Source organism: Magnolia sinica, chromosome 7, assembly GCF_029962835.1.
Source record: "Magnolia sinica isolate HGM2019 chromosome 7, MsV1, whole genome shotgun sequence".
NCBI classification, from domain to species: domain Eukaryota; kingdom Viridiplantae; phylum Streptophyta; class Magnoliopsida; order Magnoliales; family Magnoliaceae; genus Magnolia; species Magnolia sinica.
Genome location: NC_080579.1, coordinates 37,573,163 through 37,645,251, shown reverse-complemented (window position 1 = coordinate 37,645,251; position 72,089 = coordinate 37,573,163). Strand labels below are relative to the sequence as shown.

General features: G+C 41.2%; 1 protein-coding gene across 1 annotated transcript; it reads right to left on the bottom strand.

Annotated features, from left to right (window-relative positions):
* Positions 1-36,483: 36,483 nt before the first annotated feature.
* LOC131251295 (uncharacterized) lies at positions 36,484-63,971 on the bottom strand. Its single transcript, XM_058251922.1, has 4 exons — positions 63,719-63,971; positions 63,503-63,665; positions 45,893-45,967; positions 36,484-36,816 (listed from the first exon to the last, which is right to left on the bottom strand). Exons 1-4 carry the CDS (start codon positions 63,796-63,798, stop codon positions 36,589-36,591), a joined length of 546 nt encoding a protein of 181 aa, XP_058107905.1. The 5' UTR covers positions 63,799-63,971; the 3' UTR covers positions 36,484-36,588.
* Positions 63,972-72,089: the final 8,118 nt, after the last annotated feature.

Genomic DNA, 72,089 nt, shown 5'->3' with positions numbered 1-72,089 from the left:
GTCGGCCAATGCTAAGGTGACGAGCCTTCCCGTAGTGACCTCGAGTATAAACTAAGGCCTAAGCTGAAGTGATGAGCCTCTTCATAGTGACCTGAACTTGCCTATCTATTGCTTTCAAATCAAGGGTGATGTTGCCCTATAACTTGTCTATCGTATGTGATTAACTAGGATTGATGACCCTAGATGGATCATTGTTTGGGGTAATGATATATAGGGAGGTACCTTAGCTTCCCGAATCTGCTAGATGAATAGGTCTAATTAAGAACTTGGCTAACACAACCATGCACTGCATTGCACGTGCCTTTAGCGTGGGAGTTGAGCACAGTGGGAGTTTAGCATGCGTGACCATGAGATGATATTGCAGAGGGAGTGCAGGCGAGGGCATGCATCATTAATACATATCATCCTTGCATTAACCAGAGTACTTAGGAATGCTTGTTGTATTGTTTTATCACTACTGCCTAACTGAATTGATAACATGTTAACCTTTACCTTATTGCTCCACTGAGTTGATCACTCACTCCCACTCTGGGATGGTGTTTTAAAACACCAACCAAACTCTATTGTAGTTGCAGATGATGTTGCTACTTACGAGATGGAGCCCAACTTTTATGATGAGGAGTTCTCCTACATACAACTCTCTGGTGGGTCTATGTAGACCTGGAGTTACGTCACCGGGGCTACAAGGATACGGATTAGATGACATTACATCTTATTATTTTGTAAATTTTGAAACTATACATGTAATAATTTAGCCTGGTGACATGTTCATACTCTGGGGACTTACAACCACTGATATGCTTTATATATTTATCACAGTCTTCCGCTTGCATAATCTAATTATCTCTAGAGTATGATATGCTGATTTAGTGTAATCCCATTCATGTTTAACATACTAATATGGATAACATGCAATCATCATTATCTATGTTGCATAAGTGATGCATCGAAACTCGGGAGTTGAGCCTGTGCTCGACCCCTGATTTTCGGGGCGTTACAAGTTGGTATCAAATCATGATTTGGATTAAACTGGACCTAAGTTATAGTAACATGACACACACTGACTTACTTTGACTTAGGAGGATGCGATGAAACGTAAAAACAGTCGTAAGATTCCAAGTTTCACCAACGGGCGAAACTGACTGTTGAAATCGGACCCGTAGGCATCTGTGATCATGCGAGATGGTCCCAATTCTTTTCCAGACCATTCAACGATGGGATTAGATGGGGATTCAGCATATTCCGCACTTAAATAACCCGAAAAGCGTGAATATACATGAGATGGAACCCGAAACTGCACCAAACGGGCTCGAGGGCCTAAACCACATAAAACAGTGGGACCCGAGGTGGGTCCCGCATATTTCTAGCACCCTGGGAGGGGGATGCCATCACCCCTAGGGCGATCCATTGCCTAGAGGTCCAGCTGACAGCGATGGCATCACGGTCCACGGACAGCGGGCCGGTCGGGCCGCAGCGGGCTGGGCGGGCCGGCCATTGTACACGTGTGTGGGGCCCATGAAATCATGTGGGGGCCCCTTATACCTCCCCATTTGTTTCATTTCTTCCATTCCCACCCCTCCAAGCTTTCTAAATCTTCCAAAATCTCATTTTTCTCTCTCAAATTCTCCCTCTAATCTCATCTTCTTCCTTTTCTTGCACCCACCTCTACCATTCTCTCAAACCCATCTTCTACAACCACCTATCTCCCTTAATCCCTCTCATTTGATCACACCAAACCACCTTTGTGTCTCATACACCTCCAAATCCACTAATCCATTCAATCTCTCAAGCTCCCTTGGCTTCATGGCTCTTTTTGAGCTTGTGGCTGCGATCTTCTCCCTCTTCACACTTCTTTCCTTCATGGGAAAGAAGAGGGATTCCACAGATGAAGCTGGGCCCAGCCGCCTAACCCATCCAAGGATGAAATTGGGCACTGAAGCAAGTACAAGCACCGCACGAGAGCGGAGGATGAAGCGAGACCTCGATCTCCAAATTTGGCTCCAAAGGGCCCAATCGCCGGGCATCGCACATGGTAGGTTCCAGGGTTGAGAGTTCTCTGCGAAGCTCACATGGATGATAAGCTATTTGGGCTTTATCCGGTGATGGACCTCCTGGTGGATGCCGGATGGGGTCCCATATTTGAGGGCAAGTCATGTTTATGTGAGAGCACTATCTGAGCCTTCTACACCCATATATGGGACCCATCGACGGAACCTCTACAGTTCATTATTCCCGTGGGAAGGTGGGAAGCCACAGTTGATGTTGGTGTGATAGCTCAGATCATGGGGATGGAGCGTGGTGAGGTTAATGCTAGCGAGAAGAACCTCAGGACTGTGCGTGAAAGAGATCGCCGCACGCGATTTCTTTGCGGCTGACTAATCCATTGAAGTCGAGGCAACTACCTCCCAGCGACAAAGATGACTCCTGACTTCCGTCTACTACACCAATATTCACATACAATGTGTATCCTAGGTGGAGCAATCGCACCGAATGCACACGGTTGATGGTGGACTTCCTATACAGAGCTGGGCAGAGTGACAAGCTATGCCTTCCTACCTTTGTCCTGCTACAGATAGTCTAGACCGCACGCTCTCCTAGGACTAACATCTCACTCCCATTTGGCCGACTCATATGCAAGCTTGCTCGAGAGTTAGGCTACCGACTTGACATGGACCTTATGCCGATTCACTTTATCAATAACTTATGCTCAACAACAATGGTATTGGCCACGACCAATCCAAGCCTGTCGTGATGAATATGGTGATGAGATAGAGGAAGAAAGTGAAGAGGAAGAGGGAAGCGAGGATGAAGATGGTAAGGAAGGAAGCGATGAAGAGGAAGAGCAGGAAGAGGAAGAAGAGGAGGCTCAAGACTCTAAGGAGGGCTCTTCACTTGCTACACATGTGCGCCACAGTGATCAGGCTGCTATAGAAGCCCGCTTGCCTCAGATCGAGGAGGGCCAAGTCGCCCTGCGACTGGAGGTCAGAGAGACCCAGGCCGAACTTGAAAAGAATAGGGCCTTCATGAAATAAAAATTTATAAAGGTGTCTCTCACCTTGAAGGCTCTCATGTGCTATCTGCAGGACAAGGGTGCCCCTTTGTCATCACTAGATTCAGACAACTAGTCTTATGTATAGTCATCTTTTAGCTTGCTTAGTTGTTAGTCTCCTTTTGTGCTAGCCTTTGTAGGCTTGGTTGGTTGTTGGTATGTTTTAGTGTTCAAAAGCTTTGTTAGATTAGCTCACATGCATCTTCTGTCATGATTCATGTAAAACTACATCTCATGTATTGTGATAATTTTGGTTAAATGAACTGTATGCAGCTCCTTTTGCTATAAAATGTGTAGAATGCTTGAGAAATTGAGTGTTGTTATGCTAAATCTTACACGGGTTACACCCTATGTTGTGTATAGGGGATGCCACCTAAGGCCACTCGGAGTACAGCACGTCTTACACTTGGTGAATTGAGTGACGGGGCACCTCCCCTAAATGATAGCCACACGGACCCTAGCTTAGGCCCTGACAATGACACTATGCCGTATTCACAACCAGCCACTGGCCCCACCAATGGGCTAACACCTTTCCCACCACCAATTCCAGAGTAGAACCATGCGTCTACCTCGATGCCACACGTGTCTTAGGCGGCTTCTCCTCCTAATAGGCTGGAGCAGATAATGCTCCTTATGCAGCAGTAGCAACAGATTTGGACCACCATCGCTAGGGCCCTTGCCTAAAACATGAATGTGGTTGCGCCTGCACCACCTGTGCACCCTGTTAGAAACATGGGTGCCAGCGGCTTATTCGAGCGATTTCAGTGCTTCCAACCTCCTACTTTTACGAGTACTCACAGACCCGAGGAGGCTGAGTATTAGCTTGACCGCATCTCTAAGATGCTGAAGCCACTACACTACACTGAGGCAGAACAAGTTGAGATGGTCGCGTACATGTTTGAGAAGGAAGCCAGTCTCTGGTGAGACAGCATCCCTCGAGTCGTTGCTCCTAGTTACATATAAACATGGGAGGCTTTTGAGACACACTTCCTCGGGATGTATTTTCCTCTCACCAACCGCAATGAGAAGGAGGGAGAGTTCCTTCACCTCCGATAGGGAGGAATGACTGTGACGGAATACGAGAATAGGTTCACAGAGCTAGCCAGATACACTCCGTTGATATTAGCAGATGAGCCAATGCGAATGCGGTGATTTTCTGAGGGTCTGTGACCTGAGATACGCTCGAAGATGTGTTACGCTAGCATACCCAACTATGTTGAGCTAGTGTACATGTCTCTACGAGCTGAGCAGGACGGGGACAGACTATCCCGTACACACGTATCTATGGGTCCTAGGCCTCAACCAAATTTACCGAGTAAACCGTTCCTCGGTAAGAGGCCGTGTGCAGATTCTCCTCCTCGACTTATGGCTCCACCAACACTGCTTAGGCGATTGGATGTATGGTGCACCTACTGCAAGAGGTCGGGCCATACAGATACTTATTGCTTCACCAAGATGAGGGATAACGGCTTCTCGTCACCTCAGAAGATCAATTGCCAGCTTCCTCAGGCTATCTCGGCTCCACCCCTACGTTCAGTACCACCAGCACATCCTTTCTATAGACCTAATGTACCTCGTAGTAGGACGCCTCAATGACCTATGGTACAGCAGCCAAATCGACTCAACAAGCTCATGTGCACTCACTTGCAGCTGAGGTATCCGAGACAGTAGTTACAACACCGATGGCTTTCGAGGTCACAGCACATATTTAAAGTATACTAGTTTTTTTATTGGTGGACACTGGGTCCACTATCTCTATAATATCATGTGCAGCAGTCAAGCGACTGGGGTTGAAAACTAGTCATATGTTTAGGTTGAGACTCCTTACCACTATACGGACTTTCTCAGACACTATCAAGATGTGTAAGGGTTGTTCGATAGACTTAGGGAGTAGAACAGTACTTGTCGACCTGATTATTACTCTGCTATGTCATTACGATATGATCCTCGGTATGGATTGGCTCACCGAGGTGAAGGCAGAGATCGATTGTGATGCTAAGGTGGTGACGGCCCATGGACCTGAGGGCACGACCTTTACATTCCCAGTTCAGGTCAGTTGGTACTACCGCATTAGTTGTTATGCTACCTTGCTAGAGAATGTTGGTGCTCTGACACTTGAGAACACGCCAATAGTTCAGGATTTTGCAAACGTGTTCAGGAAGATACCTGGATTACTTCCTCAACGTGAGATCGATTTTACCATTGATCTAGTGTCTGGTGCGACACCTATATCTCTACCGACATATCGCATGCCTCCATGTGAGATGGAGGAACTGAGGAGACAGATCGATGATCTGTTGGATGCAAGCTTCATACGACCGAGTGTACTCCTTAGGGAGCGCCCGTGTTGTTCGTGAAGAAGAAGGACAGATCACTGTGATTGTGTATTGATTATCGCAAGTTGAACCAAGTGATAGTGAAGAACAAGTATCCTTTGCCCAGGATAGATGATCTGTTCCATCAGTTGAAAGGGGTGCAACATTTCACTAAGATCAATTTGCAATCAGGGTATCACCAGTTGCACGTCAGGGATGAGGACGTGTAGAAGACAGCGTTCAGAACCAACTTTTGGCACTATGAGTTCCTTGTGATGTCATTTGGACTCATAAACGCACCAGCCGTGTTCATGGACCTGATGAACAGGGTGTTTCGGCCGTATCTGTACCGATTCATCATCGTATTTATAGATGACATCCTGATATACTCCAAGAGTTGAAAGGATCACGAGGAGTACCTGTGAGCAGTCTTTGATACTCTTAGGGAGAACCAGTTGATTGCCTAGTACAAGAAATGTGACTTCTAGAAAGAAGAAGTCAAGTTCCTGGGACATATGGTGTCCAAGGAAGGAATAGCTGTGGACCATGATAAGGTGACCGTAGTTCAGGACTGGGAGCAGCCTGGTTCGGTTACTGAAGTGAGGAGTTTCCTTGACTTGGTAGGTTACTATCGTCGATTCATTAGGGAGTTTTCCAAGATAGTCAGACCGTTGTCTCAGCTCACGCGGAAAGATCTTAATTTTACCTGGAATGGGAAGGCAGAAGCGGCCTTTCAGGAATTGAAGGAGAAGTTAACGTCCACACTCGTGCTAGTATTCCAAAGCAGGGGGTCAAATATAAGATATACACCGATGCCTCTCATGTTGGTTTGGGTTGTGTTCTGATGCAGAAGGATATAGTGATTGCTTACGCCTCGTGACAGTTGAGGAAGCACGAGGAAAACTACCCTATGCACGACCCAGAGTTGGCAGCCGTCATCTTTGCATTAAAGCTCTAGAGACATTACATCTACGGAGAGGAATTCGAGCTCGTTTGCAACCACAAGAGCCTTAGGTACATGTTCATGCAGAGAGACCTGAATATGAGGCAGTGACGATGGATGGAAACCTTGAAAGACTTCAAGTTCGAGGTCACCTACCATCCTGGCAAGGCCAACCTTATGGCAGACGCGTTGAGCCGCAAGAAGACGATAGCATTTGCAGCTCTGCTAATGATAGATGAGTGGAACATGGTAGAATTTGTGTGAGAATTCGAGCAGAAGCTTACGGTAGAGCAGTCATTCGAGAGCTTCGCACACGTTTGTGTGCAGCCACTCATTGATGACAAGATTATCGCCGCTCAGAAAGACGATGAACTATTGGCAAATATGAGAGAGCAGGTGAGTGACAGTGAAGGTTCGGAATGGAGAGTTGGTACGGATGGGGGTTTACGTTATCGTGGCCGCCTATGCGTCCCAAATCTCCATGACTTGAGAAGGGAAGTTCTCAAAGCTGTGCATAATTCAAAGATGGTGATGCATCCTGATAGTACGAAAATGTATAGAGACATGAAGAGGTCATATTGGTGGGACAACATGAAGGCCCACATAACAGATTATGTGTCCCGTTGTCTTACGTGCCAGCAGGTCAAGGCCGAACATCGCCGACCTCCTAGTTTACTTCAGCCCATGCCCATAGCTGAATGGAAATGAGATTTCATTTCTATGGATTTCATCTCAGGGTTACCGAAGACGAGGAAGGGATATGACTCCATTTGGGTGATTGTGGACCGATTGATGAAATCAGCTCATTTCCTCCCAATTAGAGTCTCAAACTCAGCAGACGATTTGGCCAGGTTGTACATCAAGGAGATAGTATGTTTGCATGGAGTGCCTATGGAGATTGTGTCAGATCGAGACACGTGATTCACATCTATTTTCTGGACTCGCATTCACGAAGCAATGGGTGTGAAACTAAAGTTTAGTACCGCGTTCCACCCATAGACAGATGGGCAGATGGAACGAGTCAATTAGGTGTTAGAGGATATGTTGTGAGCTTGTGTACTTGATTTCAAGGACAGTTGGGATGACTGTCTTCCTTATGCTAAGTTCACTTATAACAACAGTTTTTAGGCGAGTATTGGCATGGCTCCATATGAAGCATTGTATGGGCATCCGTATAGAGCACCGCATTGCTGGGTAGAGGTTGGCGAGAAGAGTTACGCTGATACGAGACGTCGACAGCTAGAGTTTAAGGTCGGGGACCATGTGTTTCTTAAAGTTTCCCCCATGAAGGGAGTCCTTCAATTTAGCAAGAAGGGGAAGCTCATGCCATGATTTATTGGACCGCTCTAGATTCTAGACCGAGTGGGTGTGATAGCGTACTGCCTTGCTTTGCCCACACCACTTACAGGCGTGCACAACATATTTTATGTATCGATGCTGAAGAAATACGTTTCTGATCCTTCCCACATCATCAAATGAGAGTATGTACAGTTAAGTGAAGATGCTACTTATATACTATGACCAACATGTATTCTAGACCAGAAGGAGCAGGTGTTACGCAGTAAAGTTATCCCGCTTGTGAAGGTACTGTGGACGCATCACACTAAGGAAGAGGCAACTTGGGAAACAAAGGCCGAGGTCCGTAAGAACTACCCTCAGATTCTTGAGGAGTACGAAAAGGTAGTAATTTCGAGGATAAAATTTTTCTTTAAGGGGGTAGATTGTAACGTCTCAGAAAAATCTGTACAAAGACCCGAGTAACACCTCAGGCAAAAATCACTAAGGACCGAATTCTTTGAAAATTAAATGGAAAATGAATTAAGTACTAAACTGAATTAATTAGTAAATTAGCTTGAACTACTTTCTATATGAACTACAAGACCCAAAACTAGTAGAATCGCTAACGCAGTATTACCTAAAAACCTAGGATTAATCTCAAAACTCAGTTGCTCTCAAGAGCACATTGAAACTCCGTATCGGACCTGGACCATGCATCGAAAGTCTAATTGCTGCGAAACTATACAGGTATGACCATCTTACTGGGCTTGACAACCATCTCAGGAATCAAGTCCAAATAATATCCAGAAATACACAACTTGAGCCTTGAGCGAAGTGTGTGAGAAACGCAAATGTCTTTAGAAAATGAACTCAAACTTAAGTGAATTAGGTCGTTCTCTTGCAGGCAAAAATTAAGGTTTCAGACCGTCAGAATCTGACCCAACTATACCCTTGGATCAGGGAAATTTCCCTACACAGGTCAGTGTTTGTGGCCCTGATCGAGTGACGATAGCCGTTGAACTAAAACTAATCCTCCACAGTCGATCCACAAAACCAATCGGACCAAAATCTTAACCTGACATAGATCCATTGTCAGGGAACTCTGGACCGTGTGCAGACAATGGACCTGCAAATGAGCTCTGTTGGCCCGAAATAGACGTCTTTTAGCTATATCCTAAGTATACCATGGCCTTAGGGCTATTGACTTCACTTCTGGGCCTATAAAAGACCCTAAACCCACCCCTCTCTCATTCCATACGACTTTCCTAAACCTTAGGAGAGAGAAGAGAGAAAAGAGAAGGAGAAGGTGAGGAGAAGTGAGATAGAGTTGTGGTTTGTTACTGGGATTCATTCCCGCCACTTCACGTGCTGAATCCCCTCTTTTGTGTCGCTATACCGAAAATTTTGACTCCATTTTTGGGTAAGGAATCCTAACCCTAATCTGTTTTAAGTGTCCAAATAAGTAGATCTGTGAAATACCTAACCTATTTCATGCTATAGGTAGCCGTTGTGCCAAAAATAAAAGCGTAGTGTACGAGCTGAGTTCGTAATCGATGTACCGACGAAAGGTGCAGACTATAAACATTGAGGTTATGGTTTTCAAGGCTTTCAATGTCAGTTAATGATTTATGACTAACTTGATTGCTGTCACATGTGCTTAGATACGATGTTTCCGTGTATTATACATACATACATATATATATATAAACTATGTTGAATATAATGCATTCCATGTGTTTGATGAAACGTCTGAAAGAATATGGAATTATGATTTATGCTTGCCATGCTTATTAATTGAGAATGCGTGATTGTTGAATGTGTGACAACTCCTTTGTGAAAGTATTTGTCATAATATATGATATGACTAGTTTGTTACATGTATGTTAAAATGTGTAGCCTAAGTGTTTGATAAAATGTCTGAATGAGTAAGTGTTTGATAAATTGTATTTTATAAAGTTGTTGAAATAAGATTCTCAACTACCTTAGCTACAGGTATAGATTCCTTCATGTAACTTAAATCCAATTACGTGATTTATGTATGAAATGTATGTGTATGATGTCATCTTCACTGTGTTATATAAAGTGCTCAAATGGTTGCAATGCTTGAATTGTTTGTTCAATACTGTTATAACTACCATATGTGAATGTTATTGCTTTGGAGTGTGATTGGGACTACGACGTAGTCCAGGCAATCGGTAACGACTTCCGATCGAGTGGCTGAATCAGTTTACCCATCATAGACACGTTCGATGAATTTGAGTCGTATGGTAATTATTGACAGTGGTTAGGCCACAAGGAGTGTGTATGCACTCCATGTTGATCAATTTATCATGCGCTCGTACCAATCGGACTTGTCAAATAACCCAGTTGGCCTAATGTGTGTTTACCATGTATGGACGCTATTGCTTGAATCTAAGGTACCACTTACCAATGAAAAGCCCGTTTAACCTTGGTACCACGATCCGCTAAGACTCATGAGCCGGGCATGGTGGTATAGGACACCGTGTTTGAGCTGTCAGCCTATGCTGGGGTGACGAGCCTCCCCGTAGTGACCAGTGAGCAACCCAAACTCGTGAGCCGAATACGGTGGTATGGGACACTGTATTCGAGCTGTCGGCCTACGCTAAGGTGACGAGCCTTCCCGTAGTGACCTGAGTATAAACTAAGGCCTACGCTGAGGTGATGAGCCTCTTCGTAGTGACCTGAACTTGCTTATCCACTGCTTTCAAATCAGGGGTTATGTTGCCCTATAACTTGCTTATCGTATCTGATTAACTAGAATTGATGACCTTAGATGGATAATTGTTTGGGGTAATGATATAAAGGGAGGTACCTAAGCTTCCCAAATTTGCTGTATGAATAGGTCTAATTAAGAACTTGGCTAAAACAACCATGCACCGCATTGCACATGCCTCTGGCGTGGGAGTTTAGCATGCGCAACCGTGAGATGAAGTTGCAGAGGTAGTGCAGGCGTGTAATGACCTAGAAAATTTTGTGCTAAGACCCGAGTACTACCTCTATTTTCCTTAGAAATTATTTGTGGGTTAATTAGCGTTAAACTCGATTGCTTGTGAAATTAGCATCAATCACTTTAAATTTGATCTGCAGGGCTTAAAACCTGTAGAATCGTTAGCGCCATGTTACTCTGAAATCTGGGATTCAATGCTAAATCTAGTTACTTTTGGAAATTTTTAGAAGCTTTGGATCAGACCTGGACCGCATGTCGAAAGTCCGATAGCGATGATCTTAGACAATTATGGTCACCATGTTGGACTTGACCATCCCCTCAAAAATCAAGTCCAGATGATGTCCTGGGTCGATTTGATTGAGTCCGGAGTAAAGAGTGTGAGAACGGTGAGAAATTAAATATGATTTTATGAAATCTGAGTCGTGTCGCTTGCGCGATGATTTTAAGTAATCTAACCGTTGGATTCTGACGCAATTTCACCCTTGGATCAGGGAAGATGGCCCAGGCATGTCATAATGCTTGTGGACCTGATCGAGTTTCGGTAACCGTTGAATTAAGTGTGGTCCGCCCGGCTGATCTGTAAATCCAATCGGTACGAAAACTCAACCTGACCTAGATCCATGGTTAGTGAGCTTAAGTCCGATCGCACGTGGAAAATGGACCACCGGAAGTGTTTTGTTGGATCCAGAGAGGCCTGATTTGGTTATAACCTAAGTATACCTTGGCCCTGGGGCTATTTTCATCAATGTTAGGCCTATATATAGACCTTAAAACCCTCACTCTCTTTTCCATACGAATTTCCTAACCTAGCTAAGAAAGAGAGAGGAAAAGAGAGAGAAAGTGAGAGAGAAGTTGGTGAATCATTTGAGATTCTTTCCTATTACTCTACATCCTTAAACCATCACTTTTGAATCGTTATTCCGGTGATTTTAAGTTCCTTCTTGGGTAAGTTAATCTAACCCTAATCTGTTTTAGAGCTTAGAATAGTCTATGTGTTGTTTTAGCTAATTTCTATTCTTGCCTTAGGTTATCTTGTTGCCATTGACAAAGACATATTGTCTGAATCAGTTTGGTGTTCTTTTTCTGGTTTAAGGTGTGGACTATATTCGTATAGGTTATAGTTTTCAAGGCTTTCAATGTCAGATAATGGTTTATTCTTGTTATGGATGAAATTTCACATGCCAAATGCTATGTTTATCTTGCGTTCCTGATATGTATGTGTTATATTGAGATTTGTGTATTCTATGTGTATGTAGGAAGTATCGTATAACATGTGTTTGCCATGATTATTTGTCGTGTATTTGTGCTAATTGTATGTGTATCAACTCCTTGGCAAAAGGAATTGTCTAAATGCGTGTATTTCAACATACGTCATGTATGTTGAACTATTTATTCTAAGTGTTTGTAGAAATGTCTGAATGGTCTAAAGTGTAATATATTATCCTATTTGCGGGCGTTGAGAAGCGATTCTCAACTCTCCTATTGGTGTGTATGATTTCCTACATGCAAGTCACATTCTTTGTTGTTTAACTTCAAGTATTACTTATGCGAAATTCCATGTTGAGTTGATATTCTTCAAATGCTTACATACTGTGTGATTTGAATTATTATTCCATTACTTCTCTAAATTGATTCTAAAGTGTTGATATGAATATCTGTTGTAGTGGAATATGGTTGGGACTATAAAATAGTCCAGGAAATCGGTAATCGGCCTTGAGTTCGTAGCTGAGGTTGCTTTCGCCACGAAGGACGTGATTTGACAAACCCGAGTCGTATTAGAGTTGTCGGCAGTGGTTTGGCCACACGGAGTGTTTGCGCACTCTATGTCATCAACCCAACGTGCCCTCATGCTAGTCGAGTTCATCAAGTAACCCGATTGTCCGATGTATGTTCACCATGTATGGACGCTATTGTTTGAATCTAGGGTACCAAACTTACCAATGAAATTCCGTTAACCGTTGTACCTTAATCCGTTAAGACTCATGAGCTAGACATGGTGGTATGGGACACCGTGGTTGAGCTGTCGGCCTACGTTGGGGTGACGAGTCTCCCCGTAGTGACCAGTGAGCACACCAGACTCGTGAGCCGATTATGGTGGTATGGGACACTATATTCGTACTGTCGGCCTTCATTGATTGGTGACGAGCCCTTTGTAGTGACCTCGAGCATACCTTGATATTGCATTAAGGTGACGAGCCTTAGAGTAGTAACGGAGGTATGATAGGCGTGTATTGATTGGTGACGAGCCCTTTGCAGTGACCTAAAACCATATGATCGTATGAGATGGCCTAGGACTGACAACCCTAAAATGGATCACTGTGTGGAAATTGATATGAGGAAGGTACCTTAGCTTCCCAATCCTGCTGTATGAAAAGGACTAATAACAACTTGTAACCATGTTCATGCACCGCATTTGCATGTGCGTGGAAGTCGTTGGCACTGTGGGAGGATGTCATGCGTAACGTGAGATGAAGATGCCGAGGGAGTAAGGCGAGGGCATGCATCATTTATACATACATCCTTGCACTAACAAGAGTAATTACGACGTGTTTGATTGTTCTGCTTTATCATTACTGCTTGATTGAATTGATAACATGTTAACCTTTGCTTTATTGTTCCACTGAGTTGATCACTGACTCCCACGTTCTGGGAGGGTGTTTAAACACCAACCAGACTCTGTCTTAGATGCAGATCTTGATGCGACCCCTGAGGCAGAGCAGGAGTTTGAGGATGATGAGGCCACATTTTCTTTTATGCAGTTCTCAGGCGGGTTCTTGTGAGCCATGTCCTGATATGCGGGAATTCTTGGTTTTCTTTTGGAATAGATAATGTCATTTGATGCTTGTATTTTTGATAGTAACACTTATAAGTATAACCTGGCATGTATACGTATTTCAGGGACTTACACCTGTACACATATATTTCTTTAAGTCTTCCACTTGCGTCCTTCACTTATCCCTGAATTATGTTTGCAGTTTGACTTAATCTATTCCATGTTTTATGTACTCATACAGACAACATACATCCATCATTAAATATGTTGCATAAGTGATGTTTTGAAACTCGGGAGCTAAGTTATGCTCAACCCCTGAATTTCAGGGCGTTACAAGGCGAGGGCATGCATCATTAATACATATCATCCTTGTATTAACCAGAGTACTTAGGAATGCTTGTCGTATTGCTTTATCATTACTGCTTTACTGAATTGATAATATGTTAACCTTTGCCTTATAGCTCCACTAAGTTGATCACTCACTCCCACTCTGGGACGGTGTTTTAAAACACCAACCAGACTCTGCTGTAGTTACAGATGATGTTGCTGCTTACGAGATGGAGCCCGACTTTTATGATGAGGAGTTCTCATACATGCAACTCTCTGGTGGGTCTATGTGGACTTGGAGTTGCATCGCTGGGGCTACAGGGATACGGATTAGATGCTCAACCACTTATATGCTTTATATATTTATCACAATCTTCTGCTTGCATAATCTAATTGTCTCTGGAGTATGATATGCTGATTTAGTGTAATCCCATTCATGTTTAACGCATTAATATGGACAACATTCAATCATCATTATCTATGTTTGTAATGCCCTGAAAATCGAGTGTTGAGTAAAAGTTCAACTCCCGAGTTCCAATGCATCACTTATGCAACATATTTGATGATGATTAAATGTTGTCTGTGTTAGTGCATTAATCATGAGTGGGATTATAACAAAATAGTAATTCATACTCCAGATCAATTCATATAACGCAAGCGGAAGACTAGAAAATGTATATAAACGTGTATGAGCTAAAAGGATCACAATTGGTCTCCAGAGTATGAATACATCACTGAGTCACCATATACATGTAATAGTTCAAAATAGTTCAACTACAATAATAAACCCTGTAGCCCCGTCGATCCGGATGGCCTAAGCGAAACCACCAGAGAATTGCATATATGAGAACTCATCCTAATTGTCATAGTAATCGGGCTCCACTTCTTAAGTCGCATCGTCATCTGCAACTAAGACAGAGTCTGGTGGGTGTTCAGAACACCATCCCAGAACGTGGGAGTGAGTGATCAACTCAGTGGAATAATAAAGCAAAGGTTAACATGTTCTCAATTCAGTCAAGCAGTAATGATAAAGCAGACATATCAGACATTCCTAGATACTCTTATTAATGCAAGGATGAAATGTAAGCATGATGCACGCCCTCGCCTACACTCCCTCGTGCAACACCATCTTACAGTCGCGGCATGCTTTCTTCCCACTATGCTCTTCAACCCGAGGCACATGCAGCGTGATGAAATGAGCATGATTACTGAGTTATTATTAGTCCTTTTCAGACAGCAGGATTGGGAATCAAATGTACCTCCCTTATATCAATTCCCAATAATGATCCATTCTAGGGTCGTCAGTCCTAGTAAATCTCATACGATGAAACAGTTTTAGGTCACTGCAAAGGGCTCGTCACCTTATCAGTGCAGGCCTAGTGTACTCTTGTTACTACGTAAGGGCTCGTCGCCTCTACGCAGTCTTAGCGTACGCTCAAGGTCACTACAAAGGGCTCGTCACCTTATCAGTGTAGGTCGACAGCTCGAATATAGTGTCCCATACCACCGTATTCGGCTCACGAGTCTAGGTTGCTCACTGGTCACTACGGGAAGGCTCGTCACCCCAGCGTAGGCCGACAGCTCGACCACGATGTCCCATACCACCATGCCTAGCTCATGAGTCTTAGCGGATCGAGGTACCAAGGTTTTAAAGGGGTTTTCACTAGTGAGTTTGGTACCTTAAGTTCAAGCAGTAGCGTCCAAACATGGTGAACATATATCGGGCCAATCGGGTTACTTGACGAGCTTGACTAGTACGAGCGCACGTTGAATTGATCGACATGAAATGCGTAAGCACTACGTGTGGCCTAACCACTGCCGACATCCCAAGTACGGCTTGGATTCATCGATCAAGTCCTATGTGGCGAAACAACCTCAGTCACTTATTCAATGCCTCTTATCGATTGCCTGGACTGTTTTGTAGTCCCAAACAAAATCGATTATAACAGATAAGCATATAAGCTAATCAAAATAGTAATGGATCAACAATTCCAATCATACAAGCATGTGAGCATTTGATGAATTTCAACTTAAACATGAATTCACACATATACAGTGCCTAAGTAAAATAGACAAAGAATATAAGTTGCATGAAGGAAATCATACACATCGTTAAGGTAGTTGAGAATCTCTTCTCAACGCCCATATAAAGTATAATATATTACACACTTGATCATTCAGACATTTCTACAAACACTTGGACTACACATTCCAACATACATGACATATGTTGGTGATAGCACGTCTTAGGGCAAATCCTTTCGCCAAGGAGTTGTTACACATACAACTAGCATAAACATACGACAATTAATCATGGCAAACACATGTTCAAATTTCATACGTATACGATACTTTCTACATATACATGGAATACACTAAACTCAATATAGTTCATATATATCAGAAACGCGATACAAACATCGCATTTGGCATGTGAAATTGCACCCACATCAATATAAACCATTAACCGACATTGAAAGCCTTGAAAACCATAACCTATACGTTTATAGTCCGCTCCTTTCGCTGGTAAACTTGTAACGAACTCAGTTTTAAAGCTAGGTCTTTATCTACGGCAGATTGGCAACCTATAGCATAAATTAGGTTAGCTATTTCATAACTTACACTATCAGAAGCCCTAAAATGGATTAGGGTTAGATTTTCTTACCTAAGAATGGCATTGGTATCGCCCGTATAGCGACACAGGAGTGGTGGCTAAGCACATGGAGCGTTAGGGAAAGATCCCAACCTCTATCTCTCACTCACTCTCTCTCTCTCTCTCTCTTCCTCACTTTCTTCTTCTCTTTTCTCTCTTCTTTCCCTTAGGATTTACAAATTCGTATGGCATATGAGAGAGGGTGTTTAAGGTCCTTATATAGGCCCAGGTTTGATGGGAATGGCCCCAGGGCCAAGGTATACTTAGTTATATCCAAGTATGGGCCGTTCCAGTCCAACGGGGTACTTCTAGTGGCCCCTTTTCCACGTGCGGTCAGACTTAAGCTCCCTGACCATGGATCTAGGTCAGGCTGAGTTTTCATCCCGATCGGATTTACAGATCAGTCGTGATAGACCAGTTTCAGTTCAACGGTCACGGTCACTCGATCAGGGCCACAAGTACATCGACATGTGTAGGAAATTTCTCCTGATCTGAGGGTGTATTTGGGTCAGATTCTGACGGTCTGAATCCTTATATTTGGCCCACAAGCGACACGACTCAGATTACTTAAATTTGGATTTTTATTTCTAAATATTTTCACGTTTCTCACACTCTTCGCTCCGGGTTCAAGTTATGTAGTTCTAGACATAATTAAGACTTGATTTCCGAGGGGGTTGTCAATTCCAGTAATGCGGTCTTAACTATATATTTTCGGGGTAATCAGACTTTTGACGTGCGGTCCAGGTCCGATACGGAGTTTCGATGTGCTCCCGAGAGCAACCAGGTTTAAGGATGGACTCTAGATTTCAGGATAATGTAGTGTCAATGATTCTACACGTTTTGGGTCTTGCAGATCATATTTAAAGTGATTAGTGCTAATTTCAAAAGCACTCTAGTTTAGCACTTGCTAATATTAACCTAATTTCTAAAGGATTTGGTCTTGGGTGATTTCTGCCTAAGGTGGTACTCGAGTCCTTGTACGAATTTTTCTGAGACGTTACAATCTACCCCCCTTAAAGAAAAATTTCATCCTCAAAATTAGTTCCTTTTCGTACTCCTCGAGAATCTGAGGGTAGTTCTTTCGAACCTTGGCTTCTGTCTCCCAAGTATCCTCTTCTTCCGTGTGATGCGTCCACAGCACTTTCACAAGTGGAATAACCTTGCTATGTAATACTTGCTCCTTCTTGTCTAGGCTATGCGTCGGTCGCAGTACATATGTAGCATCCTCGCTCAACTGTACCTGCTCCCATCTGATAATGTGGGAAGGATCGGGAACGTATTTCTTCAGCATAGATACATGAAATACGTTATCCATGCCCGCAAGTAGTATGGGCAAAGCAAGACTGTACACTACCGCCCCCACTCAATCAAGTATCAGGAATGGGCCAATGAATTAAGGCGTAAGCTTCCCCTTTTTGCCAAACCGAAAGGACTCCCTTCATAGGGGAAACTCTGAGGAACACATAGTCTCCGACCTGGAACTCTAGTGGTCGTTGCCTCGTATCGGCGTAGCTCTTTTGTCTGCTCTGCGCTATCAGAAGTTGGCGCCTGATGATGTCGACTTTCTCTGAAGTCGCCTGAACTAATTCTGGGCCAATCAAAATTTTCTCGCCAACCTCTGCCCAATAATGCGGTGCCCTACACGGACGCCCATACAGTGCCTCGTAAGGAGCCATGCCAATACTCGTTTGGAAGCTGTTGTTATAGGCGAACTCTGCATAAGGAAGACAATCATCCCAACTATCCTTGAAATCCAGCACACAGGCCCGCAATATATCTTCCAGAATTTGATTCACCCGTTCAGGTTGCCCGTCCGTCTGTGGATGGAATGCGATACTGAATTTCAACTCCACACCCATCGCTTCCTGGATACGAGGCCAAAAGATAGATGTGAATCGCATGTTTCGGTCCGACACGATCTCCAAGGGAACTCCATGCTGACATACAATCTCTTTGATGTACAACCTAGCCAACTCATCTGCAGAGTTACAAACTCTGATAGGGAGAAAATGAGCTGATTTTGTCAACCGGTCCACGATCACCCAAATAGAATCATAACCCTTCCTCGTCTTCGGTAGCCTAGAGATGAAATCTCACTTCCATTCAGCTATGGGCACTGTCCGAGCTTTCTATGCCCACATTCGAGAGCCTATGCTGGAGCCCTTATAGTTCAAGATCCCTTGTGGAAGAGATCGAGAAGCCACCATCGACATTGGTTTAGTATCTCGGCTTATGAATGTGCCTCTTGGCGAGGTACATGCAACTGAGAAGAATCTGAGGAGTGTATGTGAAAGAGATCGCGGCACACGGGCCCTTTGTGGCCAACTGGTTCAGTGGCAATCCAACAATAGCCTTCTAGCGACCCATATATCTGGCGACTTCCATTTGCTTCGCCACATCTTCACGTTCAACGTCTACCCCAGGTGGAGCAACCGCAGTGAGTGCACGAGCCTGATGGTAGATTTCCTATATCAAGTGGGGCAGGGAGAGAAGCTGTGTGTGCTTATGTATGTTCTACGATAGATAGTTCTTACCACACACTCTAACAGAAGGTTGGATTCGCTCCCATTTGGCCGACTCATATGCAAGATTGCACATTAGTTTAGCTACAAGCTTGGGGCAGAAAAGCCGGTGCCGATCCATTACATCAATGAAGCGACTCTCAATCAGATGGGTATCGGGCCGTGGCAACGACAAGCCCGACTTGAAGAGAGTGAGGATGAGACAGAGAGTGAAGAGGAAGAGGCTGAGGAAGAAGAGGGAGCTGAAATAGAAGAAGAACAGAGCGAGGAAGAAGAGGAGGCCCAGGATATGGATGAGAGCTCTCCTCCTGCGGTACCGGAGCATGGTACTGTTCAAGCTCGCTTAGCTCAACTTGAGGAAGGTCAGGCTGTCCTTCGATAAGATATAATGGGATGGTGGTTTGTGAACGAGAGGTGGTATAGAAGGGGTTATAATCGACCCCACCTGCGTGCGTGGACCACACAACACCTAGGACCGATCGGCCCGATCCGGCTAGGCCCGTTTGGCGGCGAGGTCCTTACCAATCACTGGACTTTTCGGTGAGGGTTCACCCTTTGGGTGAGGTCCTCCTGCCCCCTGGGTCCCAAAAAGGTGTGGGTCCCACCCTTGGTCCCTCTGAAAGTGTCTTGTTTGGCCCCCCACTCCGTTTTGACTCGTTTCGGGTCATTTCGAATAAATTCTGACGTATATTCACGTTTACCGATTTTAAATGGCTGGGACAAAATAAAACATGATCGAAACCCGTCAATTGATGGTCTAGGGGTGATTCAGGATCGACTTATGCGATCACGGATGGGTACAGACCTGAGCAAAATGATCAATTTCGGTAAGCTTTGCCAATTGGTGAAATCGGGGAATCCTAAGCTTGTTTCCAGATTTCTCTCACACCCAACTATGTTGAAAAGTGTGAGCGTACATCTTGTGACCCTAACACAGGTCCGGTTTAATCCAAATCATGCTCTGATACCAACTTGTAAGGCCCTGAAAATCAGGTATCGAGTAAAAGTCCAACTCCCGAGTTCCAACGCATCACTTATGCAACATATTTGATGATGATTAAATGTTGTCTGTGTTAGTGCATTAATCATGAGTGGTATTATACCAAAACAGTAATTCATACTCCAGATCAATTCATATAACGCAAGCAGAAGACTAAAAAATGTATATAAATGTGTATAAGCCAAAAGGATCACGATTGGTCTCCAGAGTATGAATACATCACTGAGTCACCATATACATGTAATAGTTTAAAATAGTTCAACTACAATAATAAACCCCATAGCCCCATCGATCTGGATGGCCTAAGCGAAACCACTGGAGAATTGTATATATGAGAACTCATCCTGATCATCATAGTAATCAGGCTCCGCCTCTTGAGTTGCATCGTTATCTGCAACTAAGACAGAGTCTGGTGGGTGTTCAGAATACCGTCCCAAAACGTGGGAGTGAGTGATCAACTCAGTGGAATAATAAAGCAAAGGTTAACATGATCTCAATTCAGTCAAGTAGTAATGTTAAAGCAGACATATCAGACATTCCTAAATACTCTTATTAATGCAAGGATGAAAGTAAGCATGATGCATGCCCTCGCCTACACTTCCTCGTGCGACACCATCTTACGGTCGCGGCATGCTTTCTTCCCTCTGTGCTCTTCAACCTGGGGCACATGCAGTGCAATGAAATGAGCATGATTACCGAGTTATTATTAGTCATTTTCATACAACAGGATTGAGAATCTAAGGTACCTCCCTTATATCAATTCCCAACAATGATCCATTCTAGGATCGTCAGTCTTAGTAAATCTCATACGATGATATGGTTCTAGGTCACTACAAAGGGCTCGTCACCTTATCAGTGCAGGCCTAGTGTACTCTTGTTGCTACGTAAGGGTTCATCGCCTCTACGCAGTCTTAGCGTACGCTCGAGGTCACTAGAAAGGGCTCGTCACCTTATCAGTGTAGGCCGACAGCTCGAATACAGTGTCCCATACCACTGTATTCGGCTCACGAGTCTGGGTTGCTCACTAGTCACCACAGGGAGGCTCGTCACCCCAGCGTAGGCCGACAGCTAGACCACGGTGTCTCATACCACCATGCTCGGCTCATGAGTCTTAGCGGATCAAGGTACCAAGGTTTTAAAGGAGTTTTCACTGGTGAGTTTGGCACCTTAGGTTCAAGCAGTAGCGTCCAAACATGGTGAACATATATCGGGCCAATCGGGTTACTTGATGAGCTTGACTAGTACGAGTGCACGTTGAGTTGATCGACATGAAGTGCGTAAGCACTCTGTGTGGCCTAACCACTGCCGACATCCCAAGTACAGCTCGGATTCATCGATCACGTCCTATGTGGCAAAACAACCTCAGCCACCTATTCAATGCCTGTTACCAATTGCCTGGATTGTTCTGTAGTCCCAAAAAAATTGACTATAACAGATAAGCATACAAGCTAATCAGAACAGTAATGGATCAACAATTTCAATCATATAAGCATGTGAGCATTTGATGGATTTCAACTTAAACATGAATTCACACATATCAGTGCCTAAGTAAAACAGACAAAATATAAGTTGCATGGAGGAAATCATACACATCGTTAAGGTAGTTGAGAATCTCTTCTCAACGCCCATATAAAGTATAATATATTACACACTTGATCATTCAGACATTTCTACAAACACTTAGACTACACATTCCAACATACATGACGTATGTTGATGATAGCATGTCTCAGGGCAAATCCTTTCGCCAAGGAGTTGTTACACATATAACTAGCAAAAACATATGACAATTAATCATGGCAAACACATGTTCAAATTTCATACATATACGATACTTTTTACATATACATGGAATACACTAAACTCAATATAGTTCATATATATTAGAAACGCGATACAAACATCGCATTTGGCATGTGAAATTGCACCAACATCAATAATAAACCATTAACCGACATTGAAAGCCTTGAAAACCATAACCTATACGTTTATAGTCCGCTCCTTTCGCTGGTAAACTTGTAACGAACTCAGTTTTAAAGCTAGGTCTTTGTCTATGGCAGATTGGCAACCTATAGCATAAATTAGGTTAGCTATTTCATAACTTACACTATTAGAAACACTAAAATGGATTAGGGTTAGATTTTCTTACCTAAGAACGGGATTGGTATCGCCCGTATAACGACACAGGAGTGGTGGCTAAGCACGTGGAGCGTTAGGGAAAGATCCCAACCTCTATCTCTCACTCTCTCTCTCTCTTCCTCACTTTCTTCTTCTCTTTTCTCTCCTCTTTCCCTTAGGGTTTGCAAATTCGTATGGCATATGAGAGAGGGTGTTTAAGGTCCTTATATAGGCCCAGGTTTGATGGGAATGGCCCCAAGGCCAAGGTATACTTAGGTTATATCCAAATATGGGTCGTTCCGGTCCAATGGAGCACTTCTGGTGGCCCCTTTTCCACGTGCGGTCGGACTTAAGCTCCCTGACCATGGATCTAGGTCAGGCTGAGTTTTCGTCCCGATCAGATTTACAGATCAGCCGTGGCGGACCAGTTTCAGTTCAACGGTGATGGTCACTCAATCAGGGCCACATGTACATCGACATGTGTGAGACATTTCTCCTGATCCGAGGGTGTATTTGGGTCAGATTCTGACGGTCTGAATCCTTATATTTGGCCCGCAAGTAACACGACTCAGATTACTTAAATTCAGATTTTTTTTTCTAAATATTTTTACGTTTCTCACACTCTTCACTCCAGGCTTAAGTTGTGTAGTTCTAGACATAATTAAAACTTAATTTTTGAGGGGTTGTCAAGTCCAGTAATGCTGTCTTAACTATATAGTTTCAAAGTAATCTGACTTTTGACATGCGGTTCAGGTCCGATACGGAGTTTCGGTGTGCTCCCGAGAGCAACCGGGTTTAAGGATGGATTCTAGATTTCAGGGCAATGTAGCATCAATGATTCTGCACGTTTTGGGTCTTACAGATCATACTTAAAGTGATTAGTGCTAATTTCATAAGAACTCTAGTTTAGCACTTGCTAATATTAACCTAATTTCTAAAGGATTTGGTCCTGGGTGATTTCTGCCCGAGGTGGTACTCGGGTCCTTGTACAGATTTTTTTGAGACGTTACAATCTTGCATAAGTGATGCATCAGAACTCGAGAGTTGAGCCTATGCTTGACCCTCGATTTTCGGGGCATTACATAGCCCTTGTGGGATTAATTCCCTCACACTTTGATAAGTTATCGGCCTTAATAGGCCCAAGAAATTAGGTGGACTGAAGGTCTAGTTATGGGCATTAAATGTACATGTATATTGTTAATTTTTATTAGATGAGGGGCCCACCACATTGACGAAATTGGGTACTTGTTGCTCCCTCATAATTTAGTATTTTCTTGGGATTAATTAATGCTTGTTTGGGCCACCATTGATGATCATTTGTGGGATCCAAACTTAGACCAGATTTTAGGAGTCCCTAGTGGGCCCAGATTGGGCTGGAACATCCCAACTTGGTCAGCCATGTGTTTGGACTGACTTTCACCATTTTGATTAACTTATGGGCTGAGATAAGGGTGGTATTGGGCCCTCGGTTGTTCACTTAAATTGCTAGTTATTGGGCTGATATAGTGGGGCCTATTTCACCCAACTTAGACTTATTTCTGGGTCATGTTTTTGTGCTTATGGGCTGCTCATTTAGTCCAACTAAATGCATGGATTTGATGGTCATTGGAACTTGGGCTTTGGGCTTTAATTCCCTTCCTTTGGCCCATGTTGTTATGGATGGATTGGACCCATAGTTCTTAATGCTTTATATGGACTTATGTACATGGATTAGATGTGGGCCTTGGGCCTTGTAGCTTATGGTTTGTGGTTGGATGCCTTGGGGCAATGGTGGTTAAATGTCCCCATTTGGACCCCTTTAGGTCTGTTTGTATCTAAGTATGGTTGAATGCCCACCTTAATCTCTTGCTAGGCCCATCTCTATATTATTTAGGCCCGTAGCTTGTATGCTTGGTCTCGTGGGCTACCCCAGGTAAATGGGCCGCCACTAGAGGTTGTATTCCTTATCAGGAATTGGTTAAGTACCTAGACCCTTTATGATTAAGTAGAGAGTTCATCTTCACCTCATTGGCACCCCTATTCATCTTCATGACCCACTCCCATATGCATCATATACATGCTTGGTTGAGGTATGATTGATCATGGTTGTGCCATTGTGTAGGACATTTTAGTATCTGTTAGACCCGTATCCTAGACTGTACCATTCCATAGACTCCCGTGGTCCTCCCGGTCGAAATCCAGCAGCCCGCGACCTGTAACCGGTGTTTACGCACGATCCTAAGCCGCATCATATATATCTGAGTCAACTCGACCGACACTTGTACCCTTGCAAATGCGTCATCGTCGCGGTTCCAACAATGCGATACCACGCCAGTAGTTGTGGGCCCACATATATTTTGAGGAAACACCGCGCTTTGTGAATCTCAAGAGAATATATTAAATCAATCACATCAATCAAGTCAAGTACATCCCATCATAACCCATCACTCACCCATACCTGTCTCTTCACCAAGTCAAAGCAACCCATGCTTAGCCCATTCATCTCATCCCAAAAGTCAATGAGACCTATGCTTCCCATGTTATACACATCACTCCTCTCTCTCTCTCTCTCTCTCTCTCTAATTTCTCACTCCATTCCATGCTACCAAAGAGAGGAATCGTCTAAACAATTTCTAAGGAGAGGAGAGAGCCAAGTGTGGCCCACTTCCTACCCCAAAATCTTCCATCAACCCTTCAATCCTCATCTTCCACCATTAAAGTTGAAGCCAAGAAGGTAAGGATTCCAAGGAGCCAAGAAGGAGCACCATTGGCGGGTGAATCTTCATTGTTTGTGGGTGATCACCGTTGATTTTTGTTTTAGGGCCCACTTATGATGAGACCCATTTTTATGTTTGTGTTGTAACAAAGAGGGGCCCATAGTGGTGGGGTCCCTCCACTGCGCCGATCTCTCTCTCCCTTTCCTTGTTGATGGCCCACCTGATATGTGAGTGTGTGGCCCACCATGAATGTATTTTATCCATACCGTCTAGCCAGACTGGACGTGAGACCCACCTAGATGGATGTATCCACACCATTCATCCAAAATGTCCAGAGGATCTGGACGCTGGCTCATGTGGGATGTATGGATGTATATATATGTGGGCCCCATGTGGGACCCACCTATCTTGGAATCTGATTGGCTGGTGTATCTCATACCTGCTATATAGCTGGTATTGACGTCAACAAGCTTTGAGGGTCCCACCATGGTATGTGTTTCATCCCACCGTCCATCTGGATGGTGGGGACGACCATCATGTATATGCTTTATTATGACGGTGGGTACCACCGTAATGTATATGTTTTATCCGCACCGTCCAGATGGGATGATGGTCCCTTCCATGATGTATGTGTTACATCCAAACTGTCCATCCAAGTGGCCAGTTCGTCTTAAGGCCTAAGACTAAAAATAAGGTAGATCTACCTATTAGGTGGATCACACTACAAAGATCAGTGGAGGATTGAATGCTTACCATTGAAACCATTTTGGGGATCATAGAAGTTTTGGATCAGTATGAAATTTGTTTTTTTCCCACTTAAATCAAGTCCTTGTGACCGTATGAACAGATTGGATGGAAGATGAATGTTATGGTGGGCCCTGGGAATTTTAAACAATGGAAATCCTTATCTCCACTGCTAATTATGGTGTGGTCTAGATGATCTTCCATTATGATTCATTTTTTGGGATATGCTCTATAATAATCTCTATAAATAGATGTAGGGTGTAAATAGATCACCTAGAACAGTGGGCCCAACTTGGCATATTTGAGACCCATGAGATGTGGCCCATTGTGATGTATATGTGGCGTGTATTTGAGGCTCATCGTGATGTGTATTCGGCCCGTGTTTGAGGCCCATTGTGATGTATATGCAGCTTGTATTTGAGGCCCATTGTGATGTGTATTCGGCCCGTGTTTGAGGCCCAATGTGATGTATATGCGGCCCGTATTTGAGGCCCATTGTGATGTGTATCTGGCCCATGTTTGAGGTCCAATGTGATGTATATGCGGCCCATATTTGAGGCCCATTGTGATGTGTATTCGGCTCATGTTTGAGACCCAATGTGATGTATATGCAGCCCATGTTTGAGGCCCAATGTGACGTATATACGGCCCGTATTTAAGGCCCATTGTGATGTGTATTTGGCCTGTGTTTGAGGTCCAATGTGATGTACATTCAACCTGTATTTAAGGCCCATTATGATGAGAATTTGGCATATGTTTAAGGCCCAATGTGATGTATATAAGGCCTATGTGATGAGGCCCATTGTGATGCATTTAAGGGCCTGGCAATGAAGCCCATTGTGATGTATATTAGGCCCTTGTGTGAGGCCATGGGCCCATTATATGTTTGGCCCTATGTGGGCCACTCCTTAGGAGCAATGTTGGTTAAATGTCCACATTGATGGGTAATGATGGTTGAATGTCCACATTGTGACCTACCCTTAGGCCTTGTTAGGCCCATTCTCACCGATTCTGATTATCGAGGCTGATTTCGATTGTCGAAGTCGAATATTGAGGTCGATTACCGAGGTCGATTGTCGAAGCCGATTGTCGATGTTGATTATCGATGCCGGTTATTGATACTTATTATAAGTATGTGACGGCATAGCATCATGATACATGCCCATACACATCATCTGCATGTTTGTTATGAGATGTGATTGACCATTACATATGCCATAATACAGGTAGTTTATGGGACTTCCTGATAGGCGGAGTTATCCCACATGAGCACATGATATGCGCAGGATTAATGCATGATTGGACTGCGTGACTCATGCATCTTGTATTGTGTGATTGTGACTATTATATGCCCTAGCAACATCAGGGTCGTAGCCTCCACAGGCATATCGTGGATGGCCAGATGGGATAGTGAAAATATTTGATTCTAGCATACGGGAGCCATAGATGTCCCTGGGTGAAAATTCCTAAACCTTCATGGGCAGAAGATGCCCCAACGTCTAGACCGAGTGGATATATATGAGCGCATGAGGACCGTATACCAGTAAGTCGTATCTCCTACTGTGTCGTGGTCGGTTGGGAGGGGGTGTGACCTTACCTGCCTGAGTGAGGGGGCATTATCTAGGTTAAGTTTGACCAGCTTAAGGAATGGGTCCGCTATCGACGAGCCGGGCCCGATATTGGCAGGTGAAAGTGAGGTCTCTTCCACTTACCTAGTTGTACGCTCGGATAGGGGCGGTAAGCTGGGGTAGAGTGTGTTAGACCCTGGTGATGATCCCAGAGATGTACAGTACTGATATGTGGACTTATTGAGCAAGAGTTGCATACTCAGCATTATACTCATTTATTCATTATCCACTCGGGCTGGTGGTACACAACTAATTATTATGTGTACCTTCTAAATGACCAGAATTTTGGTTGGGGTGCGCAACCAACCTGAGATCAGGAGTTTACCACATTGAGTCTATCTATCCAAATTTAGGTATAACACTGGTTTGGATAGAAGTCCTTTCTAATGGACCACATAGCTTGGGATACTACATACTATCATCCAGACTTCACACTCTAGCTTGGTCATCTCATTCGCACACATATTGCATATTGCATTACATCCGCGGCATTTGACATTTTGGGTTGTTATGTTTCTTCATTTATATGGCCTTGATGAGGCTAATGGTATTAGTGGCTTTTCCGAATTGCATATTGTATTGCATCCTCGATATATGATATTTGGCTCATTATATCTCCATTGCATAGCCAACCTACATTACTTTCTCAGTATATGACATTGGCTTGTTATGTATTTTCATCATATATCCTGGATGAGGTTGATGATATTTTTATGGACTTGTCAGTATTTCTACTTACTCTGATATTGTATGGTTCGTGGACTTACCAGTATTTCCATTTACTCTGATATTATATTTTGAGCACGCATATACTACTCACACACTTACATCACCCTCTAAGCTTTCTATAAGCTTATGCACGATACATGCGTGTAGGTGACGTTAGGACGCAGTCGTAGCTGAGCAGAATCATGAGCAGGAGCATGCGGCCGAGCTTTGTGGAGATTTTATTATATGCATGTATTTCCCTTTCAGCATTATACTCGAATAATTATATTAGTAGACATGTGGTGATGATGTTGTTCTTGTGATTTGGGTATACTTGTGGTTATGCTTCTTATAAGATAAATTTATGTTAAAAATCCTCCTTGTAGAATCCTAGGATCGGAATCTGGCGAATGGACAGTAGGAGCCGAGAATGGGATACTACGGAGGCTATCGGCACCGGATTCGGTGATCGAGAGTTTTGTGAGCCCGGTTTCCAAGTTTGGGGTGTGACAGTATCTCCCCTTGGGATGGAATTTCTCTTCTTGACCATGATGGATGCTTGGGATTAATGCATGAGTGACTGTGTGATTCATGCATATGACATTGCATAGTATGTGGATATCTGCCCTTGCTTCATCAAGGTCGTAGCCTCCATAAGTATATCGTGGATGGCCGTGTGTGGACACCGAAAATGATACTTGAGCATTTAGGGCTCATAGGATATCCCTGGGTAAAAGCCCCTAAACCTTCATGGTACCAAGGAGATGCCTCAACGGTGAGACAGAGTGAAAAACATGAGCGCCCAAGTGCCTTATACCGTTAGGCCGTGACTCCCACTGTTGCGAGGTCTGTTAAGATGGGGTTTGGCCTTACCCGTCTAAGTGAGAGGCATAGGTAGGCTGAGTCTGACTAACTCGTAAATGGGTCCGCTATCGTCGTCCGCTACCGTCGATCCTTGCTGGTGATTGGCTGTCCACAAGTGGGTAGTGAGGTCTCCTACGCTCATTTGACTGTGCGGGTCTTGGAGAGCGACAGTCATCTTACAGTGTACTTGACCCTGGTGGATTCATTATGATGGAACTATACTTGATGTGTGAATTGGATATGAGGACTTGCATTACTTCGCATTACATTGGCATCTGCTGTATAAGCCTTATGTTGCATTGCCTTGGTATGGCGCCCAGTACTCGTGTGTTGCATTGCATATCCCTGGGTACGGCTTATGCATTTATAGCTTAGCCTTGGTATGGCTAGTATCATTCATGTTTTCTTCCGCATTCTCCCCTATCTTCTTCTAAACACTATTATCACACACCTTCACCGCCCTCTAAGCTTTCTATAAGCTTATGCACGATTGATGCGTGTAGGTGATCCCAAGTTAGCGCAGTAGCGGTGGGGCATTGGATTGGAGCATGCTGAGGACCCGTAGTAGACTTTTCTCTTCCCTTCTTACCTTATGTATTTCCTTTTGAGCCTCATGTATCTGTAAAAGTTTTAATTTCTAATGAATTTTGCAATGCGTTCCTATGGTTACTTTCTGAGATTACTGTGTTATGATCTTGGGTATGCTCTATTTGATTAGATTTATGCTATGAAAATCCTCCTTGTGGGATCCCAAGATCGGAACTTGAGCCAGGAACCAAGAATGGGGTACTACGGAGGCTGTTACGGCCAGAATCGGCTATCGAGTTCCTTGTGAGTCCGGTCACTAAGTCTGGGGCATGACAATGCATGGCTCCCCTGAGTGTAACAACTCGACATCTTGCCTAGTACTGAGTCATACCTCGAGAGCTCTTATTAAGAGATGATCCGAGTAGGAGCCTGAAAATGTATGGGACCATGGAAGAGCTCAGCGTCTGATGGAAGCGAAGGCACTTCATCTTTTGATGGTCAAGCTCAAGGGATAGGCAGCTTTCCCAACAGTCGATTACTTCTTTCTAACCATTGAGGAGCTTCATGGTCATGCTCGGTGCTAGCCAAGCATGTGACGAGCACGGATGTCCGAGCTGACCTCTTCTCCTTAGTCAGTCCATTTTTACTCATAACATTAGGATTTTTATTTATTAATATAGGGTTTATAATTTATTATTTACTATTTTTTTACTTAATAAATAATATATAATATATTTTTAAATTATATAATATATAAATCATATTAATAATTTACATCATGCAATCAAAATCGGGTTCGACTGCGTACTAGTGGCCAGGGCAGATCAGGGCAGGGTGATGACCAGACTGGTGAATGGCGGCAGGGGCAGGGCGAGCAGGTGAGCAACAGATAGGCAAGCATCAGACAAGCGGGCATGGTAGGACCACCGGACAGCAGGGCAGGGCAACAGCCAGACTGGTGATAGGGGCAGGGCGCACAGCCGAGAAGCGGAGAGGGTCAGATAGGGCAAGGACCACCCAACCAGCTAAGGAAGTGTAACACCGCGAAAATCGGCACCCAAGTACATTGACTTTGATCCTGAGTTTTCTGGTGTTAACTTAATAAAATTCACATATGTCCTTATTCAAATTCACATTTATTTCACACAAATAATCCGAGTAATGCATTTTAAATTAGCGGATCCAAAGCGAGGTAGAGATAACAAAAGAATAAATAAATATGAGGTTAACATTCAAGGTACAATTAAACTATGGTGTTCGCCCAAATGGAGATTATACAAGACACAATATCCATACCTAAAATTATTAAAGTGTTAATTTTCGGTTTAGTCCAATCCTTTAAAACACAATATCGGTGTTGCAAGCCACTCTAAGCGCATCCGTCTGAAATCTCGATAGTACTTGCATCAATAATATTGCATGGTTGGTATCTTAAAACACCATCCCAAAGTAGGAGTGAGTAATCATATCAGTGGTTCCATTAACTCTAAGTTATGCATGTTATTAATTCGACTACCATAAGTAATGATAAACCAACTTAACACCCAATTCCTAAATGTTCTTATTAATGCACATGCATGCTGTCATGAGATGATGCATGCCCTCACAATCCAACACTCCCTCATAAGTGACTTTGACACCTCATTCGTAAATGCCAACACTCTCTCAACACGCAACCACAACGCCCAAGTTGCCATAACCTATGATAATGCAATGCTATGGATGTTCAAGTTAGCCGAGTATTTAATTAAGTCTGTTCATCTAGCAAGATTGTGGAAGTTGAAATACCTCCATTTAATCAATGGCCTTATCCAGATCACTTAGCCCAGGACAGTCGTAGTGACTCTGAGCCTGCGATTCATGATCTAAATTTAGGTATCACCCATTTATCTTATAAATCAATAACTCCAAAGGTAAGGCATGATACCCAAAGGTGTGAGCATCAACTCGGTATGGGTCGTCACCCAAACATTGAGTATGATCACTCGGTTCTGAGGTGCAAGCTTGTCACATTAAACCAAATCACCACAAGGAAATATGCTCGTCACCCATTCTCATTCATGCTCGGGTCATTCGAACAGTGCTCTGGCATGGAACCATCAGCCGGGTTTGATGAGGGTCACTCGAACAATGACATATCACCTCCATTAGTGCTCGTTGGTCATTAAAGGGAGACTCGTCATCCTAGCATAGGCTGACAGCACAGACACAGTGTCCCATACCACCATGCTCGGCTGCCGAGACTTGGGGATCATATCATTATCAGTTATTAGTATGCCTCTCTAGGGTACGGGGTGCTCCAAATTTAGGCAGGTGTGATCATACATAGTGGATACACATGATTGGTCGGCTATTAGGCTAATTCGGTTTACTCGAACTAACTCCGGTGTAACCAGCATTGGGTGCAAGCATCCCGTATAGTCCGACTGCTGCCAATTTTCTGCGTTCGGCCCAGATCAATTGGACTAGTCTTGGGCGGCAACCCCACCGGGACTTCCGTAGTGAATTCGTGGTTTGTTGGCCAACCTGACAATCCAGGTAGTCTCGTCAGTCAACCACACTAATAAATTGACTAACACGACTACATGGAGGGATGTAAATGGTCATTCAGAGAATTCCACTCTATTGGGCATTTTATCAAACATGTAGGTGGCATTACACTAAGCTAACAACTTATGGTATGTGAGTGGTCATACAAGTTCGATGGTTAGCAAGCATTCATCTACTCAGTATCTTAATCATCAATTAGCACTGATTAATACACATTCATCCATGCGCAACCAATAGTAACTAGCATTGGTTTGCATGCATATGTATATGCACTACACAATCATAAATTGACACTAATTATCATGCATTGGCTCACACATTACCCAAATCAATAATCGGCACTGGTCAACATGCATCTATCTATGCACTACACATTTATGAATCGACACAAATTATCATGCATTGGCCCATACATTACCCAAATCAATGATCGTCACTATTTAACATGCATCCATCTACTCACTTCATGTCCACAAATCGACACCAACTAACATGCATTCATCTCTTCACTACATAAACTATTAATTGCGGCAAGAGTTTGATAATTGGCAACCTAAAGGTAATGGTCCACACCTTGGAGTGGTGCGCTGGGTTTCGAGCTTGCTCCTAGGGCTAGGGTCCTGCTGATTGGATCACCATCATCCTATACCAAGATGGTTAGCATGTAAGAGCTCATGCATTTGGTTCTCAAAGACCAATTTCTAAGAAGGGTTCGTTGATTACCTCTAATTGTCGGTGGGGAGGTTTTAGCAACGTGACATGGTGTGACTATGTCATCGGGTAGAGGCGGTAGGGAGGATCCTCTAAACCAATCCCTCTCTCACACCTTCTCCCTTCTCTCCTCTTCTCCCTCTCCCCTTTCTTGCAACTCAAAATTTGTATGGGAGTGAGAGAATGAAAATGGGGTGCTATTTATAGTGCCAGAATGTGCACAAATAGCCCCGATGACCATTTCTCTAATAAATTTCCCTTAGGGAAGGTTTTTTTTAACTTACAGGACCTTCCGGTGGCCCACTGGCTTATCCATGTCAGGGGAAGGGTGCTCCAATATAGGATCTATGCTTAGACACAACCGGGTGGCAATTGGATGCTCCGATTAGCCGTGGAGGCCCCACTTACAATTGACAGTTATTAATGATCGATCAGGGCCATGGCTATATGGATATGTGTGAGAAAATATCCTTAACTCACACCTCAAGTTTGGTTGAAACCAAACAATCGAAAAGTTGCAACTTTGCAAAAGAGTAGAGAGCTTAATTCACTTAAATTTTCAGGTTTCTGCTTATGGCGTTTGCACATCCCATACACCCGACCTTTGACCCAAGTTGAGCGATTCAAGACACTATCTCGGCTCGACATCTGCAATGGACGTCAAGCCTGGTAAGATGGTCATTATTCTATAGTTTCGAGTCTAACGGGCCACTAACATGCGATCTATATCTAATCTGGTTAATCTGGGCATTTTCAGGATGAATTGGGCGGCGAGATTTCTTATGCACAATGATTGGGGTTTGGACTAGATAAATTTATATTGTGACTTATTTGCAATTAGCAGAAACAGTAATTTGGCTCTAAATCACTGTAATCAAGAACCATAATTCAACTATACTCGAAACTATCTGTATTAATAAAATATACTAAAAATATAAAATATTAATTTATTCATACAGAATTATTCCTATTATGATTAGAAGCAATTCGTAAGAAGACACCGAATATAAAAACTCTAAGATGAAAAAGATATACGCAGCTCATCGACAACATGTAGTTGAAGAAATTTTCAGTTTCAATGGGTCTATTTCATATAATAATTTTAGTACTTTTAGTTACTAAATTATTTTTATTATTTTTCTACTAGTTCATCATCAAGTCTACTTTATCTCTATTAATTACATTTCGAGTTCTAAAAAAATTCTAAAAATTCTGGAAGTACCAACTGTCTGAAATTAAGAATTTTGGTACAGTTTATAGAACTTCCTAAAATTAACCTTATTTTGATCTTTTTTTTATTTTTTATTTATTTTATTATAAAACTAGACTTATCAAGCTTCAATATGGCTTTTGAATCACCTCAATCGAAGTTGTATAAAAATAGATATGAATTTTTGAAGTCAATACACTGAAACTGTCAAAATCCAAACATACAAAATATTGTTGAACAAGGTTACTCGGTTCAACTAAGTCCCACTTGGTGCAACCGAACCCTGCTGTCCAAATTTACTCGGTTCCTTGAGGTTTACTCTGTGTAAGTGAGCATTACTGCCCTAGTTTATTCGGTGCAACCGAACCTTGTTGTCCATATTCTTCAAAATTTTCAAATTTCACTCAGTCGGGCAGTTTTGGTGGATCCAAGGTCACTCCCTTTGGTCCCAAACATGTGTGAATATACACACAAACATGCACTCAAGTCCAAAAATCAAATATACTACCCACGGTCATCCAATTCCAATTGGCAAAAATCTGAGACGTTACAGGACAGGAAGTTGGGCAAGGCAGCGGCAACGAGCAAGCACTGGGTCAAGCGGGCTGAGAGAGAGAGAGAGAGAGAGAGAGAGAGAGAGAGAGGTTGTCAAGCAGGCTGGGTTGTGAGAAAGAGGGGTAAGGTAGTTTTAAGATTTAAAATTTTTATTTTTATACTACTTGACCGAGTTGAGCCAAGTCCAAGTTATATATCGAACCGAGTCGAGTCGAGCTCCGGCCAACTTGAACTCGGCTCAAAATATTTTTGAGCTAAAAAATTAAGCTCGACTCGGCTCAAACTTAGTTTTAAACCGTGTCAAATCGAGCTTTTTCGAGCCGAATTTGTGTACAACTCTACCGAATACTAAGGGGGGCAACCTTTGGTTGGCCCAGTCGTCCAGTAAGGCTACCAGAGGGCTGAGATACTTAAGGGTAACCTCCAATCCCAGCTCCTCTGATGACTGTTAACCAATTAACCCAGTGGGGCAAAGGTCGTTCCTTGTGCAACCGCAATGGCCACTTGGCCAAGATGATATCATATGACTCATCCAGTACAGGGTTAAGCCAATTGGCCAGAGAATCGACTGGCCAATCTACAAGAAACCTTATTCTAACCGGGTATATCAATATTTTAAACTGCCTATCAGGTTCAAGTTCCTCGAGTTCACCCTTTTGTCTGAAGAAGGGAATACCTGCACGATCGAGCACATTCACTGTTTCACCATACAATGTGATGAAACATTCCATCATAATTTTTTGACACAAAGGTAGCCTTGGTATATAAAACCTACTAGCTAGGATTGGAAAATCTATCATGATTCATGAGAGAGAGAGAGAGAGAGGCAATGTGTAATGATACTATGGTATCACCCTGAGTCAGCTGATACAAGGCGAATCCCCAGTGTCTACTCAATTTAAAACTTGGATTTCACTCACACCACAACCAATTGAAAACAGAGACCGGACCCAAAAATAGAAACCTGGCTAGATAGGATTCGATGTTATGATTTTTATTTTAATTAGAAGGGTATCTAGCAGGTGAGGGTGGTTGAATGGTTCTCTCCTGTATTTGTTTCCAACGAGCTACCAATTATGAAATGATGAGAAATAAGAGAAATTCCATTTATTTATTTTTTTCATTGCACTAGGGAGCCTCATCTACCCTCCAAATCCTCTTCACTCGTGTGTAGAGATGACAGTTCCTGCAAAGCGACTCTTACTAGAATTGCAGAATGCTAAAGGGTTGCCGTGAGAGTCTTCTGGATGCCCACATCCATAGCCGCCACATGATGCCCAGACATTTTTTTTGGCTGAATTTGGCCCTTTCACGCTCAACTCATGGCCATGACTTCTGGAAGATGTATTGGCCACATCAATGGTCAATGAAGGAACCTGTGGGAACATTCAACCCTGGGCGCGACCATTGGTCAGCAACTTTGCAGTTAGACACCAGGGATAGATCACCACAGCAACCGTCTAAAGCATAACAATGACAAGAATCCACAGCTAGAATCATCCATAAAAAAATAATAAATAAATAAAATAAAACAGTGATGATCCATCTCCACTGGACGATGACAATGATCAATTGACTATTCCTCAACCATCTAAAAATGATAATGACAAGAGTCTATTGCCTGTTCCATGCCTGTCAACTTGCTTGACAACAACCACTGCATAAGCTAACCAATTACAGTATTATTGTGACCAAACAAATGCTCCAGCAAAGATCAAAGGTTAATTCCCTTTTTTATAAAAAAGGGAGGGGGGGACTCAGTCCCTGACATGATTGCCAACCAAGAAAACAGCAATCAACAATTGTCTTGACTATAACTAAATACATGTTGTTAGATTTGATTGGACGCTGGATTCATGTCATCAATCATGTTAGAATTCACAACGACCAAAGGTACTCCATGATAGATGCATATAGTTGGATTGAGGTAAAGAGGGATAAAGGACAAAGACTCTTTTATAAAGTAGAGAGATAGAGAGAGTCCAACCCATCACTCAAACCTCCCCTCCATCTCATAGTCCCCACACTGTTGACTCAATCCACACCCACAAGGATTTCACCCACCCCATGCCATGATTAGCTGATCAACTTAATGGAGCCCCCTGGCATGCTCATATGTTTGATATTCAACTGCCTGATCCAGTTCGACCCAAACCATTGATTAATGATGGCCCACTTAACAAAGAACACTATCACACTGCAACGGGCAGAGGGGCACAAAACAGTAATTAAAATATCCAATCCCACCGTTGCTCTTTGTGGTTATCAAAATGAATTTTCTTGAGCAATTGATACTTGAAAGAAATTACCGACTTCCAGTCTTATGAAGCAATAAAGAATGTATAAAGTAGAAGAAATATTTAAAAAGAAAAAAGCATTATAAATATCTTCCAATAATAAATGAGTTATTTCATACCAGTATAACAATTGTCAGCCTTCACTCTACTTTCATATCTTATTCAGTGTGGCGAGAACAAGGACACTTGCAGAAGTGATAACAGGAATAAAGACATTATTTGAGACAAAATCAGGAAAAAATCCTTTCTTAACAAGTGCTCCTGTTATAGGAGCAGCAAATTTATACAATACATTCATAAATCCTTTGCCTTCAAATCCCATATTGAGGATAACATTCTTGATTATATTTGGCAAATCGCCAGGCTTCTCTTTGTAGTTCTGCAACACAAATCAATATAATTTTCATCAATATGTTATGTAATACAATATTACTTTAAAAGCATCCAATGATTGGTAACATTAGATTATATCGTAGTCAGCATATCCTATAAGTAATTGTACATGGTAGAGATTGATTGTGATTAGACATGAAGGGATGCAGGTCCCATTATGTGATACATAACAAGTGCCATATTGTTGCGTTGCTATTATACCATGTATACACAGTATTCAATCATGCATTTTTTTTAAACCATTAATTTATCACTATTTTATTTCATGATGGTGACTAGCATTCCTACTACTTTCCCAAGCTAAAAACCTACCCTATTGGAGGCAGGCACACTTGGTCATTGTGATTGTAAAAGTCGGTCATCATATTGTGCGTTGTTATTTACATTAAATCAGTATTTATCGCTGGTCAAATTTCTCATAGTTTAATCCTACCCTGAAGGAAGTTAGTCCATTTGTTTTAGGTTTCATTCGAGTGGCTTGAGTTTTGCTAGAATACATCCTCATCCATTGCAATAGCATACACACGGAGTTTCATGTTGGATCAGGGTCCTTTTCAATGGCCAAAAAAAAAAAAAAACAAACTCTCCAACTTTGATTATTCAAATGTTTAGGAGATCATCCATATTCAAGGGAAAAGATTCAAATGATTGAAGGGTGGAAAATTTCCAATCTAAGAGTTCTCATTCTATCCCCTATACAAGATGAGGCCCATCATATAAATGGTATGGATCATTGAAATATAACCCTACATCCAAAGGCTAAAATACCTTGGGGGTGTATCCTTGCAAACTCAAGTCACTTTTGAAAACTCAATGGTTGAATTGTTTTAGTGGAAGAATACGTCTACATGACTCATGGGGGTATGGGTTTATGGATAGCAGTGAAGAGAGATGATAAGTAGTTGTAGGATAGTTATAGTTCTTTTCACAAGTATCTGTTCTGACACTCGTATTTAGTGAATTGGGTTTGAAAAAGGAATTTGTTGAAATGACATTGGTCAGAAGATATAAACTATCCATACATCCATATATATGCATTTCTTTTGTATCCATCTATCATCCAAGCAAGGATGGGATGGTCAGGATTCTTTGATGAATGTAATTCTTCAAAACCATGAGCAATGCATGATGGGCCCCAATAAATAAATCTCTCAAATTGTTGATTACGCCTATTTTTCAATAACTGGTCTTCACCTTCCATTTTATTGGCTACCAATAAGATGGTTAGAATCTTCCAGTTGGTGAGATTTTTGTGTGGTGGTGCATGGAGTGTGCATTGGACCTAATGGGCTGTTAGGGTTGATTGATTAAACTGTGTGAGTGCCTAGATGCAACTAGGAGCACTGGTCATTTCCCTATGTTGGAATGGTATTTGAACAATTATGATGTTTATACACTTGATGTTTAATACACTAGATCAGCAAGTGTGGCTCATCTTCCATATAGGGTCTTGGCGTAACCCCTATCAGCTCATCTACTTGGAGAAAAATTCTCTCGCTTTAAAGCAATCTTACCCTTGTAAACATTACAATTCTAACCAATGGGGGTTCTCATCATTTGGTCAAAACCTCACCAATTTTTTCATACAGCTTAATACACTAGGAAAGTGAGGAGGAAACTCTCCCTTTCTCACTATGCACAACCTTCTCCATTCTGTTCATTGGGTTTTTTCTCAAGGAAAGATGAATAAAAAATGTTTGGAAATAGGTTTGTATCCATTGGTCTTTCCTAAAAAGAAAAAGATGGATAACGAATGTACTAGAATGGCTTTGAGGAAGCATACTATTCTATGCATATTATTTTTGTTTTGCCTATAGCTCATTTACTAGGACTTCTGAAGCAATGGCCAACTCTCGAGTAACTTCAGATTTCAGTATTAGGACTTCCACAGCAGGTGAAGGATCGGTAAGCCAGTCTTTCAGATCTCGATTGAAAAAGAATCCTGTACAAACCTAGCTGAGTTGTCGATCATGGCACTCTTCAAATGCTTGAAAAAAATCCTCGATTATGGCAAGAGGGCCTCAAGGAGGGCAGACGAATGTTTGTAAAGGATGATTGGTCCCCTACAAGTCCTCCAGAGCCCTTCAAGCTAGTGAAAAGGGAAAGGGATGGTTTGTCTCACAACACCAGACAGGAAGCTCTTAGCACATTGGACCTGAGGTGGGCCAGTGAAAATGAAGATGATCAAGAGGAGTTAGGTCACATGGAGTGACAATCTGATGGTGGGTCAGCACCATCATGATTGTTTTCGGAATGGGGGTTGGGGGTGAACAGGGGTGAGATGGAAACAAGAACTGAAGACATCAATCATCGAGATCTAGCTAACGACCAAGATGATGATGATGATGATGATGATGACGACAACGATCTTGCTAACAACCAAGTAAAGAAAGACGAGCCAACATCAGCTAGGAATGGAATGATGGTGGTTATCCAACATCAATCAATTGGGGATATAGGTTGGCAATGCACCAGGAGAAAGGGATTAGAGAAAGGCCAAGGCAATGGATTGAGAATTTGAATGTACCTGGAGTTCTAAAGGCCTTCAACAACAATAATAAAGCGATCTGTTTTGCTTGGAAAGAGGAGGAGATGGATCTAGGTGCATAGATGGTATACATAATAAGGTATTCAAAAGGTTCTTTGAAACATCTCTCACTTGTCCCTCTCATTGCAGTTTTAGGGAATAATGTACTGAAATAGTTCTTTTACCAATAAAAGAATTTGGTAAAAGAACTATCCGTAGCTGAATATTTTAGTGATGGGTAACCCTTTTCATGCAGACTCTGGTTCAAGGCTTTTCAGCTAGTCGTTGCTTGCTGGCGCGTGGGACTTTTTCAGCTCCAATAGCGTAGGGTGACCAGGCCAGGCCGGGTCTGAAAGGCTTTGATGACTCAATGGTGAATGTTAGGGAAATGAGAGCGAGGGGAAGAGGGGGTAGCCCTGAACCTGATCATCCAATTTGCTCCAACAGACATGCATGGTTCAGTAGTTAAAGCAACTTTGCCACTTTCGTGTGCCCATCAGATGGTAACTGTAAGACCCGTAACCTCATGAGACCTTCCGTACGCTTCAACTTCCGCACCAGCATGTTTCGGATGGATTGGATCGACGAGTTTTGATCGTGACCCTATTTTTGTACCACAACACCCTGAGAGTTGTACCCTAGCGACCGCGCGGGCACTACGATTCCAACGCCACATGGCATGCCCCATTGCGATCCCTATATTAGAAGTTGCAGTTTTGGCACAATCCGAGGTAGGTCGTGTAATATATACGGGCTCCACTTGCACAAATCTCGATGTTGTCAAATCGATCAAATCCACCAATTATCCTATCAATCCATCAATCATCCCATCAATCCATCACCAACGACCCCCATCACCTTTTTTCCTTCCCCATGAAAACGAGGCTCCAAAGGTCAACACTCATCATTCCTCTTTTTCTTTTTTTTTTCGTCCCCTTTTTACCCTCTCTCACTTTCTAAAATCCCCTCCCTATTCCAAATTCTCTACCACAAAGCCTCCCTACATATGAATATTTTCATTCCCATTTTTTTCTAAGAATTTGAGAAAAGAGAGAGAAAAGAAAGAAAGATTAGGGAGAGATTAAGAGAAAAGAGATAGAATTTGAGAGAGAATTAGGGGAGATTAAAAGGTTAAAAAGAAGGGAGAAGAGAAGAGAGATTAGAGGAGATTAGGGGTGGAGAGGAGCTTGATGGGCCATCCGATCACCGATCCGATCATCCTTCGCTGTGAGTGCATGGCAGGATCAGAATCCTTAATTTCTTTGTGATTTATCTATTTTTGGTTGGCCCATAAGGGTTGGACCCATCCTGATCGTGTATGGTATGTATGGTGGACCCCATAGTGGCAAGGGGCCACTCCGATGGCCGGATCTCCTTCCCTTGCTTCTTCTTTCCATTCACTTTCCCTTTCTTTTCCTTTGATGATGTTGTGGGGCCAACAAGTGGGCCACATTGTTGGAGAGCGTGCTCTGCAAACTATCACAACGTGGACCACCTTGTATGGCCCACCATGATGTTTATTTTCCATCTAACATATTTATTAGATCACACATTTGGATGGTGGAAAAACGCTAAGATTTAGTTAATCCAAGGCTTCTTGGGGCCACTTTGAGTTCTTCAATTTGATGGACAATTCGGATCTCTCATGTGGACCCCACCCACATGTCCATTTCAACAAAAAATATATATATACAATAAAGAAGTCCAGACACTGGACGTGCTCAACGTCAAAGACGCTGGAACAGTCCAGCGTCCAGACGCCATTAATGCATGGAGGAAGAATGAGGCCTCCACTCATGGGCCCCACCATGATGCATATGTTTCATCCACTCCGTCCCATTTTGGCCATTGAGCCCAAATCATAAGCCGATCCATATCTCAGGTGTTCCACACCATAGCAAACCAACAGGCTGAAAAGCTCAGCATCATTGACGCCCTCTACATGAGCTAGAAGAGTGGGTTTCCTCATAGGACTCACTGTGATGTATTTCTTAGATCCACACCATCCATACGTCTCCCGGATTATGTTAGCCTTAGAGCCCAAAACAATCAGGACAATCCAACCATCAGGTGGACCACACCAGAGGTGACGGTGGGGCTAGGAACACCCCTCACGCCAACCATGCGGACGTGGGTGGGGGGCGTCCCAACAGTGGACCCCACCTTGATGTATATGTTTAATCCACGTTGTCCACCATCTTCTCCAGATGATTTTAGGCCATGGATAAAAAAATGAGACATATCCGAGTCTCAAGTGAACCACACGGAGAGGAACAATTCCTGTATGTTGAAACCTTCCAAGGCCCACCATGGGGTCCCTGTTTGTCCAAATGAGCCCAAATCATGGCCATTGGCCTCCAATCCAGCTGGCTTACGCAGTGGACGGGTCAGATTATCCACATGAGGCCCCCCTTGATGTTGTGTCCAAACAAAAATGCACACACACACAGATATATATATATATAAAATTTTAAAACCCAAAGGGTGGCAGACGACCACCAGGGCGTGGAGTGGGGGCCCACTCGTGGGACCCACCATAGTACATGTATCTGATCCAAGCCGCCTATCTATTTTGACAAATCATTTTAGGCTAGGAGCCAAAAAATTTTGGCTGATGCAGATCTCAAGTGGGCCACGTCGTGGGAAACAATGAAGGCAATGATGTCTATTGTTGAAACCTTCCTTCGGCTTCTCTGATATTTATTTCCCAGCCCACCAAGGCTATGGGGCCCATTTCAAGGTCCCACTTGTAGAGATATGTTGGCTACCCTACTGTCCATCTTTGTAGGGGCATGGGGCTTGGATTTAAGTGGGCCACATTGTGAAAATAGAGTGGTTGAGTGCGTGCCATTGGAAATCTTCCTAGGCTCACTGTAATATTTAATTGTTATCCAACCTGACTGAGAGACCAGCCTTGGTTCCACCTTGATATATATGTGTGTTCTATCCAAACTGTACATATGTTATGTTATCTCCATTATCTGTGCAGGCCCAAGTATGGGGCCGATTCTAGTCTCAAGTGGGCCATGCCACATAGACCTTTACATTTCTAGTGGGGCCTGTCATCCGGGTTCCACTTTCTGTATATGACGTGCGAATTAAGGTCGATTATCACTTGATATGTTTGATAACATGCTAACGTACTTGGCCTGATAGGACACACTAATAGCATGCTTAGTGTAATGGTATTATGCCCAGTTATATGCCTATACGCATCATTTGTATGCATGTTATGGATGATGATTGATCATAACATACGCCTTTCGACTTGAGATACTTAGGGAACCCCATATGAGATAGGGTTGCCCCACGTGATAGCACAGTACGCGCAAGTTTGGTGCATGTCTTAAATAGTATGACTCATGCATTTCGTATCTTGTATGTCATGATCACATTACACCCTAGTGACATTAGGGTTGTGGCCTCAACAGGCATATTGTGGATTACCAGATTGGATACAGGAAATATATGTTCTAGCATTAGGATGCTATGGATGTCATTGGGTGAAAGTCCCTAAACCCTTGCAGTACCAGTAGGATATTTCAACGTCGAGATCGAATGGATAATATGAGCGTTTGAGTGCCAAATACCAGTATGCCGTGTCTCCCACTGTGTCGTAGTCGGTTGAAAAGGGGGTGTGACCTTATCCGCCTGAGGGTAGAGGGATGCAAGCTAGGTTGAGTCTGACCAACTTATAAATGGGTCCGCTATTGGCTAGCAGGGTGGGCATTGTCATACCACTAATAAGGTAGATAGTAAGGTCTATTCCACTCACTTGGTCCTGCGCGCGATGGGGCGACAGCCAGTGTTAGAGTGTACTAGACCCCGGTGATGTTTCTAGATACAAACCATATTGATACGTGGACTAGTTGAGAATTGGCATGTTTGCGTTACATCCCTAGCATATGACATTCGGCCATGTAGGCCTTGCATTGCATAGCCTTAGTAGGGCTAACATCATTCATGAACTTGGCAACTTAGCCCTCCATCATCTTCCGCATACTCTGATATCTGTATTATCGTCATATGCATTTTGCGCGCACACACACACTCTAATGAGCTTCGTAGGAAGCTTATGCGTGTTTGTTTATGTTGCAGGTGATGCTAGGGCGTATCAGTAGCATTGAGCCCGGAGCATAAGACTGTTCTTTTGAGTTTTGATTACATCTTGTATTTCCCTCCCAGCATTGTACTCAAAGATCATATCAGTGGATATGTGGTGATGATGTTATTTTGTGACTTGGGTACACTTATGGTTATGCTCCTTCAAAAAAAAAAAAAATCACCCTGAAAATCCTCCTTGTAGGATCCTAGGATCGAAACCTGGCATATGCGAGCTAGGAGCCAAGAATGGGTTACTACGGAGGCTATCGGCACTGAATTCGGCGGCTGGGAATTTAGTGAGCCTGATTCCTGAGTTTGGGGCGTGACAATAACCCTTTCAGGGGTTCCTTAGGGATCGATTAACTCTGCGTAGATTGACTGAATGCAGAAAGAATTCCACTAGCGGGCGATCGTATTTTTCACAGGATTTCTCGTTACTCATGTCAACATTCTCACTTCTGATATCTCCAGGTGTTTTCACCAAAAACCTTCCCTAATCGACAACACGTCTAGCTACTGACACTTGAAAAAGCAGCTTTCAAGGTCTCGTCGCTTGGGTGAATCACTTCAATCCTGATACATTTTCAGTGACATGGAGCTAGACCAATGAGCTGTTACACTTTCTTCAAAGGATTGCTACTTCCAAGCCCACCTCCTAGTTGTTATCGCTCAATCACTTCCTTTTCCACTAAGTGATTGGTTAGGGACCTTACCGTATGATATGGGTTGTTGCCATCTCGACTTTAGATCTTAGCACCTAACAAGTCTATCTGTACAAACGATGACGACTTGTATTTAGAGTTTCCCTGGGGTTGGTAAAGCAAAATAGGGTCCACCCTAGCCCATTGAGTGCTCTACCTCGAGCCATCGACATTATACAATCTATTAAAATAGATTTCGCAGAAAACCGGCTATATCCGATCTTGGTTGGCCATTCACCCCTAGCCACAAGTCATCCCTGTATTTTGTCACATAGGTGGGTTCGGTCCTCCAAGGTCTGTTAGAGCTCTCTTCAACCTGCTCATGGCTAGATCAATCGTTTTTGGGTCAAATAGGAAGAACTAGAAGATTCCACTTTTGGAAAGTGCCTACACCTAATGGCTTAAGCCGCGGTTCCCATTTCCTCATTGACCCATCATGCGAAAGGTACGCCATTAGAGTGAGTGCGCCCGCTGGCTCTAAGCTATGCTCCTTCAACTAATTGTTCGGATTGGATCTCAAGTTCTTTATTAGACTCCCTAAAGAGGGTTCTTTTCACCTTTCCCTCATGGTACTTGTACACTATTGGTCATTGAGGAATACTTAGGCATCAAAGGGTGGTCCCCCTTTCTCACATAAAAGCAATCGGAATTATAACACTTGCATTCGAACCATAAATAGTTGAAGAAGATGAACTTGGACATGTCCAATTTGATCAATTGATTACACCATCTATAAGGTCTGGCGGAACATATCATGGACCACCGTGCAAATGTTGCAACAAATGAATGGTCCCATCAATTTGAACATTGACCTTAGGTTCTACAGTCATACATTTTCCAAGCCGATATGAGATTAGATTTTATAACTAATCGACTCTTCAGAATCATAAGTAGTTGAAGAAGATGAAACTAGACACATACAATTTGATCAATTGATTACACCATCCATAAGGATTGGTGAAAGATATCATGAATGACCCCATTGATCTGAACATTGACCTTAAGTTCTATTGTCATACATTTTCCAAGCCGAAATGAGATTAGATTTTATAACTAATTGACACTTCAAAACCATAAGTAGTTGAAGAAGATGAACTTGGACACGTATAATTTGATCAATTGATTACACCATGCATAAGGTTTGGCAAAACATATCGTGGTCCACCATGCAAATGTTGCACCAAATGAACGAACCCATCGATTCGAACATTGGCCGTAGGTTTTATAGTCATACATTTTCCAAGCCGATATGAAATTAGATTTTGTAACTAATTGACTCTTCAGAACCATAAGTAGTTGAAGAAGATGAACTTGGACACGTATAGTTTGATCAATTGATTACACCATACATAAGGTCTGGCAAAACATATCATGGACCACCATGCAAATGTTGCACCAAATGAATGATCCCATTAATTTGAACATTGACCTTATGTTCTATACTCGTACATTTTCCAAGCCGATATGAGATTAGATTTTATAACAATTGACTCTTCAAAACCACAAGTAATTGAAGAAGATGAACTGCACACTCATATTGTTAATTGGACTTATTTCATAAATGATCTTGATCATCCTTTTCTTAATATTTTATTTGGATGGTTAAAATCATTTGATTAGTGTGATTTCTACTTGGTAGCCTATCTAGTATGTGCTAAACCCTATTGCACATTGTAGAGTAAATGATTATGTACATGTGTTTGTGCAGGGAAAGGGAAAGGATTCTTCACCTCGAATGCATCCCTCAGAGTAGTGGTGTCCGGTACACGTAATTGAGTGCCTCCCCATGTTCCTTGTTCATTTCCCTATCAACAAGCCAATTCAATTACTCGAATTAACATCAAGTGCTGTATGAAATAGTATTCAACACCATTATTTTCCTTTTATATATAGAAGTAGATTATGGTTAAATAAGATCAGTTAATTAAAAGGAACAGAGTCTACACTTACATCTAATGTTTTTTAAGTCGACCACTCTTACATTTTCCAAAGAATTGTCTCACTGAGTGACTCCCAAATCAGGGTTTACAGGCTAAATCGGTTTAGAACATAGCCGAGTCGAGTTGCCAAGTTCTACTTTTTTTTAAAGGCAATCATTTATTTATATGACGAAGCTATTTACAAAATACAAAGCAGATCAACAAACTGGAAAAGAAAAATTAGAATCAAAATATTGGAGGTGCCCTTGTTTGTCAATATACGTGAATGTTGAGTCCTAGTGTCAAGTGAGCCCCATATGAAGACTACAAGACCAAGACTCATCAAGTTGAAGAAGTTTGAGTGCACCATACGAGTATAGTAAGCCTCACTTCCCAAACCAAACCCTATCAGGTAAAAGTCCCACTTGGAATAAATCTAAACTTGCCTAAAACCATCTTTGTAAAACCCTTGGTAAGCTTAGATTAGAGTTCATTTAAAGCCTATGGAGATAGAAGCAAAATAGGAAAATTTCATGTTCTGTCGATTGCATTGCAATCAAAGTGCAATCAAGATAGCTTTGATGACACAAACACTTGTTCGATGGCATCAAAATAGAGCCTTGCAAATCCAGCAACCAACCATGAAAAAGCTGGATATATTCAATGGAATCGAAGGCAGTTCGATGCAAAGTTCTGATGACATCGATATAAGGCCTAATATCTCCAGCAAGATTTGAAATACTCTAAGTATACTAGATGCAATTGAATCACTTTTGATGGCATCGAAGTAAGTTAGTCGATGGCATCGAATACAGTTCGATAGCATTGAAAAGAGGACTAGTTTGTCTAGTGAGCTTACAAGGAAAATCATATATTCTCAATGGCATCGAAGGCCATTCGATCACATCGGAATTCAGATTTCGATGACAAGGAAAGGATGTTTGATGGCATCGAAATATGGACCAAACTATCCAGAGTGTTTTTATAGGAAAATCTATTTTACACTCGATGGCACTGAAAATAGTGCTCAATATGTCCAGCAACCAAGTGATATTTTCAAAGGAAAATCATAGTGCAGAAAGTCGATGCAATCGAAGACCCTTCGATGCCATCGACAACGACAGATTTCTGCCTATTTTTTTACCGTTGGGATTTGACTCTATATCAACACTTGGGTTGCTTCTCGGATTTTTGAGCGAGTATTGAAAAGAACTTTGAGAGAGTTATTGCTAAAGTTATTACACTTACTCTCAAGTCATTTTTCTCATAGGAGTTTATCATTCAATCTATGGCTTAAAGGCATTTATTGGTATATTCATAGCTTGGATTGAAGAATTAACTCCGGCCTTCATTGATCATCCAGTAGCACTTTTTAATGGCAAATCATTGTGCTGAGATCTTTAAAGGCTTAGCTCATGGGAATCTTCTCTAGATCTTAAATGCATATATCATTAACTAGAGTAAATCAACCATACCCTAAACCCAACAACCTCGGTACCTCAATTAGAGCATCTAAAAGCGGTTGCGATTCAAGGGAGCTGAAGACTCTTCAACACTAGGAAGATGTTCAACAACATGTGCTGAAACGGGGTTCACTCACTTATAAGTTTAATAGTCCATTGAGTCTGAAGCCATTTTCTTGTGTAGGATTGCGATTCAAAGTTTGGGTTATCAAACTCACTAAGACCTTTCGTAGGCCTCCTATGGGAGAATACATGGTGTCCTTGTGTAGGGCATATAAGTTGCCTTGTGTAGGCATATAGGTTGCCTTGTGTAGGCCCTAGAAGTGTCCTTGTGTACGACCTATTGCCTTGTTTAGGCATAAAATTGCCTTGTGTAGGCATAAAGTTGCCTTGTGCAGGCTCCTTGGTTTAACCTTGGTAGGTTGTAATGGTTTATGAATAACCTGATTTAAAACCATTGAATAGTGAAATTCGGTACACTCATGGGTTAAATATGTTCGTCGGGAGTGGAGTAGGCACATAGCCGAACCACTATATATCACTGCGTTTGAATGAATGTTTGTAAATGTGTTTTTGTTATTTGCTGCTATGTTTAAATTATACACATTATAAATTTGATAAAATGCAGCTGAGATGAAGTTCACTATGTCAGTTTTTGTGTATACATTAATCCTGCTTGTTATTGTTTAAAGAACTTAATTTCACGTTAAGTAGGATTAATAATTTTGAAATATCCTATTCACCCCCCTCTAGGACACTCGAACATAATTTCGTACTTCAATTAGCGGTTTAGTAGCAATTTCACAGATATCCCACCACCACTGAACTAGATGCCTAGCCCTAATGGAACAAGCTAAGACCAGACTCGTCCCATTCCTGAAGCAACAGTGCTTCTTTCCTCCCAAAGCGCCCGCCTCTCCCCCCCCCCCCCAAACACACACACACACAATGCCAAGCCAGGATAAAATGCTCCATGGAGCTAAGAATCACCCACAATACACACACAAAGGAGGAAGAAGTTATCCCCATAAGACTTTTGCAGAAGGACATTGGAGATGGACCATAGATTCCTCAGCTTTCTTGCACATGATGCACACATTTGTGAGAGGCAAATTCCTTCGATGTAGATTGTCCACTATTATAAATTTATTGTTTCCAACTGGCCAACCCAAGACCGCATATTTGGGAGGAGCCTTGCCAAACGTGAGCGGTGTGGTGAGGCAAGGATTCTGAAGAGGAGCCTCTGAATAGCCTCTATAGAGATTTCGTAGAGCATCAGATGGATTTCTCCGTGAACCATATAATGGTATCATTTACCCCGCCTCGAGCTTCGCGGAATTGAGTAACCTTAAGAGATTAGCGAGGTCATTGGCTTCTTCATCTGAGAATTTCCTACAACATGGCAGGACCCATTTCATTTCCTATTTGGCTATTACTGAAAACCATTGTGCGACCATGATTTGTGATGAAGGGGAGGTTCGCACCAACCAAGGAAATGCGTCTCCTAAAGGCTTGTACCTAACTAGATGTTCTCCCAAAAGCGAATCCTTTCCCCCAAAGTCACCCCCCAAAAAAAAAAAAAAAAGAACTTCTCAAATGAGCCACCAATTTCCACAAATTTGAGGCTTTATAAATCGAGGAATCCTAAGTCCACCATCCCCCTAGTTGACGACCATATTTCCTCTTTATAAACATTTCCATAAAGAATTGATGCTTAATCTAAACCTCCATAGTCATTTAATGAGGAGAGCTTCATTTGTCAAATCTAAAGGCATAAGGTCGGCGCCTCCTTTATCCGAAGGCTTGCTTGCATACATCAACCCATTTCATGAAATTTATAATTGTCTGAAGCTCCTTGCCATAAGAAATCCTTTCTTTTCCAATTTGTTCAATATCGATTTCGGGCAACGAAACAAAGATATAAAGTAGACTGGAAGGTTGGACATTGCTTTCTTAATTAACGTCAATCTGCCACCTATGGAGAGATGCCTATTTTTCTAACTTGAGAATTTTCCTTTCTACTCTTTTGTTAACTTTATGACGCATGACCGATGCATGAACTAAGTAACACGTGAGATCAAATAACCGAATTAAGATATTTAACAAAAAAAAACACAAATGTCGCTATATTCATCACAAATATCATGAAAATCAAAAGAAAATCATGCATTATCCTGACCTAAGCTACCAACTTTGAAACACAAGATCATTAAATTAAAAAAGAAACTAGAATCTAATGGATGTAGGGACATTCAATTAGCATAAGGTATAGTCTATTTCAAAATAAGAAACTTAATACAACCTAGGGTAAAAATTAGGGTTTGGGTAATTTGGGAAAGTAGGAAAATTAGGAAATTTAGGTTTAGGGTTAGGGTTTCGGGGATGGAAGAAAGGGGTTTTGATAATGATGATGAGAAACCAAAAGGGGCAGGTGGGATTCATACGTGTGGCCATACGGTCGCACGTGTGGCATGGGAGGATGGGTTTAGATCGGTTATGAGTTGGATTGTAGATGGGTATGAGAAAGTTGGATTTGGGAGAAGACGAAGATTTGGGATGGGAGAATTAAGAACTTGAAGAAAATACCTGGATGTGGGAGAAAAGAGAAGATAGTGTGAGGATAGATGGAGACCCTGCACCTCCGTTGATGAAGATTAGCCTCGCACCAATCTTTCTTCCAAATCACACGAAAGTATCTTCAAATCGCATGAAGATGGGAGAAGAAAGCAAGAGCTTCTCTCTTTTTTTCTTTTTTCTTTTTTTAATCAAAAAGTCTAATGGGAGAGAGGTCACACGCCCCCCTCTTTTTATAGATCCAAGAAGTTTCAAAATTTACAAAAATCCCCGTCTTGTGAATTTTAACGAAAATAGCCGTAGTCTAAATAAAATCAATTAAAACACTCAAAATATGTCCAAATATCCAAATATAAAATAATCAAAAACTAAATCTTAAAATAAGATGAAGTCTAAAACTGATGTGGACGATCGATGATCAATGGCCCAATCATGCGATCCATGGGATCTAATGGTCAGATCGTCACATCCCTCCGATCCAACAGTGTAAATCACTTCATAAAGCATCCCATGTGCATCTTCCCAGTGTGGGGTCTTCTAGATGCTCGCAGATGCACATGGGGTCTTCAATACGATCATAGGTACTCACCTAACCACAAGGAAATTGGCGTGGCCTGCCTCCTCCTCTAATATGTACGTAAAGGTGTATGTGACGTGATGTTCTCATCACTTTATCCCATAGGTTTTCATCGGCTTGCCTATGCATAATGAGAGACTCGAGTCCCCAAGTTTTAAACTATAATCTATTTTAAAACTAACTAATCATCTTGATTTTTGAGATACATAGTGAGCAGCTTGGATCTTACATACATAAGCATCTAGTCACGCTTGAAAGGCAAGCACCCAAAAGGTTTAATGGATCAAGGGCTTGGTATTCTAGAGTGGTAGATTAGGCATACACTACAATATTGGTGTTAAGACAGCTCCCCTAGTGTGCACATGGCATGCTCCTCAAATACATACTGCCCAAACAGTGTGAGCCACTATAGATGGGTGAAAACCCAAAAATTTACACTGCAAATATCATGTGGCTCATTGGTAGACATGGACAGGCTAAAAAATGTAGTAAATATTGCAAATTAAATGAAACAATGTCTATTAATCAAAGGCCACAATTATCTAATCAATATGTTTATGGAGATAATAAGATCTACTATTTGTTTTTTTTAAAATAAAAATAAAAATTATTTAATGTATATATCACGTGTACAGTAGGCATCAATTAAAAAACTACACTGAATAAATGATCCTAAGTGCCTTATATATGGCCATCAAATGGATGGTCAAAATGAAAGTTCGTTACTAGCCCAAAACTAACCAATCGACACTTATCAGTCTGAGTATGGGACTCCTTAGAGCCATAGCCCGTTCAAAATAAGGGCAGCATTTTTTACCATACAAATTGTTTTATACATCCTGCATGCACACAAGCCTAGTCCAGGCTTATAAGTGTCCATGATGACAGACATGGACACCAAGAGAGAGATGACAACAAGAACATTTACCTAGAAAGAAAGAAACATCAGACAGAAGCAAATTGGATGACCAGAAACTTCGCAACAGCATGATTTTCTGGTCATACCCCAGCAATGGTGGGTCCTTTTAAGATCTATAGTCTGGATTAAGAAACTTTGGCCCAAGGTGTTCCGTATCCATTATGATACAACCGTAAAGGCTGATACATATAGTTAACGGCCGTGACCATTATGCGATACGAGGGTGAAACAGGGCAATTGATTTTTTGGAACCATATCAGCCGTTATGGGGCTGTATCAGCCGTTATAGGGCATAACGGTCAAAAAATGACCATTTCTTTTCTATTTAAATCCATTTTTCTCATCATTCTTTTTCACTTTTCTCATTCCAAAAACTTTTTAAGATTATTCTACAGCAAATTCCAACCACTTTGACTATAGTTTTTTTTAAGGATTAAAACCATATATTGAAGCAAATTGGGAAAATATAAGCTCCGAGGGCCATCTTTTCAGAAAAAAAATGGAAAAAGTGGTATTTATACTTCTTTCTTCTTCTTTTTTTTTTTCCACATTTTCTAGTTCGAATGGTTGATTGTGATATATAAATATTAAAGACACATAACTATGCTTATTAGTTCACCAAACAACCAAATAAAACATTCTCACCAAAGAGTGGACCGTTACTCTACTATAAACATTTTCTAAACAAAAAATGAATTCATATTTGGAATATTTACATTATTCTAGCTTTTCTAAATATTTTTTTCATATTTTTTCAAGCAATTTTTTTTTCCAACCGTCACGGGGGACGTAACGGTCGTTACGCCCCCATATTGGCCGTTATAGCTGATGCCCGTATCGGTAATGGTGGTGAATGCCGAAATGGAATACCTTGCTTTGGGCCCTAGTTCTATGGACTGGGTCTTATCTGAACACTATTCACTCTGCGAGACTGTAAATCCTTCAGTTGCCTAATGGCATTTAGATCCAATGCACTTAAGCTCAACAAACATTGAATTTGATAAGAGATCCATGGATGTTTGCTTTTATGAAAGAATTCATTCACTTTCTACACCATTTCTAGTGGAGTTTTTTCTCAAGCAATGAGTTCCATGACATACCCAAAAGTTGGGACTTCCGTGTTCTACAAAACTCAAGTTCCACAGTTTTATTTTATTAATGGAAGAATGATCTGACACCCCCTACTTGTAAGCATTGGGTCCAAAAGGCCCTGTCTTAATTTATATATCAAAACAGCTCTCAGATTTGAAGATGGGTATTAACGAGCCCCCAATGTCTAATTCTGTTAATCAAGTAGCATATTTGCCAATGCAGTGGAGCATCATGAGAATCCTACCCCCTCTGGGATCTAACCTGTTCATGTGATGATGTCCACCATTTATCGGATGTGGACTGAAAATCTAGCTGATAGGCTTATCAACTTAGCCAAAGCTTCATGAGGAAAATGAATGGTTAAAAAGATTGACCAAAGATCAAAATTCAACATCAGCATGCGGCCTACATGATGGTGAGATTACCCTAATTTTTGAGACATGTCACATACATTCTAGGTCCGCATGAGGAACGACCTGGACTTCGTGATGAAAAGGATAAGCTCGATCGACCCTGACTCTTTACAAAGTAGGGGGTTATTTGATACTCTTGTTCTCTGGCAGAGTGGGATAGTTGATAGACAGGCACTAAGAAGTACATGTGGCATGTAGGGTTATTTGATACTCTCATTCTCTGGCAGAGTGGGATAGTTGATAGACAGGCACAAAGAAGTACATGTGTAATGCATTTCCGCATATTAAACCGTCAAAATTGCAATTGAGAGGCCATCACCACAAAATGAAGTTTATTGAGAAAATTTAAACTTTGGTTAATAAACATAAGTTTATTGATTCAAATTGTTTACTAGTTGTTCATTTTAACCGTCAACCAATGTCCACCTATTTTCCAATTAGCAAATCGTATAGTTTGAATTTGGTTTATGATCCATCCATGTGTACAGTCTTAGTGAGTGTGTATCAACCATCACATTCTGCTAGTACAAATGCTTCTCCCCTACAAAATAGATAGCTAGGTATGATACAAAAAGGATTCGAATTGTCAAGAACACCTGCTCCACGCACTGGGTAAAAGCATTGGGTGGTATATCAACTGCTATTATCCATAAGGCGCTCCTATCCACGCTTACCATAGATCCAAAATACAAATGCCAATCTAAAATTCAGAAGGCAACCCATTGGAAGGAATGCAACATCATGCCTAAAACCTCCAAGTTCACCTTGTGCGGCCTACCCAAGTTTTGAATCAATCTGATTTTTGGAAATTGGAGTGTCCATTCATCTTTGTAGCACACTTGATGAACAGGTTGGATATAACATACACACCATGATGGCTTCCAAATGAAAACCTGTGGTTGGTTTCCTTTCCCCATAGTTCCATATGGTTTGGCTCACCTGAGTTGTGGATCAAGATAATTTTTGGCCTATGGGCATCTGGTGGACCAACTGGATGTCCCACTACCCACTGCATAAAACATGTGCTGTAGAGGATTCCCCTCATTATACAATGGTCAGACTGAGACCTAAGAGTTAGTAGCTGTGCAGTATGTATGGATTCTCATCTAGATGAAGAGGCCCATGGTTTAGCGATCGATCGAAACATCAATAGCATTGGCCCCGACCATGTGTGGCTCATACACAAAAGATCCCTGAAGTTGGAAGTTCATAGCTATGGAAATTTTGCCCTTGTATTGGTTGAATATGAACTGTGCTTGACTTTTAACATCAAGCAAGGGAAAATCTAGAATGAAAATTATTAAAATAGTGCATTTTAACAGTGAGGGCTCTTTATTACCAAACTTCAAAAGCTGGGGCCTTTCTGGGTACATTAATAAGGAGTGGGATTCTTTGGTTCCAAAATTATGAACATGGGTGTTTGGTCACTCTCCCTTTTGTTATTGTCCATAATTATAGTTCACACACCCTATAGGATGTAATTTACCCATCCTCTGTCATGACAACCATCATCAGTTCATCACGTACTCAACCACTACAAAAGTAGCACCGCACAAGCATTCTTCAAAGGCCAATTAATGGACAACTACTCATAGAGACTATTCGTTCTGGCACAATCTAAACTTGAATGGCCCAATTGAATTTTACTTGGGTTGGGTCAGGTTGGTTTGGCTGGGTTCTAGTTTGATCAGCCACGTTCTTATTCAACCTTAACCAGACTCGCCACAACATGAACATGCATGCTCAACCCAACCAAACAGAACATGGATTTTACCCACCTGAATATTCATAATGTGCAACCAAACCATCCATGTTGTGATCTTCAAACTAATGTCTCACATCTGGGGCCACATGGCCCCACTTGTATTGGACAAGTGAATCAACTCAATGAGGTCAGCTGGGTTGGAGTGGCTAAGTTGATTAGCAAACCCAACTGAATCCAAAAATTCAGGCCATGCTAAGTCAGGTTCAAGGTGGCTTTATGAAAATGGGTTGGGCTCTATTTGATGAGGTTAGGTAGTAAAGTAGGTGGGGTTGGATTTTAAAAATTGAATTGTTTAGGTCAGGTTTGGGTTGACTCCAATCCTAGCCAAGCCAACCGGAGTTGCACCCCTGATTTGCAGGCCAATTAAAGTGTTAAATTAATTGAACAATAGCCCTATGTGTCCATCATTATTACAGGTATTGGGTGAATGCTTGCCAATCAAGGAGGGGCATATGTACTATGGAGGTCTGGTAGACAATGCCTAATCTATCAAAATTAGTGTTTTATAGCTATGTTATGTAGCGTGCAGCATAAGCTATGTAGCATTGCTTAGCCTTAATGCTATGTAGCTCATGAAAATAGCTTAAATCTCGTGTGGCCTACGCTATGTAGCACTCAAAGTATTGGTATTGCTACAGGTTTCGCTGGCCGGAGATACATAAACAATATCGATATCTCCGATAACCGAAAATGCGGGAAAACATTAGGGAAACATGGGGAAAACGATGGCATTTTTCAGTGGAACTTCAAGAGATGCTAAAATACACATATTTGCATATTTAGGAATAAAAATTTTGCAAAAAGAATGCATACATAATGAGTTTCCATTTTATGGGGGCCTAAATGCATGTGCTATCATAAGAAATTAGTCCAACCATCCCATCAATCCCATTTATCCATCCAACCTTCCAACCTTCCATCCAAACATCCATCGATATTTTAGAATTTGTATAATTGAAAATATTGGTGATATCGATACATTGGCGATACTTAGCGATACATCTCCAATACCTGAGATTTCTGATACTACCCATTGTTATCATTATCACTATCGGTGTTATCAGTATCACCGAGCTAGAGATACGGATAATATCAGGGATATTTCAATAATATCAGGGATACTGTGAACAATGGTGTTTAGTAAAATAATATAAGTAACAATATCAACTCAGTTTCATTGCTCGTTCTTTACTTTTATACTTAATCATTGCCCTTTCCTATTACTTTAGGTTGCATTTGGTTACACAAAATGTCATGAAATTTTGTTAAATTTCATTATTAATCAGTCTAATTTGGTGTAGAATATTTGAAATTAGTAAAACCAAGCACAACCTTAATTAAAAATATGGAGGTAGCACGTAGCTTACGCCTCACGCTTCAAAGGGGTGAACACTACACTGCACTGGTCAAAACAACTGCGTTTTTGCCCAAATGAATAAATGAAAACTAAGGAATTTAAAAATATGATAGAAAGAAGGGGATAGTGAGATGTTACTGGACAGCTCGGCAGACTTCTTGGTAAAAGATGCTCAGCTCATCTTCAAGCTTTTGCTTAGAACCATCGCCAATTTTTTCTAGCTTCAAGTGTGAAATCTTCTCATCTATTTCTTTGCAGTATTTTTTTTATAATGCTAGGCATTGTATTATCTTTCTTCTCTGCATCTCCTGCATATGATTAACCAGATGCAAGTGAATAACTCATGGTATGGACATATTTCAAACTTTTTTTTTAATCACATTCATTCCTGTTTGTCCCAATCAGGTGAGCCATTTAATTAGAGAGAGAGAGAGAGAGAGAGAGAGAGATACGACATGGCTACTTCAAAGGCTTAACACAACACGTGTGTGCAATATCTAGGATGCTTATAGGCTGTACACAGGGTGCATGTCCTATATTAAAAATCAAGCTGGCCCACTCTTCTAGTGAGTAACATGTGCACATCGAATGTTGATCATTGGTTACAATTTTCTAGTCACCTTTTTCTCCCTACATGTGTGGGCCACTTGAGAAATATGTTGTTAAAGCAGACATAGCAAAAGAGAGATTGTTCCATTTTTTTTTTTGTAATTTTATAAAATAAACAGGTGGTTAGGCCTAACCAACTCCCATTGGGCTTGGGCTCCAATAGTTTTCATCATTGATGAGTACATCTTCTTTTGTTGGTCTACGTATTACATCTTAGTCAATTAAGCATGGTATTAAAAAATGGTTACATTACGGCCGTAAAGGCTGTTACATAAAAGAAACTCCTATCATGCGATACGGGGGGTCCGTTATGAAAAAATGAACTGTTTAAGGGGCCAATATCCAATACAAGCCGATAAGAAAGGCCCCATTTTGAAAATTTTTATTTTCAATTTTCTTCTGTTTCTCCACTTTGAGTGGAGCTTAGAAACTAATTTAAACTAGATATAAGATTGAGTGGGATTTGATAAATCAATGTGGAGTGGACCATGTTGGAAAATATCAAAAGAGGTACACTATCAATTCTTTCATTTTTTCCATCTTCATTTTGTTGTACTTGTATGTAACAAGCCCTAACCCACCAAATCATGCTTGGCTTGTGTTTGAAGCTTAAATATAATTATTACATAACAACCTATAATTGTGTCATGAAGTCATCATTACTCATATGTAGACTTATGGATTTAATTATATATTAATATTAGATATTTAGAAGCCTATATATAGGAGTTTTACTAATTTGGAGTCAATCTCAAGTTGATAGTATCAGGTAGCATGAAATAACATTCTTACAAAAGAATGGCCCACTACACCATCAAATACAAGTTCAAAACTAGAAACAACTACATGTTTGGGATCCTAGCATTCTTTCTAAAATTTTCCAATATAAATATAGGCTAATGCTCAGCTGTGCACCATTCCACTCCTCACAAGTTCTCGTGAGAGCTTTTTGAGAACTCATCACACATGATCTCTCTCTCTCTCTCTCTCTCTCTCTCTCTCTCTCTCTCTCTCTCTCTCTCTATATATATATATATATATATATATATATATATATATCGAACATTATAAGTCTGTAACGACCATTACAACCCGTATCTTAACGGTCACATGGTCGGCCGTTATGTCGGCCATTATCATTACCAAATTGATGCAAGACTATTAAACACTTGCTCTAAAAGCTCGAACTGATAGAGAGTGGCGAACTGTTGAGGGTCAAATATTGCATATCAAACCCCAGTTATTGCCTGGATTTATGAACATGGTACTGTTTAACAACCCAATTTAATTGTGTTTATGCTGCAAGGTGTGTTTAGGAGCATGAACTGAAACAGGGTGCTAAAAGCATGAAATTAACGCTCAGAAGTCACCAAGGCAAAGGACAAACTCCAGAGGACCAATATCATGGGATTTGCATGCCAGAGATCCAAGGAAATTGAGAAACTGAAGCTCAAGTGGCCTGAATGTCAGCCAGAATGCAAGATCACAAGGTTTCCATTATCCGTTTGGCTCAAAAATTCATACATGGACTGAGGACCATAAATTAACCGTATATATCGAAATTCAGCCGTTGGATCCTTGTGAAAGTGTCCCAACGGTCAAATCAGCCAACAAAATCCTGGATTTGGGGCCCGCCTGGTATCTGGATATACTCCAGTTTTGGTCCCAACAGTTTAAATGTTATGAGAAAAGAGATGGACAGAGCGGATTTCTTACACGCATCAAGGTGGGACTCATTTGTGTGAGAGAGAGTACACACTGGATGTGCACTCACATCACACTAAGCCAAACACACAGTTTGACTGCGTTTGACCCGCGCCCGCCTAACTTCCAAACAGAGAACGGAAGGTCTCTGTTTCCGTTTCGCAGGGCCGTCCGCTGATCCATCAATGGCCCACCATCATCGTGAAAATCGATGATCGGATCCGTTCATCATATTTAGAGGCGGGATGTGACTGTCACCTAGGTGAAAATTTTCCAAGAAGCAGCATGTATCAGATTTCAACCGTTCAAACGCAGGACAAACGGTTGAGTGAGAATTTTGTGGGCCACACCGAAAAAGATCTAAAATCATCCATATTCAACCTATTTTTCGAGGGGAATCCAGTGGACGGACTGGATTTTCCATATGGCAGTGATCAAGGGCCCACCGACTTCAACAGTGTAAGGATTACGCATTACACGCGTCTGAAGACCCGACCGATCCGGGCCGTTTTACAGTCGTGGTTAGGATCGGTCCGACCATCTGGACTGTCCAAAATTCTCCTAAGGTGGGACCGACCATAGCCAAGACGAATGAACGTCTCAGATCTCGCATGTGCGGCCGCGATGTTGATTCCAAAATGCAAGTCAGTGCTACGTTATCTATTGTTGCGTATCACTCCGCGAAAGCCTCCACCGACAGCAGTAACGTCAGTTCCTTGCAGCCGACCTTCCTACCGCCCTTCACAGTTATAAAGAGAGAAGAAAGGAGAGAAGAAAAAGGCACCGCTGGGACATCAAGAGAGAAATAGAGAGTAGTTTCTATTTTCTGTTTTCTTATGTTTTTCTAAAATCTGGTCCAATCATGTTGGGCTGAACCTCTTGGCTAGGGCTAAGAGGTGAAGCTTGTAGCGTGATGGGGAGACCTTTTGCTTGTGTCTTTTGTTTAGACTGAACTGATGTTGATTTTAGTTTAATTAAGGGAATGTTTTTAGTTTTTAATGGTCTGTTGTGACTAAAATTACAATGGGTCTGTGATAGCTTTGAGCATGTTCCTTTCCTTTTTATGTTTATGACATCAGGAAGCCCTGTTGTTCACCATCGTCTCCTGGGCATGGTCGGATGACGATACCCTTCCTAACCTTCATATATTGTTGATTAGTTGGTAATTAGTTTAATTCTGTTGTTTACTTTGTCTCCTGGGCATGGTTTGGTGATGGAATCCATTCTAATTTATATACCTTTCATCTCTTGAAAACTATACTAAAGGAAGTTCAGTATTGATTTCCATGGTTACACTCTTCAATTGGATGAAGATGGGACTCTAAGTCCAATTGAGTTCTTGAAGCAGGCATAAGATCTCCCTGATCTCTACAAGTGGATCCTCTGAATCCCTAATTTCCTAGCTCTGAATTCCTTAAGTTTTAGATTAGTATTTCACCATTATTCCTTAAAATCATTCGATTTAGATTTCATCTTAATCTATTTCTAGTTGTAGTGAGTTTCAGATTACGTACAAGTTTTAGTCTCTTGGGATTCGACCTCGGTCTCACCAAGTTTATTACTACATCACAACCCTATACTTGGGGAGTGAACATGAACCAATCCCTTTATCTCATAACCCAAGCCTCACAGCGCATGGGTTAGGAACTCGGCCGAACCCCCTTGTGGGCCCCACTTCACATGGGTTTCCGCTTCACACGGGTCACCCACCCCAATTGTGTCCCCACATCCCACAAGCTACCCCTGGTGAGGAGTCTCGAACACGAGACCTCCCGCTCTGATACCACTTTGATGCATGACAATTAACCACTTGCTCTAAAAGCTCGAATGATAGAGAGCGGCAAATCAATCTTTTTATCTCATAGCCCAAGCCCCACATCACATGGGTTAGGACCTCAGCCGAACCCCCTCGTGGGCCCCACTTCATATGGGTTTCCGCTTCACACGGGCCACCCACCCCGAGTATATCCCTACATCCCAAAGGCTACCCCATTCAAGGCCAGTAAGAAAATGCCCCTATGTTACAAATACCTTACAATTAAGTTACATGCATATTGGACACATCTACCCCATGGTTACAAAAATGGATAGGAAGGACATCCTCATAATTTGAGGAGTCATGTGGTATTGCCCGTAGTCTAATTTTTGGGAGAAGAGATGCTAATTGATTTGAAGGGAGAAAGGTCACTCCAACTTGGTTGATCGACAAAGTTATATAGTGGTTGAAGGAGGCATGGAGCATGATTTCCTCCATGCAAGAATGCTCATTCTTGAAAAACCTCGCATTGTCCTCTATGGGAATTTGACGTAGCCGGTTTGTTTTAAAGAAGCCGATAGTGTCGAAGTGGGAAAGGCCTAGGGAGGGCTGGGTAAAATTGAATGTGGACGGATCCTCCCGTGGCACTTTGGGTCAAGGGGGAGGTATGTGTCCAAATCATCAAACATTACTGCGATATTGCTACAAGCATGGTGGCAAAAGCTAAAACTTTTAAGTGATGGACTAAAAATATAGAATAGCCATGGCCTAAAAAAAACATTGAAATTGAAAGTGATTCAAAAGTAATTTTGGATGGCTTGCTAAAGAACTCTAACCCCCTTGAACATTTCACATTGGTGGCTTGAGGTAAAAGAAAATTTGCCATGTTAAACTATATTGAGTCACGCCTGCCAAGAAAACAACACAAAACATATAAAGTTTGAGGAACTTCCTAAAGAAATTAGAGGTTGCTTGATGTCAATAAAGTAGGGATTGCATATATTAGGACCAAAGAGTCTTTAAGTTTTCTCTCATTCTTTGATGTGCATATGGTTTTTCAACCACACATACACACACGTACACACACACAAACTCAAAAAAACACAAAAGAATTTAGGTGTATGCACTGTTTTTCTTATCAACATACACCTTAGTAGCCCTGCCCACTTACATAAACATCATTTAAGCCTTATCCCAACTAATTGGGATAAACTAAATGAATCCTTTTCCGTCGTTCCACTCTAGCAAGGGCCTTTAGTTAGACCATAGGCTATCAAGTCTTTTCTTATTCTCACTACCTCCAACCATGTCCTTTTGGGCCTTCCCCTTGCTCTTTTAGAGCCTTCAACTTGTACAAACTCACTCCTTCCAATTGGCGTAGTTCTTAGTCTCTGTTGCACATGAACAAACCATCTATGTCTACTTTCCCTCATCTTGTTACCTATTGGTGCGACTCTTGAATCCCCTCAAATGCATTCATTTCTAATTTTATCCTTCCTTGTATTGCCGCTCATCCACTCAACATCCCCATTTCAAGAACACCCATCTTATGGACATGTTGTTCCTTAACTGCCCAACATTTTGTCCACAAAGCATGGTTGATCTTATAGCCATCCTATAAAATTTCCCTTCAGTTTGAATGTTACACAATGATCACATAAAACTCCAGAAGCACATCTCCATTTTTTTCCACCCCACTTGAATTTTATGGGCAGCACCCTTCTCAATCTCTCCACTCTCATGAATTATCGACCAAAGATATCGAAAGTGGTCATTTTGGGAAAATTCTTTGTCAACAGTCTTTACTAATTCCTCGTTCCCAATCTTATTGTAGTAAAATTGCACTCCATATACTCTATTATTAGTCCGAGTAATTTCAAATCTTTTAGATTCTAAAGCACCTCTTCGTAAATCTAGCTTCGTGTTTATGGCTTCCCTCGTCATGTTAATCAAAACTATGTCATCTACAAACAACATACACCATGGGATCTCTTCTTGCAAATGCATTGCTAACTCGTCCATAACCAATGTGAAAATGTACAGGCTCAATGTGGACCCTTGGTGCAAGCCTATAGCAATTGGGAAGTCACTTGTCTCTCCACTAGTGGTCCTTACATTTGTTATTGCTCTCTCATACATATTGTTAATCATGATTCATGTTAATATGTCCTCTTGAAACTCCTTTCTTTACCAACACCCACCAAATTAACTCTCTGGGGACCCAATCATATGCTTTCGGAATGACAATAAATACCACTTGAAGATCGATCCTCCTCTCCCTATATTTCTCCATCAATTGTCTAAGTAGGAAAAGAAAGAAAGAAAAGAAAAGAAGAAAGAAAAAGAAAGAAAGGAAACTCCACTATGTTACCATTCACCGGCCACTGATCTAGATTGTTCAGTAGATGGGACACCTCGTGGATTGGTTATATCCCAAAAATTCACATAACATTAAATAAATGAATCAAACCTCCCAAGTTACTGTTCTTGGACCATAATATTATATAGATAAAGCAATTAGGATCATTGTATTGGTGTAATTTTCAGACTGTGGCCCATCCTTTAGTTGAGACATTGCTTGAATGGTCCTAATTGATTAACACAGGCACAGATTTTGGGATAGAGATGGGGGTACAACATCCTATTCGAGTGTAATGTTGTTATAAAATCTAGACCATCCGACTGATTGGCAATATCTTGAATGGACAGACTAAAATTGACTCTAGTTTCATCATCCTCACCATTTGATCAAGTGTATAACTTCTGAAGGCTCACCAAGTGTCCGCAAAAAGTCCACTAATCTAAAGTTTACGGCATCCATCCACGTGAGCTTTAGACCTAGTCTTGTCAAAGAAGAGTACTATTTATTGCACCCAGAATTATAACCGGTTAGCTCATCAAGAGTGTGAGAGTTAGATAACGGTCATAAAATTGAATTAATAGACTAGTAAGGGCCTGTTTGGCAGACGCCTAAAAATGAGTTCAATCAATTAATTATGTATTAGAGATGAAGGTTGCTGATTATCAAGATTATTTTTAACTGTTACCAGTACCCCCCACAAAAAAAATAAAAATAAAAAATAATTAATCTCTGAATAATACATGATTACGATTAACTAAAACTAAAGGAACTCATATGTGGGCGTGTCTACCAAACAGGCCCGGATTAATGAAAAGATGGAAGTGGAATACCTTTGGTGAGTTTCCCCGCGGATTGGCCCATCTGCCTATGAATTGAATGTGGAGGACCTGATTAAGCGAGCTGGCGGATGAGATGCACGAATTTAAATAGGAAGAGGTGATGATGCCTTCGCTTTGTTGGGGAAAACATGGTATCCCTTGGATGAGAAGCAAAGTCAGAGAGAGAGAGAGAGAGAGAGAGAGAGAGAGAGAGAGAGAGAGAGAGAGAGAGATTGAAGCGAGGCGCACGCATAGAAGATAATAAAAGGAAAAGGAGGGGAAGGAATGAGAATGGAGCAGCGCATCATATCCGAGATTTCAGATGACGCGAAGGAAGCACTCTGAAGAAGATGCCGTGCGTGGTTAGGTGACGGGGAATGCTATAGAAATCTCTCGGATTGAAACATCCCCCGCCCTCGGCCAGCAGAAATCACTCATGTCTCTGCCCACACGCAGGGCCCTATTACATGGATGGTAAAAAAAACAAAAAAAAAAAAAAAAACTTACATGGCCGTTGAAATGACAGTGGAATACCAACACTACCACCCAAATATGCAATTGTATCAACTGATAAAAGGAAAATGAGAAATTTAGGACTGTGGACCCCACCTTTTGGCCAGCTGTTTTTATGAAAGAAGACAAACTTTGTTTTGCAACTTAGACCTGCACGTGCTGAGACCGAATTTCAGGACGAAAATACCCCTCCTTTCACGGAAACGGATTGGGTACTCCGCCTGCCACCGGCCAATGGCCGATGGTCAGTGGTCTGTGGGCCCCACTATGATGTATGATTTTCATCCATGCCATCCATATACTTTTCCAGATCATTTTATGGAATGAGACCAAAATTGAGGTATATCCAATTCTCAAGTGTACCACATTACAAGAAACAGTGTTGAATGAGCGTCAACCATTAGAAACCTTTAGGGGGCCCACTGTGATGTTTGTGAGAAATCCTCCCCGTCTAAGTTCATTCATATGGTCACAAAGACCTGGATGAAGAGGAAAAACAACTTTCATAATGATCCAAAACTTTTGTAACCCCTAAAAGGGTTTCAATGGTAGACGTTCAATTCCCCACTGCCTTTTAGAGTGTGGTCCACTTGATAGTTAGATCTATCTTATTTTTCGTCTCAAGACTTAATATGAGTACGCCAAATAGATGGACGGTTTGGATATAACACAGACCTCATGATGGGACCCAAATAAGCAACACAACATTAAAAAAAAAAAAAAGCCATACACTGCAGCGGCTGCGTAGTATAGCTACGGTTATAATCCGTAGCTATAGTGTATCTAAAATTTCAATTTTTTTGGCAAACTCGCTGGATAGTTCTGGACTTTTTCGATAATATCGAAAGCCTTTCGATATATTGCAGGACCTATAGCTACGGATTATAACCGTAGCCAGTCTATGCAAAAATTATGTTTATTTTTATTTTTTATTTTATTTTTTTATTTTTATTTTTTTTACATGAAGAACTTTATTTTACCTACAATATTCTCTAATACACATTTTTATAAATATGTATATATAAGCATATAAAATTTTTTTCTCTCTTTTTTTTTTTCATTTCTTTCTTTATTCATTTAACAAGAATATCTTCTAAACCAGAATTAGTTACGTGATGTACCCTATATGATTTTGGGGTAGGAGAAGCTACTTTAGCCAACCAACCTGGTTATTTTTCAAGATTCCATCAGGTCGATGGTCGAAAATTTATTTCATTCACTTCGTGGTCAATTTTATTCATTTCATTTACTTCGCAATCAATTTTATGTTAGCTTCGCTCAATTTTCAGTTTGCCCCACTCAATTTCATGTTTGCCCCGCTCAATTTCTAGTTTGCCCAGCTCAATTTCATGTTTGCCCCACTCAATTTCTACTTTGCCCCGCTTAATTTCGAGTTTGCCCCGCTCAATTTTCAGTTTGCCCCGCTCAATTTCATGTTTGCCCCGCCCAATTTTCAGTTTGCCCCGCTCAATTTCTAGTTTGCCTTGCTCAATTTCTGTTATGGTGGGCCCTATAAAAATTTTAACGATGAAAATCAATTTTCCCACTGCTCTTTGTAGTGTGGTCTAGTTGATCTTTAGGTATGATTCTTTTTTTTATATATATAATGCTCCCAGATGATCTCGAAATATGGATGAATGTTGTGGATATAATAAATACAAAATTGTGGGGCCCATGTAACTTTGATCTCCTTTGAGCGGGGCGAACATGAAAATTGAGTAGGGCAAATTAGAAATTGAGCGGGGCAAAGTAGAAATTGAGCGGGGCAAACATGAAATTGAGCAGGGCAAACGAGAACTTGAGCGGGGCAAAAATGAAATTGAACGGGGCAAACATGTAATTGAGCGGGGCCAATGAGAAATTGAGCGGGGCAAATTAGAAATTGAGCGAGGCAAACATGAAATTGAGCGGGGCAAACACGAAATTCAGCGAGGTAAACTGAAAATTGAGCGGGGCAAACATGAAATTGAGCGGGGCCAACGAGTATATCTACTCCGTCCATCGGTTTTTCCATCTAATATAAGAGGTTGAGCCCCAAATTGAAGCATATCAAAATATCAATTGGATCATACTACTGGAAACAGTGGGCATAATGATTTTTTAGCTTGCCCCGCTGATTTTCGAGTTTGCCTCGCTGATTTCATGTTTCCCCCGCTCAATTTCATGTTTGCCCCACTCAATTTCTAGTTTGCCCACTCAATTTCATGTTTGCCCCACTGATTTTCTAGGTTGCCCCGCTGATTTTTTAGTTTGCCTCGTTGAATTTCATGTTTCCCCCGCTCATTTTTCAGTTTTTCCCGCTGAATTTCATGTTTGCCCCGCTCAATTTGCAGTTTTTCTTACTGAATTTCATGTTTCCCCTGTTGAATTTCATGATTTACCCTGCTGAATTTCATGTTTTTCCTGCTGAAAATCAAGTTTGCCCCGATTAATTTCTTGTTTCCCCCGCTGAATTTCATGTTTGCCCCATTCAATTTCATGTTTGCCTCGTTCAATGTCTAGGTTCTCTCCCTCACTATCTAAGTTCCCTCCCACATATGGAGTTTTGGTGTATACATAATCCGATGAACATGATGTATTACAAATAAAACATCATTGTGGGGCGTAGCAAGCGTAATCGGATTGCGTACTGAGTTAGCCAGTACGCTCTCATTATACTAAGTAAACTCAGATGAGCCCATATTGAATGTATGTAGTATATCCATGGCGTCCATCTGTTCTTCCATCTAATTTTAGCGGTTTAGCCCCAAATTGAAGCATATCAAAAGATCAAGTGAATCATACCACGGGAAATAGTGTTGATTTGCTTGACATAGCCCAACCTGGCCTGCTGACAGCCCTAGATTTCACAATATATGTTTCTCTAGCACACCAATGTGGTTTCTATTTTTCTAATTAGAATGTTGAGTTTGAAAGTCACATTGAAACATTCAAAGAAGTTATGGAATGACTTTTCCATCTTCAAGGTGGCAGGCCCCATTGTTGTATCTTTTGTTGGTTTCTTGGTGATAGGAAGCTGTACACCTAACTATTAATGTTATTTTTGAAGACCTTGGAGTCCAGGAGTTACTGGCCAAACTTTACCAAAAAGGTATTTTTTAGCACCTCATGTCATCCATTCATATATAATACAATTCAGAAAAACTTGTCTTTATTAGGATTTTTTCTTACCCTTCGAAAAAAAAATGGTCCCCATTTTTCCATCTGTAGATTTTTCATCTGTATGTATAGTATAAGTTATCTAAATAGAAAGAAAGAAAAAAGTTGCAGTATCACTCACCGCTGCTGCTACTGCTGCTAATATCAGAATCTTACATTGGACCACATGCATTAGATGGAAAAACTGAGCTTCCATGTTGTACTTGGATCTTCTTGTGAGAGAATTGCTACAGAACATTAACAATTCTATCCATATGTATAGTGTTAACATGCTATTTCATATGTGTAGTGTAGAAGCACTGTTTGCTGCTTTTATGTTGGTTTACACTGGATACTTTTTCTGGTCTATGTTGAGAAAATGTTGAAATTCTCTTGTGCTATATTTGAACGATAAGGACAACCAGAGTAGCATTAGTAGAATAACAAGAATATCATTAATAGAAATAAAGCATGGAACAAATATGTTTTTAAAGAACATATTGCCCAAAGTACACTTTTTAGGTTATTAACCTGGAACAATTGAATGACAACATGTTGAAGCAATATGGAAAACTACATCAGATTTCTACGAAAGTTATTAAATTTTAAGAAATCTATGATGGTAGAAACTTATGGCAATTGCATGTGCATTTAAACTCACTTTCAACAACACATCTAATAGGTCTTAAGTACGAAACATACCTCTTAATGCAATGTGCTTATTGGAACGAACATTTCGAGCATCATTCAAAGCATTCCTCAGAAGATCCATAAATTATTCCTTAGGGACACCTCCATAGTTTAGTAGTGAAATTAAAGTCTTATTTAGGTACGTTTTCCTTGGTTGATTGCTAAAAAATACAAGCACTAAAAGCAAACAAGGTACTGTACTATTATTCACACAGCAAATTCAAGAACACGTAACTCCAACGTCTCACCTTAATAAAATTTCAAATACTCCCAACAAAGATGGAATTTATTCATCTTCGTATCGATTCCTAGTGGGGATGACTAACATGGAGGGTGTGTACTGACATGGGTGTATACAACAAGCTAACCCTAAAAAAACAAAAAAACAAAAAACAAAAAAAAACACAACAAAAAATAAAATTACTAAATATGCAAACGTAGATATTATCGACATATCATCAATATTATCGACGTAAGTCATCGATAATATCAACAATATGTCGATAATATCGAATCTGAATGACAATTGTCCAGTAAGATTTGCTGTATTTCCATAAAATGTCGATATATCGAGATATTATCGATATACCGACTTATCGATATATCGACATGTTGTAGATAATATCGATATATCGGCTATGGTACCTATTGCTACAGTTATAATCCGTAGCAATAGGTCTAAGGTCATTACTAAACATTAGTTATCGATACTATCGATCATATCTCGATATTATCAATGACTTATGCTCGATACTATCGAACATATGTTGATAATATCGAAAATTCTTCCATTTTTTGAGTTTTGTTGCTGGACAATTTGGCATTCATTTTCAATATTATCAAACCATGGTCGACATTATCGACAATCTATGGCTACGGTTATAATCCGTAGCTATAGGTCTACGGTCATTTTCTCCTTCTCCCTCACATCTTTGCAGCCATTTGAATGCCTTTGAGAACTTCTGTCCTCATCATACGATGATGACAGTTTTTCTGTACCTTCAAAGGACTCAGGAAGATCAGTAGGAAGAACAACACAATCATCCCCACCTAATCTTTCCATAGATAGGTTGTTCCCACTTGCTTCATCTTTGCAACCTGTGCATGATGTATCAAGTGCAGATTCACATGCTTCAGAATATGCCTCATTAGCATTTGCATGAGATTCTGTCTTACTGCAGTTGTATTTACAGACCTTAAGAACAGAATTAGTGCAATTCCTTAAAGGTGGACTACTGTTGATAGTCTGATGCTCAGCCCAACACTTTTTCCTCTGCTCAAATTGCTCTAATGCTTCAGAATATGCCTTATCAGCATTTTTTTTTCGTTTTGAGAATTTTCGTATTAATTGAGAATCTTAATTAAAAAAATTAATTAAGAAATTTCAAATAATCGAAAATTTTGAACAAAATTAGTTGAGCTTCTTTTATTGGGAACTCATTCCCTTTTACCTATATATGTTGACTATTGTGTTTGACACCTTAACAGACAAGCAGGTGGAGGCCTTTGGCTCTATCCGGAAATGGATCGCAAACCTCCTAGAAATTCCTTTAGCCTGCATGAAAAAGGAAACTAAAACTATCGAGAAGCGGAATTGTACAATACTCTGACAGATTCAACATCCACACATCCACAGTGTTGAACAAGGCATAATTGCAGTTTGGGGGCTACTTCCTCATACAAATACTAATGGAGGTTGTTGCAATTTGATTACCTCACTATTGAAATCCAATTTAGTTGTGTGTGTAACCACATCTTAAGTTCTTGAATGTTCTTTCATTAAATAGTTATTATTTGAAGATGCTGGTTGGCTTCTCCTTCTATTTGCACTTGTTTTTATGATAAATAGATGGCATGAATTTCAACTTTGACATACAATGTTCATCTACTGCAGAAGCTCAACCTGGTGAACAGTGTGTTATTTACTGGTGGATGGGCTAAAATTGGTTTATACTATGAGACTGTGCAGGAGATTTTCAAGGTGTTTAACTGTTTTGCGATTTATGCTATTTTTATTTTTCTGACTTGATATCCACATTAGTTTTTAAAAAAGAAGAAGAAAGAAAGTGCCGTTTGTGAATTATGATTATTAGGAGTTACACATGACACACATGGACTATGGAAATCAATCCAGATTGTCCCAGTCATGGGCCCTTTTAATTAGATGGAGCATAGCAAAAGAAACCACACTAATTGGATTACTAGACCATCTGTTTTTCTTTTTCTCCATGAATTTCAATTCCTCCTAAATCTAGGGTCCTAGACTAATATCCCAAGGAATTCCTGAAAAAAATTAGCAGGTACACCCAAAGTTTTCATTAGTTTAATTTGTGATTACTCATTATATCTGTCAAATCTAGGATCCTAGACTAATATCCCAAGGAATTCTTTCTTTCTTATTCTGGATCATTGCGGAAAAATGACTTATGGGTCAAAGGGACTGTCAAAATCGTTTGATTGGTCTGTCTAGGTAGCCCTATGCAATTGGGAGCACATAATTTGTAGAGCTGTGGGAGCACTGGACCATTTCTCTAATTAAATTTCAGTTTACTTAGTTCAAAATTTATGTGGTCAGATATCTCAAATACCAAAAGCATTAGTTGATGCATATAAGAAAGTAACAAGAACATAGGAGGTAAAAGTGCACAAAAGATGTTCCAATGTCGCATAAAAAAATTGCAACCAAAGGGCCGCGATCATTGGCAGATAAGATGGCGAATAGTGATTTTGATGGAGACATGTATTGGGTGTTAAGAAATCCAGAAGTTCGTAACCATTCCCTATTAGTTTATTAAGTAACATATGTTAGCGCAAGTCTTTCTCAATATCATTCATATTGGCACTTGATTTTTTTATGTCAATTAATTGGTGGACATGAACATGTTATTTCATTAACAAGTAAATGAGTTCCTCACTATATTAGTAAAATATTAAGTTTCCTCGTATGTCTTAGTTAAAAAATGCCCAATTGTTCTTTTCTCAAGTGTATTATTTAGGAATCTTTTTTCATTGGAAGGATTTTCACAAGAATTAAGACAAGATCTCGGCTAACATAAAGGAGCGGGGCAAACATGAAATTAAGCGGGGGAAACTGGAAATTGAGCGGGGTAAACATGAAATTGAGCGGGGCAAACTAGGAATTCAGCGGGGCAAACTGGAAATTGAGCGGGGCGAACATGAAATTGAGAACCTTTTAAGTCCAAAGAAAAGTAGAGAATGCATTGGCTCCTTACTCCTAGCTCGTACATCAACCTCTAGAGCAAGGACAAGAAAAAAAATCTAATAGATCCTAAAAGGCTTTAAGTTGTCGATTAGAAGTTTTCAATACTTGACTCATACTAGCCTAAACATCTTGTATATTGTGGAATTACTTAACTAGCATATGAAATTTCTAAGTTAGATTCATCTACAAGTAGGGAAAAGGATTTTGCATCATTTGAAAGGTATACTTGATCATGATATTTTTATGTGTGCTAAAGAATATAGTTTGCCTTGCTGAATTTCTAAGTTGCCCCGCTCAATTTCATGTTTCCCCCGCTGATTTTCTAAGTTACCCTGCTGATTTTTAGTTTGCCCTACTCAATTTCACGTTTGCCCCACTCAATTTCATGCTTGCCCCGCTCAATTTCATATTTACTCCGCTCAATTTTCAGTTTGCCCCGCTCAATTTCATGTTTACCCCGCTCCTTTATGTTAGCTGAGATCTTGTCTTGATTCTTGTAAAATCCTTCCAAAGAAAAAAGATTCCTAAATAATACACTTGAGAAAAGAACAATTGAGCATTTTTTATCTAAGACGTACGAGGAAACTTAATATTTTACTAATATAGTGAGGAACTCATGTACTTGTTAATGAAATAACATGTTCATGTCCACCAATTAATTGACATGAAAAAATCAAGTGCCAAAATGAATGATATTGAGAAAGACTCGTGCTAACATATGCTAACATATTTCATGCTTGACCCGCTCAATTTCATGTTTGCCCCGCTCAAGACCATGACAACCTGAGTGAACCTGACCCCATCTCACGTTGGGCCAGTTGATCCAAACCCAAGTTGTAGTGAGGGGTAGGTTGGGTTGGGTTGAGGGCAACTTGAGCCCAACATGACCTCAGGCCTTTGGTATCCACAAAGTTCAACTTCTTTATGGGTTCCTTCTCCTCCACTTGACACTTTGGTTATTGAGAACTCTTCCGGATATGGTTTGTTGGAGCCAAAGGGAGAACACTTTGGTTATTGGGATTTACATATATGATT

Bases quoted from the DNA above. Each gene is read 5' to 3' on its own strand.
- LOC131251295 (XM_058251922.1), bottom strand. From the start codon at position 63,798: ATGATGCGCTGCTCCATTCTCATTCCTTCCCCTCCTTTTCCTTTTATT. The intron at 45,968-63,502 runs GTATTCCACTTC...GCTTGTTGATAG, and splicing joins CGCGGGGAAACTCACCAAAG to GGAAATGAACAAGGAACATG. The intron at 36,817-45,892 runs GTGAAGAATCCT...TTTGTGTTGCAG, and splicing joins CTCTGAGGGATGCATTCGAG to AACTACAAAGAGAAGCCTGG.